Source organism: Siphateles boraxobius, unplaced genomic scaffold, assembly GCF_051911475.1.
Source record: "Siphateles boraxobius isolate OS27281-9 unplaced genomic scaffold, OSU_SipBor_1 7, whole genome shotgun sequence".
Taxonomy (NCBI): domain Eukaryota; kingdom Metazoa; phylum Chordata; class Actinopteri; order Cypriniformes; family Leuciscidae; genus Siphateles; species Siphateles boraxobius.
The window spans coordinates 7885834-7957922 of record NW_027509197.1 but is presented as its reverse complement, the minus strand read 5'-3'; the positions used below and the strand labels follow the sequence as shown (position 1 = coordinate 7957922).

The 72089-nt window shown below is 43.5% G+C and overlaps 1 protein-coding gene and 1 long non-coding RNA gene across 2 annotated transcripts; both read left to right on the top strand.

The window, feature by feature from the left end:
- Positions 1-18953: 18953 nt before the first annotated feature.
- Positions 18954-24966, top strand: LOC143723667 (uncharacterized). Its single transcript, XR_013197162.1, has 5 exons — positions 18954-19069; positions 19225-19342; positions 24338-24380; positions 24490-24538; positions 24787-24966. It is a non-coding gene; the product is annotated as an uncharacterized LOC143723667 (long non-coding RNA).
- Positions 24967-28620: 3654 nt separating this feature from the next.
- LOC143723393 (uncharacterized) lies at positions 28621-32018 on the top strand. The gene is made up of 6 exons (XM_077215762.1): positions 28621-29073; positions 29428-29733; positions 29890-30007; positions 31170-31212; positions 31322-31366; positions 31612-32018. Exons 1-6 carry the CDS (start codon positions 29004-29006, stop codon positions 31636-31638), a joined length of 609 nt encoding a protein of 202 aa, XP_077071877.1. The 5' UTR covers positions 28621-29003; the 3' UTR covers positions 31639-32018.
- The last annotated feature ends 40071 nt before the right edge of the window (positions 32019-72089 follow it).

The following is a 72089-nucleotide window of genomic DNA, read 5'->3' as shown; positions in this document are numbered from 1 at the left end:
TCTCGAGACTGGCCTCTGGTGTAACTTGAGCAGCAGACGCAGCGCCCTGTAACGGCGCACCGGCAGGGAACAACTGGTCTGACCGCTCTGAGACCCTCCTCAGAGGGAGCGAGCGTCCCTCGGGAAAGCGCTCGCTGGGATCGTCTGTGCCCCGGCATAAAGGCGGGGTTGGCAGAACGAGCCCCTGAGGGCACCGAGGAGGAATGGGCACCGTAAAAAGAGGTGAACACCTTTCCGCCTCGGTGGGGACCACCCTCAGCATCCTGAACGGCTTGGCGTCAGGACTTCTTCTTAGCCGAAGCCTTCTTAGCCAATATAACTGTCCTCAGATCAGTTCTACTGGGAGAAGGCTTCGGCTGAGAGTGTCGCGGCTGAGCCCACTGTCCAGCAGGGGGAGCACGAGACGCGACACTCTGCCTCTGCTGCGCTCTATGTGATGAGCTCGAAGACGGCCGGGGCTGCTCCCGCCCAGCAGCCCCAGGGACATGAACTTTAAGGGGAAGAAACTTTTTAAAAGCTGCAGTTTGTTTCTTTTCTTCTTGGAATTTATCGATAACTGAATTCACAGCATCACCAAACAACCCCATGGGAGAAAGAGGAGCATCTAAAAGAAAAGCTTTTTCTCTCTCTTTAATATTAGTCTGATTTAACCACAAATGTCTTTCTGCGGCCACCAGAGCTGCCATAGAACGACCCATTAATTTGGCCGATTCTCTGGTGGCACGCAGGGATAAATCAGCAGCCTGACGCAGTTCGCGAACTACGTCAGTACTGACCTCCTCACTCTCACTCATGTCCCTTAGCAGATCAGCCTGGTATGCCTGCAAGATTGACATAGTATGCAGACATGACGCAGCCTGACCTGCTGCCGAATATGCTTTACCCACCAAAGCCGAAGTGTTTCTTAAAGGCTTGGTGGGTAATGCCGGTGCCTTAAAAGATGATGCTGCTTCGGGGGAGAGATGGCTCGCAAGCGTCTCTTCCACACGAGGCAACGCACCATAACCACGAGCCTTGGCTCCCATAATATTAGCGTATGTTGAAGTCTGGGGACTAAACACTCTATATGACACCGGTTTTCTCCATGATTTCGACACCTCGGTGTGGAGATCATGGAAAAACGGCAGGCACCGGCGTGGAGGCTGCACACGTGACGGCAAAAATCTCTCATCCAACTTTGATTTAGAAACAGACTCCTGTCTAGTCACTGGCCATTCAATATTAAGTTTTTCAACAGCTCTTGTTAACACCTCCATAAGCTCATCACTCTCAGGAGTGTGGGGTGGCGAATCCTCCACATCTCCCTCAACACTAACAACATCAAGTTCCTCAGAACTGGATAGCATTGGTGCCTCAGCCCGAGCGGAAGAAACCGCAGCGCGTGCTTCCGAACCCGGGACTGAGGCACTGGATCTCACAGGTGAAGGGAGAGATAAGGCAGAGCCCGTCTCAAACCCCGCTGTGAGATCCATCTGCGATCCCCACGATAAGCGCCGCCGCTCTGCCTCGGCAGAAGCGGGACCCGAACCGCGGGGAGCGCGCACCGAACCGCTCTCCTCAAAGAGCGACCGGCGGGAGCGGAGCGTCCTTAACGGCAAACGCTCGCAATGCTCACAGTCTGCTCCCTCGAGAGCAAACTGGGCATGCTGAACTCCCAAACAAACAACACAAAGATCATGTGTATCCCCGCTCGTTAAATAACGCGAGCAGGGAGGAACACACTTTCTAAACTGCTGTTCGTCCGCCATAATCTCTCAATATATATATATATAGGGATAAATTGTTTGTGTGGTGCAGGGTATGTAAGACAGACAATATCACACAGGGACAGATTCACATGTAGCGCGACTGAAAGCACAGAAGCTAATGCGCTTGTGTTTTTGGGGTGCTTTATAGTTTCCTGGTCGATGACGTCACCCGCCTATGACGTTTCATCTCTCCATTGGGCTGATTCCATACGTGCTTCATGACGCACAACGCAGGGGCGTTCCCGCAGCGTTTGACGCAGCTCGAAGTTCCCTTGAAAGGGAACCGTTGTTCTTGCCCTAGTTGGGGGGATGGGACCGTAGATCCCGGAGTGAGTTTTAAAGATTATTTGTTAAATATAACAAATAATTGTGTCTGATTTGTCTCAGTCATTACAATGCAGACAATCATGTTTATTGTAGTCTGTGCAAAAGTCAACAGAGATTGAGAATGTGAAATGGTGAGTGTCTCACAGAGATGCAACACCTCCCCTTTGTGGTTGATGTGTGAAGTGGCATTTATTAGTGGTTAATTGTGAGCCTCAGGAATACCAGGAGCCCAGGTGTAAAGTTGTCATCCGTTACACTTTATTCATGAGGAAATTAGTTATCCATACTGATTTTTCAGTAGATGAAAATGTCCTTGATATGTGGTCTTTAATTGTGTTAAGCTGGTCTGTTTGATATGGATATGGATAACATCTGAATATGGACATTATTCCTTTCCCTTCAACTCATGAGTCAGTGTAACCTTCAAAAAATGGTGTTAGTCAAAATATGTAAATAAGTATGAACAGTCAGCTGGTCATTATGGGATTAAAAAACCCATCGGACTGTACTAATGTGCACAACATGCTACATACACAGCTACTTGCTAAAGAAATATATGACAATGTGAGCCATCGATTGTAGTATTAATTATTTTATTGGCTTATTGATTGGCATTGGCGGTTCTAGAGGGGGGGCCAGGGGGGCCCGTGCCCCTGTGACAACAAGCTTGGCCCCCCTTGTGGCCCCCCTAAATGTGGAGTGTGAAATAATGTTTACAAAACTGTTTTTTGCTATCTTTGTTATCGTTGTATGCATATTATTTTTTTTATTATTCTATCTTTGTGGATTTGCTTGTTCACGTGACAATTCGCATCACATTCGCGGGAATCGCGGCAGAATAACGTCTGTCTCCTGCACGCGAGAGAGGAGAGAAGGAGAAAGCTGGTCAGTTGCAAGTTCATTCTGTATGTGCATATCGGTTGTGCGATGTGTATTGTCTATTAAAATATTGTAATCATTGTTTTAACTATGTACGAGGCACTGTGAGCTGACATCGCATTTGTCTATGGTTCTTTCACTGCTGTGTGCGGTTCATAGGTAGCCCTATGTCTTATATTTATATCATATTATGTTCTTATATTAGAATATCAAATCAGCAAGAGTGCCGTTTTCCCGTGCACAATTGCAACTGTGATATTGATGTTATACAACAGTTAAGTCAACAATAAGTTAACATGAGTTACTTTTTAGACACAATATTGTCAATATTTTTTGTTTCCCCTTTATTTCGCCGACTAGAATTTCAAAATGAAACCGTAGCAGAGTCTCAATGCAACAGACAGCGATGATTTATTGACTGAAATCTGCGTTTTGATCACTTGCTGCTTTCCCAAATGAATCAGCCGTTTGAACAAATCGGTTGAATGAATGAATCCCTCAACTCACTTCTGTGACTTTCCGCCGCCTACTGGCGGTTTTAGTTTCATATTTAAAGTACCCTTTAATTAAAACGTTAAAATTAGAAATCATTTCATGTTTAAATATTGATTTAAAAAAAAATCTCATAGCTTTATTTATGCAATTGTAAATGGAGTGTAAATATATTAATGCCGCTTCTGTGTCACCTCTAGACTGCACTGCAAACATGGATTTTGATTAAATTAATTAATTTGACTGGTAACAGTGGTACTGTATAATTATTGTATAATCAAGTATTGTTGTATAAATAAGTATAATTACTGTATAATTTGAATGTTAGTATTTGACATAAAAGGTGATTCATAACTCTAATTAAGTTTAGAATGAATGTCCATATATAGGTGAAAATGCCCCTGGAAATCGATTTAAGCTGGCAAATTAAATTAATTAAAAATTAATTAAAAAATTAATTTCGGTCCCTGCTGTTAACTGACCACTGCATAGAATATTAAAAAATATGAATATCTTTGTGAGTCTGCTGTCAACAACAGGCCTAAACCGGCCATGTCACCAGCACAAAAACACAATCAGTAAAATATCATCTAATTATCAACAAAACATTGTAAATATTGAGATATATTTTTGTCAATATTCCACACCCCTAATGTACGGTATGAATTATGATTTCTTCAGGTCTTCAAAAGCCTTCAATTTGACTTTAAAAAGTGTGCAGTAACCTGTAAACGGTTAGACAGTTACCTAGCAAGTCAGTTATTTTCAGTAAATGAATTAATAAGCTTCTTGGTCCCCATTGCTTTTGCTCTATAGTTCCCTTTCAGTCGATAACGTCGGACGTAGTCGACGCGACTGAAATGGGATCACGCTAGGGAGCCTATCATCTTCGAGTACTATTGAACGAGCCAATGTAATTGGCGTGCGTGATTCGCATCACACACTCCGCCCCCGCGGCGCGGGTATAAATACGGAAGTGGATGCACGCACTAGTTGCCTTTCGCTTCGGAGCCGATCGTTTGATGTCTCTGAGAGTGCTGTTGTCTACAACGAGCGAGTGTGTCGGTGTTCTTCAGGAAGACTCTCCCAGTGCTGGTGTTCTACAGCGCGAGTGCAGCGGTGATCGCGAGCTTTGAGCTCTCAACTGCTGTTTTAACAGCAACAAATTTCTAAATGTTTGTGTGTGTTGATGGCTGGTTAGAGGGCGGAAAAGTGAGTGCTTCACTGTTTCAGTTCTCTGTTCAGTGTTGCCGCGGTCATTTCCCTGTGTGCTCCGGCACTGGTGACGGTCCTATTTTCTGAAAGAGCAACACGGGTGCGTTTGCGTCTTTTTCAAGATGTCATTCCGCCCGTGCGTTTCTGGGTGCGGTCGTTCCCTGTCTCTCTCTGATGGTCACAACTGTTGTGTCACGTGTTTGGCTTACAGCACGCTGAGACAGCTTTTGTGGACAGCTCATGTTTTCACTGTGGGAACATGACTGTCGCAGTGTTGAGGGCGAGACTCGCCTTCGTTCGCGGAGAGCGAGTCCCCATTACCATGCCCCACCCTCGGGTGCTGTGTGGGATGGGTGACCGGAGGATAGTGTTGGATGTCCCGCCCGGTAACCATTCCCTGTGGGCTCCTCACTCCTCCCTTCCACTGCAACCACTGGAGCCTCCTGTGTTTTCTGCTGGTCCATCTGTAATGGGTGGGCCAGCGGTTTCACTCGGGGCTCCCCTGGGGGACAGGACGCCGATTGCAGCATCAGAGGGGTAGCTGACTTCTGGAGATGATGACTCGGCTGCATTGTCTCCCTCCGGGAGTTCAATGTTGCCCGAGCCGGATCCAGAATTATCAGCTATGCTGAAACGGGCCGCCGAGGCTGCCGGGCTCGAGTGGAACCTCCACCGTGTCCCGTTCAGTCTCGGTTGGAATCTGGAGTTTGGTATCTTGGGGCGGGCCGCGCTGGTTCTCAGCTCGCCGCCCCAGTGCCTTTCTTTCCCGAAATGCATGGAGAGCTTATCAGGTGGTGAACAGCATCTTTCTCTGCCAGAAACTGCCTGAATAGCTTTTCCCCCTCATTACCCTTGATGGAGGAACGGTGAAGGGTTGCGAGGTGTCCCTCCATTGGAGCGGTCTGTCGACACAGGTGCACCTGTGTCCGGCGGCCGCTGCCTTTTGGGGGGATCCTCGTCTCCCCCCTAAGGCCTGTGAGTTTCGTCCGTTCCGACGGGCAGAGCTTACAAAGCCTGTGGGCAAGCCCCTTCCTCTTGCGTGCCATGGCGTTGCTGCAGGCTAGGGCACCCATGGCATGCACGAGGGTAATCCAGACCGTGCGCTCATAGGTGAGCACCGCACTGCATCCGACCTCACCCTCCGGGGTACGGGTGTCGTAGCGTGCGTGATCGGTCTGGCGATGTCCACCTTGGTGGTCCAGTAGCGCCTTCGTTGGCTCAGCCTGGTTGGTATGGCGGATGCGGACAAGGTTCGGTTCCTGGTCTCCCCAATTTCCCAGGTTGGGCTGGTCGGCGACGCGGTGGAGAACTGCATCAAACAGTTCTCTGCCGCTCAAGCGCAGACGGAGGTCATCCGGCACATCCTGCCCCGGTGGCCAGCTGCTGCCTCCACCCGCCGCCGGTGGCAGCTCCTCCGCCTGCTCGTCGCCGTGGGCGTTCTCCGGCCGCCGCTCCTGCTGGCCCTCCGCAGCAGCCTCCACCCAGGCCTCAGCAGGGAGCCGGCCGCAGTAGAGGGCCAGCCCGCTCCAGGCGCTGCCAAGCCAGGTGGCAAGCGACAGCGAAAGCATTCCGGAGCGGGCCGCCCAGGAATGGATGAGATGCTCTTGGAGTGGCACGATCACTCCCTCCCCCCGGGTGAGGGCCGGGTGGAGCCTTTGTTTGTGTGTGTGTCTGTTCCGCCGCTGGCTCCCTAAAAAAAAAAAAAAAAAAAGCGGAGCAAGCGGTACCCACACTTCAAGGAGAGAGCAATTTCATCTGTTCCTGGGTCCCAAGAGGGCCAGTCTGGCGGGTGTGACCCTGTATAGCCTTACACCCCTCAGCTCCCCCTTGGTCGCCAGCAGGCAGCTTGGTGCGTTCGAGGACCCGGTCATCCGCCTTCTCACGCGCCCCCTGCCGCTTGTGGAGACAGGTAAGTGTTGCACAGCACACTAACACCACTCTCTCTACTTTGCTGCCCCACCTCAGGCTCGGCTACCCCGCTCAAGTCAGTGATAGTCATCACATTAGGTGTTGAGCAGACGTGCTCCTGAAAATTCAGTGATATTCATCACACCGAGTGTTGAGCAGTGCTCCTGACTTGTGCGTGCTTATCTTATCCTGCTGGCGAAGGATTTGATATAGCCGCTCCTCCAGCCGGTACGAAGGCCAGTTGTAAACTCGTTCTTCGTGCTACTAGGTGGTGGGTCGTGACCATCTTGGCCCAAGATTGGTCTGCAGCTTTGACCTGAAAGACATGTGCTTCAGATCTCTACCTCCCGCACCGCAGGCCATCCTGTGTGTTGCGTCTAAGGGTGGAGTATCAGTACAGTGTCCTTCCCCTCGAGTGCTCCAGAGCCCGTTGGGTCTTCAGGTCAACTGGAAGAGAGTAATCTCGCCCACGGGCTGAGTATCTCTTTTCTAGTTTTGGAGAGGTACTCGGTCCAACATGTCTCTCCAATGAGAATGTGTTCAGCTGGTGTTGAAGTGAGAAAGAGTCCCACTGAAAGAACTTTCAGAGGCTCCTGGGGTATATGGTAGTCGCAGCCTTTGGCTCCCTCCATATGTGACCGCTTCAGCGCTAGCTTCACGATCGAGTCCCGAGGTGACCGTGGCAGAGCAGCTCACCCTGTGTGACTATAGTTCATCCCGGTCTGCTGCCAAACCCTCTTCAACAGAGCGGCCATGTACAAAGGGCGTGTTTTAACGGGGGCCTGGGCGACCCCCGACTACACGGGCATTCGTGCCTCGAGTTGTTAGACATTGCGACCGTTGCGCAAGCTTCCCTTGCATGTCACAAACTCACCCGTCACCTCCTCCTTGGAGTCAGACGCTTCTGAGGGCTCCTTATTCCACTCCTCCCGCTTACTCAATCGTGCCGCCATCGAGCCTCACGACAGTTATAGCCAGGGCAAGTGGAGACTCCATCCCCTGGGTCCGGCTGGGTCATGACCATTCCGGGGCCGCTCAGTTGCCCCCCCGGTTTTATTTTTCCGCCAGTGTTTGGGTAAACCGAGCGGACTACCCTTGGACAAACACTGGGACTCAGCGGCCCCAGGGGCCCGCAGAAATGCGTTTAACCCCAGTGAGCCTTCTAAAAGTGACTGCGACTCATGGTCGCCTGCAAGTCAGTGAAATCATCACTCTTCATGTTGAGCAGATTTGCTCCTGAAACTCAGTGAAGTTCATCGCACTCTGGTGTTGAGCAGCAATGCTCCTGTAGCTCAGTGAGTCCATCACAGGTAGCTCAGTGAATTCATCACACGCAGTGCTGAGCAGAAATGCTCCTGGTGCTCAGTGAAGTTTCCTCGCACTCAAGTGTTGAGCAGAAATGCTCCTGAAGCTCAGTGAGTTTATCACACTCAGGTGTTGAGCAGTAATGCTCCTGAAGCTCAGTGAACTTGTCACACTCAAGTGCTGAGCAGAAATGCTCCTGTCGCTCAGTGAGGTTCTTCGTACTCAAGTGTTGAGCAGAAATGCTCCTGAAGCTCGGTGAGTTTATCACACTCAGGTGTTGAGCAGGAATGCTCCTGAAGCTCAGTGAACTTGTCACACCCAAGTGCTGAGCAGAAAATGCTCCTGAAGCCCAGTGATCTTCACATGTTGTGTTGAGCAATGCTCCTGTCTTTTGCGCCCGTCACTTGCACCTACGTGCCATGTCAGGAGAGGAACAGGTCTTCATAGTTGCCCCTCATTGGCCCAACTAGACCTGGTTCCCTTCAACAGCCTTCCTGACTTCCCCTGGATTCGGGGACGGGGCACGATGGCACACGCGTTCTTCCCCCGGAGATTCCGGGCGGTCTTACATCCGAACGCGGAGGTTCAGGTGGCTATCACAAGAACATGTGTTAGTTACCATCACTTCTGCGAGCACCCCCTAGAATTGGGTAGCGTGCTTACGCCTTTAGAAGTGGAACCTAGTCGTTGAGTGCGTCTTCTCCCCTGAGGAGATCCTGAAAGCTTTCGATCACTTCAGTGCTCTCTTTCCTGCAAAATGGGTTGCAGTAGGCTGTTTTCCTAAATCACCCTCAAAATGATGTTGCCTCGGTGTTTAAACGACGCTCATCGTGTTGCAGAAGTATGCAGAAGCACGTTCTGATCGTCAGGTTCCTGAGGAGCAAGGTCTTGTAAATCCTTGTGTCCCTCTTTATCCTCTTGGGCCTTGTCCCTGGTGCGACTGCACTGCAGAGACCGCCCCTGAGCCACTGCAGGTAGTGAGTTAAAAATTCTGTTATATCAGTTCTCCTGCTCGCGTGGTCTCTACTAGAGGGTAGGGACTTGCTCGCTTTCGGTCAACGTATTGTGCCTGGAGTCTGGGCCGGCTAACTCTCACAAGCTGAGATCCTGCTCGGATTGTGCCCAAGGTTCCTACCTCTCCCGTAATAGGAGCAGGTGGTGAGCCTGCAAGCGCTGCCCTGGAGGAGGCAGATCCAGCCCTGGCTTCTCTGTCCGATTCGCTTGGACGTGTACAGAATGCAAGTCATAGACCTCAGACCAGCTCTTCAAATATCTGTGGAATTCAGCAGAGAGGGAAGGCTGTTTCCATGCAAAGTTGCACTTAGTGCTTGCCTTCATTTCGGCAAAGATCCGAGATGCAACATGTCCACTTAGGTGTTGAGCTCCTCTATGATGAGTGTAAAGTGCTCCGCCTGGGCGTTGACGATATACTTTGCTAAACAGATTCTAGAGTTGGGGGCTGGACGACACCTAGTTGAACCGCTGCTTCCCGTGGGCTCCCTTCTCATGAAGCCAGTTTCACCGTGAGCCCGGTTCAAGTGTCGGCTTGCTGCGCCATTCCCCTCCTATGGACTGGATACGTGCGCCTTTCTACTCCAGTTGAGTTCCCTTAAAATTGAACCCTGTTGAGTTCCTCCACACCCCTCCGACGTCGGACGTGCGGAACGTCTGGTGTTAGGCCTACCACTCGTAAGCAGTGTGGAACCTGTGTTAGGCTGGGTCCATATGTTGCGGTCCCTTCGGTGACCCCATATGTGTATTCTTCCACGATACGGCTCCCTGCGGTGAGCCCGTGTCTTCCCTCGGCAGAGTCTCTCTGCCGTCACTGTCCGGTGTGTCTCCCCCCGTCTTAGGCTGGAGCCACCCCAGTGACATTCCATATGTTAGACTGCCCGGTTTCCGCCCAGTTCATATGTGTATTCTCCACATTTCCTCCCTCGGGTTGGATGTGGCTTCCGCAGCGTCCCTTCCTTCCAACGTACGGGGAACGCTTTCCCAGTGGTCCTGTAGGAACAGCAGTGACTTCCCTGGCCTAAGCCCTGTCCTTCCCCGCCTTAAGTTTGCGGGGGCATCAGGAGGCTTTGGTTTAGGCACTGGAAGGTGGCAGCGTTAGTGGCGTGTTCAATGGTTGATCCCATTTCAGTCGCGTCGACTACGTCCGACGTTATCGACTGAAAGGGAACGTCCTGGTTGCGTATGCAACCCACCGTTCCCTGAAGGAGGGAACGGAGGACGTAGTCCCCTTGCCACTACCGCTGGACCACCGCTGACCCCGGGTTACTCTCGGCTCCTCAGCGAAAAGCAACTAGTGCGTGCATCCACTTCCGTATTTATACCCGCGCCGCGGGGGCGGAGTGTGTGATGCGAATCACGCACGCCAATTACATTGGCTCGTTCAATAGTACTCGAAGATGATAGGCTCCCTAGCGTGATCCCATTTCAGTCGCGTCGACTACGTCCTCCGTTCCCTCCTTCAGGGAACGGTGGGTTGCATACGCAACCAGGACGTTCTCACCAAAATAAAGAGAAAGAAGGACATCATGTCAATTACAGTTACTGTGACTAATACTGAATATGTAATGCAAATGTAAAAAATATAATGGAAATGCAAATACATTGTTGAATGATTATAAACATGGTATTTTGCCTGTTAATGCCTGCAGTGCAGTGCAGAAAATGATATGACAACAATAAGGTCTAAATGTAACTGGCCCCTCTAACAGTACAACTGGCCCCAGCTTGGCCCCCCCAGTTGAAATGGTCTAGAACCGCCACTGTTGATTGGATAAAAGTTTGAAGAGCCTCAGATTGTGAACTGTTTTTGTTTATTTGATTGTGAAGTGTTCTTGGTCATGAAAAACATTTTGAGCAGTCAGCTTTGTGTGGTTAGTTATTCCGGCCACACAAACATGTTTCCTGCTTTACTGTTATAGAGAAACATGACTGCTGTACTACATAAAACAAGTTAATGTTATACATTTACATACTGCAAGATTTTAGCCACAAGAAATCTTATTCTCCTTTTAAATTAAGTTAAAATGGGCTACATGGCTACATAGACATTTATATTTATCTATAAAACAACAGGAGTTTATCTAACCTTGTTCAATTATCAGAATTTATTTAAAGACACATAATTCATTTTTTGTTTTGGTCAAATATTTGGACTTGCCAATGTTGAAAAAATTGTGCTTGTCCATTTTGAAAAATGTTACTTCATTTTGGACAGCAAACCACACAATAAAGATGTAGTGATGGAACTAATGTCACATCAGTAACATGCTCACAATTAAGCTGAAAGATTTTTATTAAACAGAGCTTAGTAACATTACTTAAACTTAAACAAATACATCATTTTCAACAGTTAGTTGACCAGATTTTTGTAAATTATACAAAAAGAAAGTGTTCTCTATGGAACTGTGTATACTTCATATCTGAGGATGTGTGAAGTGTGTGTACACATAAAATATTCACATAATAAAGGTTTATCATTCGCTTCTACTATTATCACACACGGCTCTCTGGCAATTATTCAGAGACGTGGGCATTGCATAAACTTAGTCTTAACTTTAACTTCTGTTAAGGGTTCGTAACACTGTGTCTTAAGAACTAGTCTGATAAACTAGTTTATCAAGGAGTTATCAGTCATTTTTCAGAATCAATTTAGACCAACCTACGGTTTTATGTAACTGACTTAAAAAATGTATTGACCAGTCCTGATTAGGTTGTAAATTTGGTTGACAAGGGTAAAGACATGTTAAATGTCTACTGAGCAAAGCTTTAAAAAATCTGCAGAGCTTTCTGCGGTAGGCTAAAAAGCAGAGCAATACTCAGTTACAAGAGTAACATAGAGTATAGAGCCAGAACAGAAATATAACATAGAAAAGAAGATTTTTGTTTTTAGTGTTTAAGTAGACACAAAGAAGAACGTCCTGGTTGCGTATGCAACCCACCGTTCCCTGAAGGAGGGAACGGAGGACGTAGTCGACGTCGACTGAAATGGGATCACGCCAGGGCGCCTATTGTCTTCGAGTATTATTGAACGAGCCAATACACATTGGCGTGCGAGATCTGCATCTCACACTCCGCCCCGCAGCGCGGGTATAAATACGGAAGTGGATGTACGCACCATTTGCTTTTCCCTGAGGAGCCGAGCGTAACTCGGAGTCAGCGGTGGTCCAGCGGTAGTGGCAAGGGGACTACGTCCTCCGTTCCCTCCTTCAGGGAACGGTGGGTTGCATACGCAACCAGGACGTTCCCTTTCAGTCGATAACGTCGGAGGTAGTCGACGTCGACTGAAATGGGATCACCCTTTGAACACGCCACTAACGCTTCCACCTTCCAGTGCCTAGACAAAAGCCTTCTGATCCTCCCGACGTTTTAGCGGAAGAGGACAGGGCTTAGGCCAGGAAGTCGCTGCTGTTCCACAAGACCCACTCAGTTAGACTTGGTAACACTGGGAAAGCGTGCCCAACATCGGAAGGAAGGGACGCTGCGGAAGCCCAACCAACCCCGAAAACAGGGGGGGGACCGGGCAGTACAACATATGGAGTATCACTGGGGTGGCTCCAGCCTAGAGAGGGGGGAGACAACACCGATTTACAGTGACGGCAGGACTCTGCCAAGGGAAAGACACGGGCTCACCTTGGGGAGCCATATCGTGGAAGAATACACATATGGGGTTGCCGTAGGGACCGCAACATATGGACCCAGCCTAACACGGGTTCCACACTGCATACGAGTGGTAGGCATAACACCGGACGTTCCGCCACGTCCGACGTTGGAGGGGTGCGGAGGAGCTCAACAGGTTCCGGATAAGGGAATTCAACTGGAGCAGAAATGGCGCACGTATCCGGTCCGTAGGAGGGGAATGGCGCAGCAAGCCGACACTGAACCGGGGCTCACGGTGTTACTGGCTTCTATGAGAAGAGAGCACATGGGAAGCAACCGGTTCGACACGTAGGCTATAGAATCTAGCAAACGTATTAGGGGTCGCCCAACCCGCAGCTCTACAGACATCTGTCAGCGAGGCACCCTGCGCCAACGCCCAAGAAGCGGCAACACTCCTTGTGGAGTGAGCTCGTAGTCCTGGGGGACAGGGTTCACCTTGGGACTCATACGCCAAGATGATGGCATCCACAATCCAGTGGGCCAACCTCTGCTTGGAGACAGCCTTTCACTTCCGCTGATCTCCGTAACAGATGAAGAGCTGCTCTGAGGTCCTAAAGCTTTGCGTTCTGTCCACGTATAAGCGCAGAGCGCGAACGGGGCAGAGAAAAGCCAGGGCTGGGTCTGCCTCCTCCGGGGGCAGCGCTTGCAGGTTCACCACCTGATCCCGAAAGGGGGTGGTAGGAACCTTGGGCACATATCCAGGCCGGGGTCTCAGGACAACGTGAGAGTTAGCCGGCCCGAATTCCAGGCACGACTCACTGACCGAAAATGCGTGCAGGTCCCCTACCCTCTTGATGGAGGCCAAAGCAAGCAGGAGGACTGTCTTTTGGGACAGAATTTTTAACTCTGCTACCTGCAAAGCCTCGAAGGGCGGTCTCTGCAGTGCGGTTAGCACCAGAGATAAGTCCCAAGAGGGTATAGAGAGGGGGCGAGGCGGATTCAATCTCCTCGCTCCCCTCAGAAACCTGACGATCAGATCGTGCTTCCCCAGGGATTTCCCGTCTACTGCATCGTGATGTGCGGCAATAGCGGCAACATACACTTTGAGGGTGGAGGGGGACAGCCGACGCTCCAAAGCCTCTTGCAGGAAAGAAAGCACGGAAATGATCGAACACCTTCGGGGGTCTTCTCTGTGAGAAGCACACCACTCAACGAACAGGTTCCACTTCAGGGAGTAAGCAAGCCTCGTAGAGAGAGCTCTCGCTGAAGTGATGGTAACCTAGAACCTCCGCGTCCCGTCCAGGGACCACACATGGAGTCTCCAACAGTCTGGACGCGGGTGCCATATGGTGCCCCGTCCCTGCGAGAGCAGGTCCTCTCTCAGAGGAATGGGCCAGGGAGGAGCTGTCGAGAGGAGAAAAAGTTCGGGGAACCAGGTTCGGTTGAGCCAATAAGGGGCAACTAGCAAAACCTGCTCCTCTTCCTCCCTGATTTTGCACAGTAGTTATGCCATCAGGCTCACTGGGGGAAACGCATACTTGCGGAGGCCCCGGGGCCAGCTGTGAGCCAGTGCATCCGTGCCGAGGGTCCCCTCGGTGCGGGAATAAAACAACTGGCAATGGGACGAGTCCGGAGAGGCAAACAGAGCTATCTGTGCTGCCCCGAAGTGGTCCCAAATCAGCTGGACCGCCTGGGGATGGAGTCGCCATTCCCCGGAGGCCACAATCTGTCGTGAGAGCTGGTCGGCGGCACGATTGAGCAGGCCAGGGATGTGAACGTCACGAAGCGACCTCAGATGCTTCTGACTCCATAGGAGGAGGTGGCGGGCGAGTTGTGACATGCGACGGGAACGTAGACCACCTTGGCGGTTGATGTACGCAACGGTCGCCGTGCTGTCCGTACGGACCAGTACATGCTTGCCGAGCAGCGTCGTCTTGAGGTGTCTCAAAGCAAGGAGCACTGCTAACAACTCGAGGCAGTTGATGTGCCAATGCAGGTGGGACCCCGTCCAGGTGCCAGCTACTGCATGCCCGTTGTACGTGGCCCCCCAGCTGGTGTTGGAGCCGTCTGTGGAAACCACAGCATGCCTGGACACTTGTTCTAGGGACACACCGGCCCGGAGAAACGAAAGGTCCGACCACGGGCTGAGGGTTTGGAGGCAGGCCGGGGTGATTTTCACACGGAGCATGCCTCTCTGCCATACCCACCACGGGACTCGGTCGCGAAGCCAGTGCTGGAGTGGTCTCATATGAAGCAGGCCGAGCGGCGTAACTGCGGCTGCGGCTGCCATATGCCCCAGGAGCCTCTGAAATTGTTTCAGATAAACCACTGTACTGCTCTTGATGTAATGCTCGAGTTTGCTCTTCTCCCAGTTGACCTGAAGACCCAACTGGCTGATGTGCTGGAGCAGCAAATCCCTGTGTTCGCATAACTGCTCCCGAGACTTCGCTAGTATGAGCCAGTCGTCGAGATAGTTGAGAATGCGAATGCCACGCTCTCTCATGGGAGCGAGGGCTGCATCCGCGAGCTTCGTAAAGACACGGGGTGACAGGGCCAGCCCGAAGGGTAGGACTTTGTACTGATACGCCTGACCCTCAAACGCGAAACGCAGGAATGGCCTGTGTCGCGGCAGGATGGAGACATGAAAGTACGCGTCCTTCAGGTCTATCGCTGCAAACCAATCTTGGGGACGGACACATTGGAAGATGCGTTTCTGCGTTAGCATTCTGAACGGGAGCTTGTGGAGGGCCCGGTTCAGGACTCGCAGGTCCAAGATTGGCCGTAACCCACCACCTTTCTTGGGTACAATGAAGTACGGGCTGTAAAAGCCGGTCTTCATCTCGGCTACAGACACCGGCTCTATCGCGTCCTTCGCCAGCAGGACAGCGATCTCCACGCGCACAACAGGAGCAGATTTGCTCGACACCGAAGTGTGGCGAATGCCACTGTACCTGGGCGGACTCCGGCGGAACTGAATCGTGTAGCCGAGCCTGATGGTACGGAGGAGCCAGCTGGACGGGTTGGAGAGCACCTTCCAGGCCTCGACGAACCGGACCAGGGGGACCAGAGGCAGCACAGGCACACCCAGGGTGGGGCAGCGAGGTGGAGGACAGGGACCCGGCTCGGAAGGCCTGTGGGCGGCCCGAAGCGGGGTCTGAGTGAGCCGTGCTGCACTTACCTGACTCCACGGGGCAACAGAGGATGGGTGAGAAGGCGGATGACCGGGTCCTCGAACGCATCGTGTTGCCGGCTGGCGAACAAGAGGGGGCTGGGGGGAGCAAGGCTGTTCCACAGGGTCGCAAACCACCAGCCTCGCCCTCTTGGGACCCAGGGACGGAGAAATTCGCTCTTCCGACAATTTGGGTACCACTGGACTCCGGAGAGTCAATGGTGGACCGGTGACCATCTGAAGAGCTAGTCCCCCCATCCCTGGGTGGCCTGTCTCAGGAATGCTTCTGACACTCGCCCCCTGGCTGGGCAGTGACTGAGACAGACCGGGCGGCCTGCCTGCTGCTGGTTCTACGCTGGGGCCTGGGTGAAGGCTGTTGCGGAGACCCCGCGGAACCGGAGGCAGCGGCAGGGGGACGCCCTCGGCGACGAACGGGCGGAGGGACTATCACCGGCGGCAGGGTGGAGGCAACAGCGGGCCGCCGGGATAGGGTGTGTCGGGGAGCCTCCGTCCGAACCTGGGTGGCAGAGAAATGTTGGGCGCAGCTCTCCGCCACGTCGCCGAACAACCCAACCTGGGAAATTGGGGAGTCCAGGAACCGAACCTTGTCCGCATCCGCCATCTCAACCAGGCTGAGCCAACGATGGCGTTCCTGGACCACCAAGGTGGACATCGCTAGACCGACCGCACATGCCGCGACACTCGTTGCCCGGAGGGCGAGGTCAACGGCAGTGCAGAGCTCACTCATGAACGCCCGGTCTAAACTACCCTCGTGCATGTCCCTGAGTGTCTTGGCCTGGTAGACCTGCAACAATGCCAAGGCATGCAAAGAGGAAGCGGCTTGCCCGCAAGCTCTGTAAGCTCTGACCGCCAATCCTAACGCGAACTCACAGGCCCGCGAGGGGAAACAAGGATCCCCCATCCAGGATGCAGCGGCCGTTGGACATAAGTGAGTCGCAACAGACCGCTCCACTGGAGGGATAGCCTCATAACCCTTCACCGCTCCTCCGACAAGGGTAGTGAGGGAGGAAGAACTACTTAAGTCATTTTCAGCAGTAAAAGGTGCCGTCCACGACCAAGTAAGCTCTTCATGCACTTCGGGAAAGAAGGGCACTGGGGCGGCGGGCTGAGAACCACCACTGCCCGCCCCGAGATACCAATCATCCAACCGAGACTGAACAGGACACGGTGGAGGGTTCCACTCGAGCCCGACAGCCTCGGCTGCCCGTTTTAGCATAGTTGACAATTCTGGATCCGGCTCGGGCAACATTGAACTCCCAGAGGGAGACAACGCAGCCGAGTCGTCATCTCCAGAAGTCAGCTCACCCTCCGATGCTGCAATCGACGTCCTGTCCTCCAGGGGAGCCCCGAGTGAAACCGCTGGCCGACCCATTACAGATGGACCAGCGGACAACACCAGAGGCTCCAATGGCAGCAGTGGAAGGGAGGGGTGAGGAGCCCACAGGGAATGGTTACCGGGCTGGACATCCAACAATACCCTCCGGTCACCCATCCCACACAGTACCCGTGCAGGGTGGGGCGTGGTAATGGGGACTCGCTCTCCGCGAACGAAGGCGAGTCTCGCCCTCAACACTGCGACAGTCATGTTCCCACAGTGAAAACATGAGCTGTCCACAAAAGCTGCCTCAGCGTGCTGTAAGCCCAAACACGTGATACAACAATTGTGACCATCAGAGAGAGACAGGGAACGACCGCACCCAGAAACGCACGGGCGGAATGACATCTTGAAAAAGACGCAAACGCACCCGTGTTGCTCTTTTAGGAAGTGAAAAACTCTCACCAGTGCCGGAGCACACAGGGGAATGACCGCGGCAACACTAACACAGGAATGGTGCACCCTGTGTTAGTGAAGCACTCACTTTCTCGCCCTCAACCAACCGTCAGACAAACAAACACAAACAGAAACTTGGTTGCTGTGAGAACAGCAGTTAAGAGCTTGAAGCTCGCGATCACCGCTGCACTCGCGCTGCAAACACCGACACCAGGAGAGACTTCCCAAAGAAGCGCCGACACACTCGCTCGTTGTACAACAACACTCTTCAGATCCAGACATGAAGCTCGGCTCCGAAGCGAAAGGCAAATGGTGCGTGCATCCACTTCCGTATTTATACCCGCGCTGCGGGGCGGAGTGTGAGATGCAGATCTCGCACGCCAATGTGTATTGGCTCGTTCAATAATACTCGAAGACAATAGGCTCCCTGGCGTGATCCCATTTCAGTCGACGTCGACTACGTCCGACGTTATCGACTGAAAGGGAACATGAACAAGCGTGAGCTGTTTTAATAAGTCAAGTAAACACAGTAGACAGTGACAGGATGTGATTGTTCTGCTGTGGAAAATGAGCTCTGTGGTTTCACTGGTCACTGCAGACAAGAGCACAAAACTAATCCGATTATATTTGTTACCATCCATTATATGTATATCTGAGCATTGCATTTAGGTGACCTGTGTTTGGATTTACATGTTTAATAATTATTCTATTTCTAAAACTATTCTTAATAATTTAGTATAGTCTCATCAGCTGTCTTAGTCATTGCCCTCTGTCTTCACCTCGTCCTTTACTAGTTCAGTCTCTACAGCACGTCTACAATTCTTCAAGATACTGAGCGGACAGTAAGACAGTTTATACTCTTTCACAGCCCTTAAACTGAGTGTCCTGTAATGGCAAATTTTCAAACCAGGATTCTTCATCTGGATCTCTGTGTCGTCATTATTCTCCTGACTTACACAGGTACTGATTTAAGGTCAAGATTTCTTTCCTCTCCTTACTTGTTTTCTGGCGTCTCAAAACTGAAAAATAGGATGTAGCCTTTGCATGTTGGTATAAAGCCCAACATAGTTTGATGACTAAATAATATTATTATTTAACATTTAGTGGAGTTGTTGAAAAAAGGTGTATCCCAATGTGTGTGTGTTTTTTTTTAAATCAGGTTTTAAAGATTAAGCACCATATGAACAGTGTTGTGTGTCAAGTTTTTCTACTGCAAGATGACAGTGAAACTCTTTTCACAATTTTACCATCCAGGGCTTAATTTTTCAAATGCATTGTAAGCCTTAGTAGTTGTTTGATATTCTGTCTTTTCATCAGATTATTCCAAATCAAATCAAGAGCAAAGGATTCGGCAGCAAATCAACGAAACAGTGTTTGTGGGGGAAACAGTTACACTTCACTGCAACAGAACCCCATTTGATGAAGATTGGACATGGAAAATGAACAGCTCTGTTATTTTTATTTATAACTTGAATAATAACAACACTTTGAGAAGCTTCAGCTCAAACAGGATTCACATCAACCCAGTTTCAAGAGAATTAAAAATACATCAAATACAAGCGTCTGATGCAGGAAACTACACCTGTTATCCAGCACCAATAAGATGGACATTAACAATAACAGGTTATTCCATGTTTTCGTTTATTTGATTTGTTTTCTAAAAAACAAAAACAAATAGGCTAAAGGGCATTTATTAAAGAAGAAATATAAGTAAATGATTTTACCCAGTTACTAAGTGCTGGTTTACCGATATTTTGTTTGACTCATTTGTCTGTCAGAAAACAGACCAGTGTCACTCAAACAAATGCCTCTCTACACCACCACCATCATCATCATCTCATATTCTGTAGTTATTATGGTCTTTCTGATTATCAGCATCAGCATCTGCATTCACAGGTGAGAGACATTGAGTTTTTAATCAACATTTCTTACCTTCAGCAAAAGTGACATGTAGTTCCAGCTTCTCAACAGCTATACCCATACTATAGAATGATGAACTGCTTCCTTCTTTAATATTTTTCGACTTTTTACAATTTGCTACTTTTCAAAGTATTTGTAGGCAGTGTCTATTTTAAATGAGTAGAAATAGCCAGCTTTGTCGTCAAAAGTTATTTTCATGAACTCCGCCAACAACTGGTTATATATTTTACCTTAAGCTCAAATAGCAATATAATTGTATTTACATTTTGTTAGAATATAGCATCTACCAGAATCATCTATCAGCTGGTCACGGCAGCAATGAAAGGGAGGGCGCGCACTACAGTTCATCAGAATTGTTTTACAGTTATAAAGTTTATCAATTAAGCATCCCCCGAAAAGGCATAAAGTCTGTATATATTTGTTTACTGTTAGTCAGTGGCGCCACCAGGGGGTGGCCAGGGGTGGCCGTGGCCACCCCTGGCCGACTCCTGGCCACCCCACTGGCCACCCCACTGGCCAGTATAAATTTTAGTAGCTTCAGTTATGCATTTCATCCCTAATTCACAGCCAGGCTGGCAAGCCGCTCTAGACCTTCGATCGCACACAGTAGCCAGTACTCCCCCGAACCCCGCCCCTCCGCCCATGCCGCTGTTGCGCGCTCAGACAGCAACAGCTCAGCGCGTGCCCGTCATCTCTGCTGTCGGTCAACAATTTCGAAAGAAGTTAAGAAAGAAGACGAAGAAGACTACCGGTAAGTAAATAAGTCAAAAATTTTCTTTAGTAAAAGAAGACGGGAATTATGTGTCGTGACATGTGCTTTTTAAGTGCGAAATGGTTACAGTATACTGTTACAGCAGCTTTTTGATGTGTCTTTGACACGTTTTGACAAGAGTTACCTAGCTAACGTCGTTAGCTGGTGCATGTATATGTTATGTCAATTTTCAGACAATGAAGAGAAAGTCCACAGACATCTCTTCTTATTTTAAGAAGAAAAGTACAGAAGGAGGAGTGAAAGAGATAGCAGGGGAGCAACAGAGGCTTAGTAATAGTGAGGAGGAGGAGGATGGAGGAGAGGATGAGGAACAGACAGAGCAGCATGACAAGGATACACAGCCAGCATTAGTGACAGAACACAATGATGAGGAAAAACAGACAGCAGCAGCCCAGGGACAGTCAGCACCATTGGTCACAGAAGCGTGGCAGGACACGGCAAAAGCAGGTGTTAGACGTGTTCCTGGACCAACACGTGAAGTTACAATCACGTGGCCCTAATAATGAAATTGATGGCTAGCCTAGATAGTAACATCATCTGGAGAAATGTATGTTTTGTTTAGTGTGTTTCCATTAAATTACAAATCATGACATAATCACTTAAAGCTTTTTGATTCATGTTTATTAGTAGTTGAGTTTTAATAGTCTGAATAGAAATGCCTATAGGCCATTATTACAGCTATGATTGATAATTAAGAGAGGGGCTTATTATTATTGTTATTATTATCATTATTATTTTAATATCAGAATAACTGATTTTGCCTCTTGTTTCATTATAGATATCTCCCAGTCAAGAGCAGAGCAGCCCAAGCAGCCACATCTGAAAATCTTCCCTCGCACCTATCAAGGGGACAGAAGACGATGCTTCTCTAAAGACTGGTACAGCACACATAAATGGCTGGAATACTCTCAGAGTAAAGACTCTGCCTACTGTTATGCCTGCCGGCACTTCAGTCTCCCCTCCTCAGGTGATTCAGTATTTACATCTGAAGAGGGGTTCAAACATTGGAAAAAGGCAACCTTCAAAGATGGGGGACTTTTAGGTCATGCCAAATCTGAAGCACATACTAATGCAATGTTAGCATGGGCAGAGTATGAAAAATCCACTGGAAGCACATCCTCTCTCTCAGCCTCCTTAAATGCGGAATACAATAAATTAGTGAAGGAAAATAGAGAGTACATTAAAGTTGTTGGAGAAACCCTGCTTATCACAGCTACGCAGAACATAGCACAGAGAGCACATAAAGAATCAGAAGGTGAGAATAAAGGAAACTTTCTCGCTATTATGGAACTGCTAGCCAAACACAATCCCACAGTCAAAAGAAAAATGACATGTCAAAAAAATGCAACATATCTTGGGCATGACACACAAAATGAAATAATTGATTGTCTAGCTGAAATGGTCCGCACTTCAGTAACTAGTGAAGTTTCCCAAAGTGAGGCTTTTAGCATTTTGGTTGATGAGACTAAAGACCTAAGCAAAAAAGAACAGATGTCCTTTGTAATAAGATACTATTACAATGGGTCAGTATGTGAGAGCTTCCTTGCCTTTGAGGCAGCACAGCGCCTTGATGCTGCAGCACTTTCACAGAAAATAATTCAAATTTTGCAGAAGCATGGTCTTGACTACAAAAACCACCTTGTAGGGCAAGCATATGACGGAGCCTCAGTCATGAGCGGAAAAAACACAGGTGTGCAAGCACGCATAAAATCAGAGGCCCCATTAGCTTTTTATGTGCACTGCAATGCGCATTGTTTAAATTTAGTATTAGTTGACAGTGTGAAATGCATCCCTGAAGCTAATCGCTTCTTTTCTCTTTTGCAGAAACTCTATGTTTTTGTGTCAGGGTCATATGTGCACCAAAGATGGCTTGAGGTACAGAGGGAGATGTTTCAGGGGGCCCCAAGAGAGTTACAAAGACTGATAGAGACACGGTGGGCATGTAGGTATAATGCTTGCAAGACAGTGAGAGACAGACTGTCAGCCATCATACGTCTACTAAAAGAAATATCAGAAGAGCAAAATGGTGACAGAGCTGTAGAGGCAAGAGGTTTATTAGCCCAAATAGATTTCAAGTTTGTTAGCCTCCTTGTAACATTCACCAGTGTTCTTGGTGAGATAAAATATCTTCCAGATATTTTACAGTCCCCACAACTTGATTTGGGCACAGCTGTCACACTTGTTGACTCTCTTGTTGACACATTGGAGAGTTACAGAGAGGGCTCTTTCTTTAATGACATCTGGGACAATACTTTAACTCTTACTGAGCAATGCAACATCAGTGCCACACCTTCAGGCCGTCAGGTCAGACCAAGCTCTTTGCTTGAAGGGCATTACTTGTTCACTCCAATAGTTCAAAGACAAGAGAGCACAGAGAAAGAGTCCTTTCGGACAGGTTTATTCATTCCAGTTATTGATGTGCTTCTCTCTGAGGTGAAGAGAAGATTTTCTAAAGAAAATTGTGTCATCATGAAAGGGATACAGGCCTTGAATCCGTGCAGTGCCATATTTTGTGAGAAAGATGTAGTGTTTCCATTTGCCTCACAATACAACTGCAGTACTGAGGATCTACAATATGAGATACCCCAGCTTAAGCGCATTCTGGAGAGGAAGCAAAGTAGTGGTCAGGAAACACCAAAGGCATTAATAGAGCTCACTGTCTTTTTGGAGCCATTTAAGGAGGTCTTCCACCAGATGTTTAAACTGTGCAAAATTGCACTTGCACTACCCGTGAGCACTGCATCCTGTGAGCGCAGTTTTTCTAAGCTAAAGTTAATCAAAACTGCCTTGAGAAGTACCATGACTGATGAGCGTTTAAGCAATTTGGGTGTGCTGAGTGTAGAATCAAGAAGGGCTAGGGCTATAAATCTTGATGACTTTGTGGATGTGTTTGCCAAAAAACATAGCAACAGGCGAATAAAGCTATTCTGAAGGCTGGTTATCATAATCAGAGACTATTGATTCCTGTTGGGAAGTTATTTTTGTAACAGTAATAATTATTTTTGTTTTACATTAAGCAAAGATATAAAAGTTTCTTACACATACTGTATAGCCTGGTAATCAGAATCAGACTATTGATCCCTGTTGGGAAAGTCCTGTTACATAAAGCAAAGATGTGATTGTTTCTGTCCTTGCTTTAATTTGTATCTGCCAGTATCTGCTTTTCCCCAGTAACTGCTCTGTTTGCAGTAAATGTACACCTTATGCCAAATATAATTGCAAAATAAAACAGAATTGTTGTGCAACTCAAAATGTTAACTGTACTGTAATTAGTCTATGCACATTATATCATTTTTAACATTAAATATAACACAATAAACCAAAGTATATTAGTAGGAGTTTCCTTAAGTCTTTCTGATAGTTTTCTACAGGCCGGTTTACTACAACAGTAGAATAAAATTCTGAAATTATGGTTTATAGTTTTGGTGTGCCACCCCAAGATTTTAAGTGGCCCCATCTGGCCACCCCTATGAAAAATTTCTGGAGGCGCCACTGCTGTTAGTTGCAATGAGTGTTATTTGTTGTTGTCATTCGCTGTGTATGTTGATGATAATACAAGGGAAAGATGATAATACAAAGATTTTCTGGAGTGAAAACGGACGCTTTTTCTTTTGTGTGATGTACAATTAAAAGTCATAAAACTGATTAGTAAAGTTTTGGCCATCATTCGAACAGTCTACTCTGCTACAACAGGCTTAGTGGAAAAGCGAGGTAAACACATAAGTTAAATAACTGCAATTAAACTAAACTATACCTTTCTATCTCCATGCAGCATATATTCTCTGGCTCTGTAGGCATCATTGTGCTCCGGTTCGAACTGAACACCACTAATAAAGTTTCTTGATCACCAAATAAGGAACTATCTTATAAATTTGAAATTGCTTACTGATTAGTTGAGCTTGTTTCTAAAATAGTTAATAGTAGTAGTTGAAGTGTTAATGTAGTACTACTCATTAGTCCTGCATTACTTCCTGCATAGTTACAGTGCTTATTAATGACAGGCCATTATTCTTAAGTGTTACCAAATATTAATTTCAAAAGTGTTATTTGCCTTATTTGCCTTAGCAAAACAGTGTCGTCATCCATTTTTAAAATGTAAATTCCATCACATTAAATTGTTAATGGGCGAATGAAGTAAACTTGTGTGAAAAGTGTGTTTTAAGAGAGTCTGTTCTCCTAATTCTACATCATTGTAACAGGAACTTGAGGCAGAAGATCAGCTCTGGATCACATAAGGAGGATGTAAGTATTTATCACATCACAGGTTATTATTGCACCTATATCTTTCCTGGTTTGAGAAGTTAAAGTTCTTGTGATATGTTTTATTACTATTCGTGCATGATCTGCAGAGGTGAAGATGATCTCTCACTTTGACAGACACACAATAACAGCTTGTGTAAGTCAGTTCAACATGACACCCTCCTACACACCTCATCATGTATGTTCACTGGCTCGTCTATTTCTGGCCCCCCAACTGCTGCAAAACATAATAAAATTGAAAAACACAAGTTGTAAAATCCCTTATTTACATGTAGTTAATAGTGTAATTTTTATTATCAATTATATGATCATTTCTGAATTGCACAGCAGAGCTGAAATGTTATTTGTGTTTGATTTGTTCTTATTTTTGTTTTCATCCGGTCTACAGTCTTTATGTTTCAAGTTTCATGAACATGATCTTTCCTTCTCAAGACACCAGTTTGTGTGTCTGCCAATCATCAGATGAGCCTCTCAATTCAGGAAGATGTTTGTCAGTAATTTTCATGTTAGAACAGGACTGTCCCAAGAATCAGTACAGTCTCAAATGATCTGTATGTGCATGTGTTTTTGTCCCTAAAATGCTTAAATATAAAATATAAAAATATTAAGCATATAAATGTCATTTTCATTTCAGAGGAACATGAATTTTAAACTTTGATATGTTTGAGTAAATACTTTCATTAACCATTATGATCAGGATGCTGCAGAGTTGCCAACTTTTGAGTTTTGCTTGGAGTGAGATTTGTTGGGGGGGGGGGGGGGGGGGGGGGGTTGTAGGCTACTGTATCACGTGCCATTTGAACTGACGCGCTACAGCGATCTGTCACATTTAAAAGCGCCACAACGTTGGAAATATTGACAGAATCTGACAGCTGAGAATTTGTTCCATATCAAAAGTAACCTTCTCTGTCTAGTCTGTCGGTGTCAGTGTCCTCTTTGTCCGTGATTTTTCTCTGCCTGAGAAAATGCAGTGGTCCAATCAGTAGTTAAGAGCCTGAACTTGCTTATAGTAATTCGGAAATTAGTGCACATGAGTGATAAAAAATACAGCACAGAAGAATGTCTAATTTAGCGTGAGATTTCTTTGTTGAGCGAGAGACCGTGAGAATGAGGCTAAATACGTGAGTGTCACGCCAGATGTGTGAGAGTTGGCAAACCTGATGCTGTCAGGTGAAAAGAACACAGAGAAGATCTAACAGGGTAAACAGGGTGATTGAATGATGGTTTGTAACCGCCTGATACTAAGAGACTCAGAGACCGTATGTTGGAGCCACAAGGAAGGGTTCTAGTTCATGTAGAGAATCAAAAGGAGTTAATTACACGTGTATATGATATGTTGATAGCTGCGCAACATATTAGTATTACAAGAATCTTTCATAGTTTCTTCATCAGCAACCAATCCAGCTGCACATGCAAATGAGCATGCTTGAAACAAAGATCCATAAATCAAATTCTCCCGCTTGGAAATTCCACGTTTCTTATTGGTCGAGCCAACCCTGAGAGGTGGGACCTTTCTCAGGCTTGTAATTGCATCTACACAAGCCCTTCCTTCTGCATTTGGCCTTCCTTGGTACGTTCGAGGTTCTGTGCTGTTCTGCGGGGCCCGACCAGGCCCCAGGGCCAGCAGGCCTTGATTCACAACCAGACATGTGCTCATTCGGGGGAGAGAGGACTCTCTCAACCACAACAGAATCAAGGACAACCTCGGGAATTTTGGCACAGCGTCTTCATTCAACGCAGAAGAAGTCCATCGCAATTCCCACCATTTGCTCTGCATGTCCTCTCAGGCCCAGGGCCGGCAGGCCACAATCTGCGCTCCAGCCATAAGAACAGAGTCGAACTAACCATGCAAGTTCATCATATCTTCTTCATCCAACGGAGACGAAAACGATTGCAACTTCAACATTTGACACTCCAGGAACCATCAATGCCCCTTTTTCTGGAACTTCAATAAATGCTTTCACTGCAAAGGCCATGCAAGTATACTTTTAATGAGGTGCTCTTTTAAAATAATAAGCTGTTGGTTCTTTTCATGTTCAATGAATCTTTTCCGTAGCTTCATTTCATTTCCGGTTTCATTCTGTCATTTACCATCTACCTCTGTATGTCTAATTGTTCGTATGTTAGTTATGTGTTCGTAATTTTGTTAGTAAAACATGTGCACAATATGTATTTGGTTCTGACCCTCTGCTTGCAACAAAGTTTACTTTACGATTTACATTTTGACTACAGACTCTTAATAGTACTGTACAGTAATAAAGACATTTCTCTTCCCCGGAAATGAATATTTCTTAGAATCAATACACAATTAACGCTGAGTGTTCACGGAACAAACCGGTGGGTTGATTGTAATATTAATTTTACTACATTAAGTTAATTATATTAACTGATCCAAATATTCATAATCAATTATAACCAGTTATTATTGATTATTAATATTTCATAGAGCTAATTTTCTACAACTCATATCTCAGTTTTCTTTGATTTCTTTGATCTTTACCTAGATTTGGCAGGTGTGGTTTCTTGATTGGTTAATTTTCACTATTGTTTATGCCATCAAATTTAATTGGTCCTAAACCTCTGTGATGTAGGTTACCTATGTAGATGGTGTGTGAACAAAAAAAAAAGTTGTTTATTTCTAATAATGATTTCCATGTCAAGGCATCTTGAGTCACTGAAAGTTCACCACTGGTGAACCATCATGAATTGATGAACCATCACTATGAATTGCCATTTCTTACCGGGAAAGTCTTGTCATGAATACAAGCATAAACCTGACAGGTCCTTAGCAGTTCCATTTAATGCTAAAAAATAAATTTCTGTAAACCCACAGTGTGCAAGTCAAAGACGACTGTGGCAAGCATTTAATATGAAACTAACATAAGGTGTTAGTAGTAAAGAAAAATGCCTGGTCTAACAACAGAACACTTGCTTGATTATCTCATAATTTCATGCAGAGACTCATGTTTATTGTAGTGCAAAAGTCAGCAGAGATAGAGAATGTGAAATGGTGAGTGAATAAAGACCTTATTCATTTCCTTTTCCTTCACCTCATCAGTCAGTGTAACCTTCAAAAATCTGGTCAATATGGCATCGGACTGTACTAATGTCACAACGTGCTACATACACGTGAAACATTGATTGTTGTATCAATTATTTTATTATCATTTTGATTGGATTAGAGCCTCATTTTTGTTTATTTGATTGTGAAGTGTTCTTGGTCATGAAAAACTTTTTGAGCAGTCAGCTTTGTGTGGTTAGTTATTCCGGCCACACAAACATGTTTCCTGCTTTACTGTTATAGAGAAACATGACTGCTGTACTACATAAAACAAGTTAATGTTATACATTTACATACTGCAAGATTTTAGCCACAAGACATCTTCTTCTCCTTTTAAATTAAGTTAAAATGACTAAAGAAAATGGTTAAAACCAAACAATAAAGATGTAGTGATGGAACTAATGTCACATCAGTAACATGTTCACAATTATGCTGAAAGATTTTGATTAGAGCTTAGTGACATTACTTAAACTTAAACAAATACATCATTTTCAACAGTTAGTTGACCAGATTTTTTAAATTCTACAAAAAGAAAGTGTTCTCTACTTGAACGGTGTATACTTCATATCTGAGGATGTGTGAAGTGTGTGTACACATAAAATATTCAAATAATAAAGGTTTATCATTCGCTTCTACTATTATCACACACGGCTCTCTGGCAATTATTCAGAGACGTGGCCATTGCATAAACTTAGTCTTAACTTTAACTTCTGTTAAGGGTTCGTAACACTGTGTCTTAAGAACTAGTCTGATAAACTAGTTTATCAAGGAGTTATCAGTCATTTTTCAGATTCAAATTAGACCAACCTACGGTTTTATGTTACTGACTTAAAAAACATTATTGACCAGTCCTTAAATTTGGTTGAAAGGGTAAAGACATGTTAAATGTCTACTGAGCAAAGCTTTAAAAAATCTGCAGAGCTTTCTGCGGTAGGCTAAAAAGCAGAGCAATACTCAGTTACAAGAGTAACATAGAGTATAGAGCCAGAACAGAAATATAACATTTAGAAAAGAAGATTTTTTTTTTTTTTAGTGTTTAAGTAGACACAAAGAAGAACATGAACAAGAGTGAGCTGTTTTAATAAGTCAAGTAAACACAGTAGACAGTGACAGGATGTGACGGTTCTGCTGTGGAAAATGAGCTCTGTGGTTTCACTGGTCACTGCAGACAAGAGCACAAAACTAATCCGATTATATTTGTTACCATATTCCATATGCATATACAAGGAGGAGAGTTCTTTAAAAATCCAGTTTGTTTGAGTTTGTTCTGTTTGTTCAGTTTGTTCTGATAAATAGATATGTATATCTGAGCATTGCATTTAGGTGACCTGTGTTTGGATTTACATGTTTAATAATTATTCTATTTCTAAAACTATTCTTAATAATTAAGTATAGTCTCAATGGCTGTCTTAGTCATTGCCCTCTGTCTTCACCTCGTCCTTTACTAGTTCAGTCTCTACAGCACGTCTAAACGCCTTCAAGATACTGAGCGGACAGTAAGACAGTTTATACTCTTTCACAGCCCTTAAACTGAGTGTCCTGTAATGGCAAATTTTCAAACCAGGATTCTTCATCTGGATCTCTGTGTCGTCATTATTCTCCTGACTTACACAGGTACTGGTTTAAGATCAAGATTTCTTTCCTCTCCTTACTTGTTTTCTGGCGTCTCAAAACTGAAAAATAGGATGTAGCCTTTGCATGTTGGTATAAAGCCCAACATAGTTTGATGACTAAATAATATTATTATTTAACATTTGGTGGAGTTGTTGAAAAAAGGTGTGTCCCAATGTGTGTGTGTGTGTGTGTTTAAATCAGGTTTTAAAGATTAAGCACATATGAACAGTGTTGTGTGTCAAGTTTTTCTACTGATGACAGTGAAACTCTTTTCACAATTTTACCATCCAGGGCTTAATTTTTCAAATGCATTGTAAGCCTTAGTAGTTGTTTGATATTCTGTCTTTTCATCAGATTATTCCAAATCATATCAAGAGCAAAGGATTCGGCAGCAAATCAACGAAACAGTGTTTGTGGGGGAAACAGTTACACTTCACTGCAACAGAACCCCATTTGATGAAGATTGGACATGGAAAATGAACAGCTCTGTTATTTTTAGTTATAACTCGAATAATAACAACACTTTGAGAAGCTTCAGCTCAAACAGGATTCACATCAACCCAGTTTCAAGAGAATTAAAAATACATCAAATACAAGCGTCTGATGCAGGAAACTACACCTGTTATCCAGCAGCAATAAGATGGACATTAACAATAACAGGTTATTCCATGATTTCATTTATTTGATTTGTTTTATAAAAAACAAAAACAAATAGGCTAAAGGGCATTTATTAAAGAAGAAATATAAGTAAATGTTTTTTAACCAGTTACTAAGTGCTGGTTTACCGATATTTTGTTTGACTCTTTTGTCTGTCAGAAAACACAACAGCGTCACTCAAACAAATGCCTCTCTACACCACCACCATCATCATCATCTCATGTTCTGTAGTTATTATGGTCTTTCTGATTATCAGCATCAGCATCTGCATTCACAGGTGAGAGACATTCAGTTTTTAATCAACATTTCTTACCTTCAGCAAAAGTGACATGTAGTTCCAGCTTCTCAACAGCTATACCCATGCTATAGAATGATGAACTGCTTCCTTCTTTAATATTCTCTGACTTTTTACAATTTGCTACTTTTCAAAGTATTTGTAGGCAGTGTCTTTTTTAAATTAGAAGAAATAGCCAGCTTTGTCGTCAAAAGTTATTTTCAAGAACTCCGCCAACAACTGGTTATATATTTTACCTTAAGCTCAAATAGCAATCCCCTTGTATTTACATTTTGTTAGAATATAGCATCTACCAGTATCATCTATCCGCTGGTCACGACAGCAATGAAAGGGAGGGCCGTTTTGGCGCGCACTACAGTTAATCAGAATTGTTTTACAGTTATAAAGTTTATCAATTAAGCATCCCCCGAAAAGGCATAAAGTCTGTATATATTTGTTTACTGTTAGTTGCAATGAGTGTTTTTTGTTGTTATCATTTGCTGTGTATGTTGATGATAATACAAGGGAAAGATGATAATAAAAAGATTTTCTGTAGTGAAAACGGATGCTTTGTCTTTTGTGTGATGTACAATTAAAAGTTATAAAACTCTTTAGTAAAGTTTTGGCCATCATTCGAACAGTCTACTCTGCTACAAAAGGCTTAGTGGAAAAGCGAGGTAAACCCATAAGTTAAATAACTGCAATTAAACTAAACTATACCTCTCTATCTCCATGCAGCATATATTCTCTGGCTCTGTAGGCATCAATGTGCTCCGGTTCGAAATGAACACCACTAATAAAGTTTCTTGATCACCAAATAAGGAACTATCTTATAAATTTGAAATTGCTTACTGATTAGTTGAGCTTGTTTCTAAAATAGTTAATAGTAGTAGTTGAAGTGTTAATGTAGTACTACTCATTAGTCCTGCATTACTTCCTGCATAGTTACAGTACTTATTAATGACGGACCATTATTCTTAAGTGTTACCAAATATTAATTTCAAAAGTGTTATTTGCCTTATTAGCCTTAGCAAAACAGTGTTGTCATCCATTTTTAAAATGTAAATTCCATCACATTAAATTGTTAATGGGCGAATTAAGTAAACTTGTGTGAAAAGTGTGTTTTAAGAGAGTCTGTTCTCCTAATTCTACATCATTGTAACAGGAACTTGAGGCAGAAGATCAGCTCTGGATCACATAAGGAGGATGTAAGTATTTATCACATCACAGGTTATTATTGCTCCTATATCTTTCCTGGTTTGAGAAGTTAAAGTTCTTGTGATATGTTTTATTACTATTTGTGCATTATCTGCACAGGTGAAGATGATCTCTCACTTTGACAGACACACAATAACAGCTTGTGTAAGTCAGTTCAACATGACACCCTCCTACACACCTCATCATGTATGTTCACTGGCTCGTCTATTTCTGGCCCCCCAACTGCTGCAAAACATAATAAAATTGTAAAACACACGTTTAAAATTACTTATTTACATGTAATAGTGTACTGTACATTTTATTATAAATTATGGTTAGTTATGAATTGCACAGCAGAGCTGAAAAGTTGTTTGTGTTTGAATTGTTTTTATCTTTATCTTTTTCATCAGGTCTACAGTCTTCATACAGTTTCATGAACATGATCTTTCCTTCTCAAGACACCAGTTTGTGTTTCATGTGTTTTTGTCCCTAAAATGCTATTTTCTTATTTGCTTAAAAATATTAAAGGATTAGTTCACTTTTAAAAAAAACTTTTGCTGATAATTTACTCACCCCCATGTCATCCAAGATGTCAATGTCTTTCTTTCTTCAGTCATAAAAAAATTAAGGTTTTTGAGGAAAACATTCCTGGAATTTTCTCCATATAATGGACTTCAATGGGCTCCAAACATTTCAAGGTCCAAATGACAGTTTCAGTGCAGCTTCAAAGGGCTTTAAACGATACCAGACGATGAATAAGAGTCTTATCTAGCGAAACGATCGGTCATTTCAAAAATAAATAAAAAAGTTTAAGTTTTATAAGCACAAATGCTCGCCTTGCTCTGTTCTGTGAGCGGGTTCGTGGCGGCACGTAATACGCAATAGCTATGAAAAGGTCACGCTTCAGTGTTTACAAATGTGAGGAAGGAGGACCATATACACATATTCAAATGTCTTTGTGTCAGTTTAACGTTTAAAATGCCCATTTCGTGTGTGTATCATGGGTGTTAATATTAAAAAGGCTAAAAGTATACATTTTTAAACAGTGACTCGGTACTTCCGCTTACGTCAAGCGTGAAATTTTCAACGTAATTGTGTATTACGTGCCGTCACGAACGCGTGAATTTACATGAATTTAAAACTTTGATATGTTTGACTAAAGGCTATAATTTACCATTATAATCAGGATGCTGTCAGGTTGAAAACAACACAGAAAAGATCTAAGAGGGTAAACAGGGTGATTGAATGATGGTTTGTTGCAAATAATTTTTTTAACAAATGTGAACAGAAAGAATTTTGTTCTGATAAATTTTACTTATTGCTGATGTGACTAACAGTGCAGATACAGATCTCGGGAGTTCTTACTGCAGGAGAATGTACTCAGTTAACAATGTAACCTAGGTTCCTTAAAAGGATACTTCAGCTCTGGGAAGATTAATGTGTATTTAATAGTGGTCATTTATATAGTAGAAATGTGAAATTATTTTTGAAATTGAAGCATTCTAGACTGAGAAAAGGCATAAAATGTATTTTTTACTCATGTGACTGAAAGACAACAACTCCCAGAATGCACTTGCTTTGCTGCCCTTACGAAGCCAGGCCACTCCCTAACCACACCTACTGGTTACAGGCGGCAGTATCCGAAAAATTGCTCCACACATTGGGTACTTCTCAATATCCCTCCTCGTCTCCTCGCTCCTCTGTCCTCCATCCTATGACCCGGAAACCAATCAAGCACAGCCATCTTGAAGGACATTTCAATTCTCTAATTGCACCGCGAGCAGTCGAGGATCGAGGAGTGAGGAGGCTTTCAGAGGAGTCATGAGTGAGGATACACAGGTGTATCCTATGCGGAAGTGTTTTATTGATTAAACGTGACGCACGTATACATTTTCCTCCCCCTTCACATCGGTCACAATAATTTGAATTTATAAGTTACCCTTGCTGTTTATATAAACTACACATCTCACATATTTCAACAGGGTATCTTGCTTTATTAATTATTCATTATGCATTTCTTAAATAAACAAACTTCCACAACATATGGGCAGATCCTTTGAGCGCTGCTGATGACGCTATGAAGTGACGCTCGAGTGATCAAGTATACCAATGTATAAAAAAAACTTTCATTCGATTCCTCCGTCCTCACTTTCTTTCCTTGCGTCCTTCCCTCACAACCTACAGGGGGAGGAGCTGAGGCGCTAGGAAAGGAAGCGAGGAAATGAAACGAGGATCCACAAATAAGAAATGAGAAGCACCCATTCTCTAGGGCCTAGGCTAATACATACTCTAGTAACAGTAAAGGATTATAAAAAGAACCACAACCAATGTGAGTTATAACTTTTAATTAAAAAAAAAAATTAATATTAACACTTTTACACTCAAAGCTCTTCCAGAGCTTCAGCTGTTTCCTTATTCACAGTATTGCCCGTCAGGAGCTGGATATCTCCGTCTGATATCCTGCACAACACAGGTGGGCAAAACGAGACGATAGCCTTTACAATGTCTCTCGTAATTCATAAAGTTCACAAACTTCATTCCATAAAGTGAAGGTAGGCTGTTAGGCGTCGGCGATATTGTCTACAAAACACTAACATTAAGCACAACGTTAGCAATGCGAACTATTTGCACATACAGTATGGTAGCATAGATGTAAATATAACAACAATAGAATTACCAAAAGCACGGTAATTCGAAAATGCTACTGGTTTCCTACTGATACAAAGCTTAATGCTAAATCCTGAAGTATCCCTTTAAGATAACAGGAACGAGTACTGTATCGCTAGACGCATTAGGAAAACTCCTTTTTCTCCGATTTACTTAAGCTTATGAATCACGCAGTGTAACTGCATGAGCCAATGGTTGTGCCACGGAGTTAGGTTAGTAAGTCAAATCTGCCCTAAATAATAAGCATTTGAATTTCCATACTTACATAGATCACAGAAGACTTCTCCGGGGTTCAATTCAATTCAAATTTATTTGTATAGCTCTTTTCACAATACTTATTGTTTCAAAGCAGCTTTACAGAATGTGCATTTCAGAAATGTACATAGAAAAAAAATACAGTTAGTTAATCATGTAGTAATTTAGGGCATAACATATCGCCGGCGTTGAGTCGTCTCTTCACAGGCGTTTAGTCATCTTATCGCAGATGTTGGGGCATCTGAAGTCTCCGTGAGAGGCTGGATACAAACTGGAGCTGACGAACGCTATTTACCTCGGGACTAGTGTCCCGAGATAACAGCAGAAAAGCAGATGGGAGATAATTAGCATAGCTGCTGTTCATAATATTAATGCATTCGATCTGATTCAACAGGTATAAAAGGTAAGCATTATGTGAATGCTTGGCTAAAGAGATGGGTCTTTAATCTAGTTTTAAACTGGGACAGCGAGTCTGAGCCTCGAACAATATCAGGAAGGCCATTCCAGAGTTTAGGAGCTAAATGCGAGAACGCCCTCCCTCCTTTAGTGGACTTAGATATCCTAGGAATGACCAGAAGCCTCGAATTTAGTGATCTTAAAGAACGCGATGGATTGTAGGGTGATAGAAGGTCGATTAAATACACAGGAGCTAAACCATTTAGGGCTTTATAGGTCAGTAGGAATACTTTGTAAATGATACGGAACTTAATAGGTAACCAGTGTAGAGATGATAAAATAGGTGTTATATGATCATATTTTCTTGACCTAGTAAGAACTCTAGCAGCTGCATTTTGCACTAACTGTAGCTTGTTTATTGAGGATGCAGGACAGCCAGCTAATAAAGCATTACAGTAATCTAGTCTCGAGGTCATGAATGCATGAACTAACTTTTCTGCATCAGAAACAGATAGCATATTACGTAGCTTAGCAATGTTTCTAAGGTGGAAAAAGGCTGTTCTTGTAACATGAAATATGATTTTCGAAAGACAAGTTGCGGTCTAGTATAACACCCAGGTATTTTACTGTAGTGGATAAAGTAACAGGACATCCTTCTAAATTAAAGTTGTATTGTAAGGGATTTTGTGGGTAGTTTTTTGGCCCAATAAGTAATACCTCCGTTTTATCTGAATTTAATAGCAGGAAATTACACGTCATCCAGCATTTTATATCTTTGAGACACTCTGTCAATTTAGATGAGTTAGGGTTTTCATCTCGTCGTGATGAAATATATAATTGAGTGTCATCAGCATAACAGTGGAAATTAATTCCATGTTTTCTTATAATATTACCAAGTGGCAGCATATATATTGAGAATAGCAGAGGGCCTAACACCGATCCTTGTGGCACTCCGTAGTCTACTGACGTTATCTTCGATTTTTCCCCATTTAAACAGACAAAATGATAACGGCCTGATAAGTACGATCTAAACCAGCTTAATGCCTGTCCCTGAACTCCAGTGTAGTTTTGTAGTCGATCCAATAGTATTTTATGATCTATAGTGTCGCACGCAGCACTAAGATCAAGTAGAACTAGTATTGAGATACAGCCTTGGTCAGAAGCTAAAAGTAAATCATTTGTAATTTAAACTAGCGCAGTTTCTGTGCTATGATGCGGTCTGAATCCTGACTGAAATTTTTCATAGATATCATTTTCTTGCAAGAAAGAGCACAATTGAGCGGACACAACTTTTTCTAGTATTTTAGACATAAATGGAAGATTTGAAATGGGTCTGTAATTTGCTAGGTTATTTGGATCTAATTGCGGTTTCTTAATGAGAGGTTGTATTACTGCCAGCTTGAATATTCTTGGAACATGACCTAAGAATAAAGACGAGTTAATAATATTGAGAAGAGGCTCTTCCACTACAGGTAACACTTCTTTCAGTAGTTTAGTGGGTATTGGATCTAATAAACATGTTGTTGGTTTAGATGCAAGTTTATTTAACTCTTCCTGTCCTATAGTTGTAAAGCGGTGTAGTTGTTCTTGAGGGGCGATAATTGAGGCTGAATCATAAGACACCATAAAAGATTGTACATTTACAATTGTGTTTCTGATGCTTTCTATTTTCTCAGTGAAGAAATTCATAAAATCATTACTACTATACTGTAACGGAATATTTTGCTCTGGTGATGTTTGTTTATTTGTTAGTCTAGCTACGGTGTTGAATAAAAACCTTGGATTATTTTGGTTATTTTCTATTAGTTTGCGGAGATGCTCAGCCCTGGCTGCTTTTAGAGCCTTTTTATAACGTGACATACTGTCTTTCCACGCGATTCTAAAGACCTCTAAACATTGGCGGTTCTAGAGGGGGGGCCAGGGGGGCCCGTGCCCCTGTGACAACAAGCTTGGCCCCCCTTGTGGCCCCCCTAAATGTGGAGTGTGAAATAATGTTTACAAAACTGTTTTTTGCTATCTTTGTTATCGTTGTATGCATATTATTTTTTTTATTATTCTATCTTTGTGGATTTGCTTGTTCACGTGACAATTCGCATCACATTCGCGGGAATCGCGGCAGAATAACGTCTGTCTCCTGCACGCGAGAGAGGAGAGAAGGAGAAAGCTGGTCAGTTGCAAGTTCATTCTGTATGTGCGTATCGGTTGTGCGATGTGTATTGTCTATTAAAATATTGTAATCATTGTTTTAACTATGTACGAGGCACTGTGAGCTGACATCGCATTTGTCTATGGTTCTTTCACTGCTGTGTGCGGTTCATAGGTAGGCCTATGTCTTATATTTATATCATATTATGTTCTTATATTAGAATATCAAATCAGCAAGAGTGCCGTTTTCCCGTGCACAATTGCAACTGTGATATTGATGTTATACAACAGTTAAGTCAACAATAAGTTAACATGAGTTACTTTTTAGACACAATATTGTCAATATTTTTTGTTTCCCCTTTATTTCGCCGACTAGAATTTCAAAATGAAACCGTAGCAGAGTCTCAATGCAACAGACAGCGATGATTTATTGACTGAAATCCGCGTTTTGATCACTTGCTGCTTTCCCGAATGAATCAGCCGTTTGAACAAATCGGTTGAATGAATGAATCCCTCAACTCACTTCTGTGACTTTCCGCCGCCTACTGGCGGTTTTAGTTTCATATTTAAAGTACCCTTTAATTAAAACGTTAAAATTAGAAATCATTTCATGTTTAAATATTGATTTAAAAAAAAATCTCATAGCTTTATTTATGCAATTGTAAATGGAGTGTAAATATATTAATGCCGCTTCTGTGTCACCTCTAGACTGCACTGCAAACATGGATTTTGATTAAATTAATTAATTTGACTGGTAACAGTGGTACTGTATAATTATTGTATAATCAAGTATTGTTGTATAAATAAGTATAATTACTGTATAATTTGAATGTTAGTATTTGACATAAAAGGTGATTCATAACTCTAATTAAGTTTAGAATGAATGTCCATATATAGGTGAAAATGCCCCTGGAAATCGATTTAAGCTGGCAAATTAAATTAATTAAAAATTAATTAAAAAATTAATTTCGGTCCCTGCTGTTAACTGACCACTGCATAGAATATTAAAAAATATGAATATCTTTGTGAGTCTGCTGTCAACAACAGGCCTAAACCGGCCATGTCACCAGCACAAAAACACAATCAGTAAAATATCATCTAATTATCAACAAAACATTGTAAATATTGAGATATATTTTTGTCAATATTCCACACCCCTAATGTACGGTATGAATTATGATTTCTTCAGGTCTTCAAAAGCCTTCAATTTGACTTTAAAAAGTGTGCAGTAACCTGTAAACGGTTAGACAGTTACCTAGCAAGTCAGTTATTTTCAGTAAATGAATTAATAAGCTTCTTGGTCCCCATTGCTTTTGCTCTATAGTTCTCACCAAAATAAAGAGAAAGAAGGACATCATGTCAATTACAGTTACTGTGACTAATACTGAATATGTAATGCAAATGTAAAAATATAATGGAAATGCAAATACATTGTTGAATGATTATAAACATGGTATTTTGCCTGTTAATGCCTGCAGTGCAGTGCAGAAAATGATATGACAACAATAAGGTCTAAATGTAACTGGCCCCTCTAACAGTACAACTGGCCCCAGCTTGGCCCCCCCAGTTGAAATGGTCTAGAACCGCCACTGCCTCTAAATTAGTTTGTTTCCATTTACGCTCTAAGTTACGAGTTTCTCTCTTGATAACATGCGTAGCACTGTTGTACCATGGTGCTTTAGTTTTCTCTCTAACCTTTTTTAATCTAATTGGTGCAACAATTTCTAGTGTACTAGAGAACATGGTGCTCAAACTGCTAGTCATTTCCTCTAGTTCATCTGTTTGTTTGGGTTCACTGCGCAGCTGAGATAGATCAGGTAAGCTATTTGAGAATCTATCTATAGTGGTTGGAAGGATTGTTCTGCCTGGTCGATAACGTGGCGCAACATGACAAATTTCAGCAGTACGTATTATGCAAGTTATCATGTAATGATCAGTGACATCATCACTTTGCGGTACAATATCAGTTGGGTAGGTTCCATATGATATAATTAAATCTAGCTAATTATGCGCATGCGCATTAACAATGTGGTTCAGCCCAATCTTTTGTAAAACAGAGATGCATGGCATGCAAGCTTCTTAATTTCATTTATATATATTTTTTATTAAAAACGGGTTACATAAAGGTACTAATATCTAAAACAAAAATAAAAGTACATCAAAACGAAATCATTTACAAGCTTTAACTGCAGGAGGCGCAATCGCAAGGCATCTAACACCGGAGAGGCCGTCCTTGGTGAATCAGCGTCTGCCTTGACATTCTCATTCCAGTCCTTTTAAAGTCCATCAAACTTTTTGACTTCAGAAATCCCCTTCTGGAAACTCCCTAGGACTTGTTTATATAAAACCTTTCCTCTCTCCGTCCCCCTTCTTTGGACTTTTTCTTTTTTGCATTCGGTGCAACACATAAGACGGTAATGCTTGCATTTTTCTTTTTTCTTTAGCAAAGCTCTTTCTTTTACATGTTTTGTTCCTCACTATGCTTTTTAATAAATGCTTAAAACATTAAATGTGGAATGTTTTTCTTTATAAACCACTTTCTCAATAAACCATTTTACAAAAACAATTGCAGTGTTTTTTATAAACCATTTTCTTAATTAATCGCTTTACAACAACAATTGCAGTGTTTTTCTTTATAAACCCTTTTCTTAATAAATCACTTTACAACCACAATTTACAGCGTTTTTCTTTATAAACCACTTTTTTTATATAAGGTTACAATTGTGGTTTACTACAATACAAAAGTTTTTTATACACAAAAAGGCATAATTATAATAGAACAATTGCATATTCCATAACAGAACTCAGAACTGTAATTCAGCGTGACAGCACGGCAAGTTACTCAGCACTCGTTCCCCTTATCTCAGGGAACAGAGGTTACGTTAGTAACCGAGTACGTTCCCTATCAACGTGATTCACTCGTACTGCGTTGTTAGATGCATTAGGAACTCAGTCCAATAGCGGCGTGCTTATAACTGCTGACCGACAATCCTTCTAAGGCCTTGGCCCAGCTTGCTTGAATAAGGGCCCAAAGGGCACCAAGGCTAGGTAGGATGAGGTAACCGCCCGATACTAAGAGACGCAAGGAAGGGTTCTAGTGGGTTGAGCTCATGTAGAGGTCAAAGCCCAGCTACACAGATAGGACCCGTGCTTGCAGAGCAGGGACGACCAAATTATAAATTCAGGCGAAGATGGGCGGCGAGGACACTCTGGAGCATGCCCAGGAAGAGGTCATGCCTCTGGTGGAGTGTGCTTTACATCCGAAGCATTAGCTAGCGCAATTGCATGGACCCTCGTGGAGAAAACCACAGGCTCCCGTCGAGAGGAGTTGAAGGGCCCACATCTCTGGTTGTGGGTACCAGATTATTCCTCTCAGTTGGGAAAGAAGGTTCTTCCTCAGGGGAATTGGTCATGTGTTACATCATTTTACTATTTTAGTATCATAAACACCATAAAACGGACGAGAGCATCAGATCTTCCAATGTTTCTCTATGGCGCTGAAACTTAAAGATGTCCGAGTTCCGGTCCCCGTGCAACTGATACTCAACTGCCATTGGCTCATTTGCATTCGAGGGGAGGGACTAACAGAAAGGTCAATTGGAATTAATGTCATGGAATTAAACATATGCTGCAATTGGAAAACTGATACAAGTCGCTGTAAGTCTTCTGAAGCGACACAATCGATTGTGATAAACTGCTAATTCAAGCTTTTTTTACTCTCAAATCAAAACATTGATCAATTCCGATGTCAAATATGGCACCATAAATCTCAAATTATGAAGTTTGATAATGTGAAGAGCAAGGTTTAAGGTTATACTGGAGTTTTAGGATACAAGTGTAATTAATAAAAGAGAGGCTGTAGCAACTCATAAATGGAAAATGCTGACTATTTCTTTCAGAGATGTAAAACCGAGTTGTGGTTGAAATGGTGTTCAGTTACCATGTTAAGTTGAAATGGCTGCTAATGCAGTCAGAGTCTTAGCAAGGGTATCCGGAAAGAAATGTCACCACGTTTCTCCGCTCTAGCAACGACCCTGCATGTATTGCTTGTGTATTTCCATTCATTTAATAATTAAAATATCCTATCTCATGTCACTCATTTCTAAGGATTCAAATGTCATATATTTTGTGCATGTGCTTTAGGGTGAATCATTGTGCTTCTCTGTCATTAGCACTATGGCTACTTGTTTCCTGCTTGTCTTTTCCTGTAACTCTTCTTAGTAAATCATCACTGTTTTAGCTACTACAAGGTGTGTTTATTTCAAAACTCAGTACTTTGCTCTTCTGCTTATTTCTTTAAGTACGCTCAAAAAATCCTAGCAAAAATATGTTTTAAACAAATGGTTGAAATAATACATTAAATTAATTAAAGCCTGTTGTACGTTTAAAGATTTTATTGCTTGCCTTTACTCTGTGTTAATTGTGCTGTATGTATGTAAACCAACTCTTTTCCCGCCATTGACGGAAATTTCAGGCTTTCCGTGTTTTCACTGTACTTTTAAAGATTTTATTATAATACTTGCCTTTATTCTGTGTTAATTGTGATATTTGTATGTTAACCAACTCTTTCCCCGCCATTGACGGAAATTTCAGGCTTTCTGTGTTTTCACTGTTATACTGTCTCTCCTGATCAAAACACATAAAAATGAGCGATCTCACATGCAATCATATGCATATGTAAAATAATGCGATCATCAACATTAAACAGCATATAAATCAAAACTGCCTAATATTACTAAATGTAATGTTATATAGGACTGTGCAAGCATAAGGGGTTTTGATGGACTCGATTTACTCCATCTGTGTTTTGATCATCGCTCTGAATCCAATCTGAATTCAAAACGGGATTCTCTCCGCTTTTTGCTCAAAAAGTTGCTTTTTTATGAAACTTACCCACATTCAAGTGGTGATAAAAAAGAATGTATGAAGCTATAATAAAAATGATTGTTTTTATTTAAAATTAAAGGGGTTTGTTCCTTCGTTTGATATATTGCATGCTCATATTCATACAACTAAATATTCTGGGGGCCCTGAAAACTTTGGGAAAATGGTTAAAAAAATGCTGGCGGTGGCTGCCAACTTTTTAAAATAAATGTAAAAGAGGTAAAGATTACTTAATAGAGTTTGATGAATGGTTTTTGTTGTCATAGTATTTCAAGCACATTGTGAAATCATGTAATTTATTCCACATCATTTAGTCATTATTACTTTTAGCTTCAATAAACTCATCAGCTTTTTTCTTCACTTCCTCCCTGTCTTCACTTCCTCCCTTACTAGTTCAGTCTCTACAGCACGTCTACAAGCCTTCAAGATACTGAGCGGACAGTAAGACAGTTTATACTCTTTCACAGCCCTTAAACTGAGTGTCCTGTAATGGCAAATTTTCAAACCAGGATTCTTCATCTTGATCTCTGTGTCGTCATTATTCTCCTGACTTACACAGGAACTGATTTAAGATCAAGATTTCTTTCCTCTCCTTACTTGTTTTATGATTTCTTCGTCTCAAAGCCAATAAACAGGATACATTATGCTATTGCTCATATATAAAGCCCAACAAAGTTTGATAGAGAAATGACTATTTTACCATTTAATGTTGTTGATAAAAAAATATAATGATTGTATTTGAATGTTTTTCTTTTATCAGGTTAAAAGATTAAGATCCATATGAACAATGTGTCTCATCAGCTTTTGTAGGCTATGTGTGCATTGTTTCTACTGAATGATTTTACCATCCACTGGAGTTACTGTAAAACTTTGGGTAACGCTTTAGATTACAGCCCGGAAAGTACTGGGTAATTGAGATGAATTTAAGTGTAAGTGTAAGGGAACAATATGTACATTTTGGGGAATAAAGGGGTAACAACCAGGAGAATTAAACAATTATTTATACTGTAAGTATTATAGAACTAAGGGGTACTTATTTTACTATTATGATACAACAATCTTACATTTGGGAGCAATTTACATTTGAGTACCTTATTGTAATAATAGTGTACCAATACATACTGTAGGCTTTTTAAAAATTACTGGGTACCTACCAGTACCATTACTGGTGCTGTAACACCGTTCTCTGCGACGGTACGTAGACAGAGGATGGCCCACTGGACAGTGGATGCCATCGCCTTGGCTTACAAAGCACAAGGCGTGCCTTGCCCGCTCAGGCTGCGAGCTCATTCAACAAGAAGTGTTGCATCCTCCTGGGCACTGGCACGTGGCGCCTCGCTAACAGATATTTGTAGAGCTATGGGCTGGGTAACACCCAACACGTTCGCTAAATTCTATAGCCGACGTGTAGAGACGGTATCCTCATGTGATTTCACCTCAAACGGGTTGAAGCACCAAGATACCCGTCTCTAGTCGGCTTGCTGTGCTTATGTCTCCAGAGTGAAAACCCTGTTGAGTCCTCGCCAGCCAGACGTGGCAGAGCGCCTGGCGCTAGGCCTATATCCCGCTGAATCCTTGAGAACCGGGTCTAGGCTGGGTGCCCTATATGTGACCCTACGGGGATCCCATTTATTGATTTTTTTCCACGGTTGCTCCTAAACGGAAGCCTGTGTCTTTACCTTGGGAGAACCCATCTCCTGAAGGAGGGAACAGAGAATCCACGTCTCGTCGCCACGTCTGCTGTGCCCAGCTGGGGCAGCCAGGTCACCGACCTGGCTCCTCAGCGAAGACCTGAAGATGTGATACACCTGCTGCTCATTATATACCCGCACTGCGAGGCAGAGCAGCTGATGCACTTATCGCATGCCAATGTGCATTGGCTCGTTTTAGTTACACTCAAAGTAGTTTGACCTCTCTAGTGAGATTCCTATTTGTTGGTCAGTCCGATGTGGCGTCTCCGTTCCTTTAAAAACAGGTGCATTACAGAAGAAATATTAATGTGTTTTTTTTTTTCGATGCTGGTTGACTGATATCATATTTGTTTGACTATTTTGTGTCTGTCAGAAAACTGACCGGCGTCACCCAAACAAATGCCTCTCTACATCATCATCATCATTTCATGTTCTGGAGTCATTATGGACTTTCTAAACAATAATTTTTTAGTTGCTTTTATGAATAACCTTAACATATTTCCAAAATATACACGCACCACTACTTTTATATAAATCTTTGTAAGTCAACTCAGAGCACTTTTATGTCCCAGGGGTTGATTCTTACTTAAACAGATTTTGGTAACCATTTACAATACATGTGCACTAATATGCATTAATTCATACTTAACTAATGCACTGATAATCTTGAGTTATTGTATGACTATACATTAACTAAATTATTCAATAATGATAGCCACATCAGCAACTAAAAAAGAGTCTATCTGTTTAATATAGTCATAAATGAATTGCCATAATTAAATGTGTCCTCATGGATTTATTACCTATCTACCTTATTCCTGACGAGCTTACTGCATTTTGAATTATGAGCTGCGACGAATATCCTTTTAATGCTATTGCTCTCTGTAAGGGTTCGCCGCTGCGACACTCACTTTCTAAAAGAGTGCAAGGCGTTTTTCTAAAAATGCCTCGCATTTCCTGTGGCTCGTGCGAGCCCCGCCCAGCGTCGGAGACCGCCATGTGATCTGCGCTCTCTGCCTGGGCCCCGGAACATGTGAAGCGCTTCCGCAGTCGACCCTGCGGGCTCGACTCGAGGCCTTCGCTGTGGATACTGTCACCCCGCCCTCTGGACCACGCAAGAAGAAGCGCCGTTCACAGAAGCGAGCAGAGCCTGAGGTCACACTGTAGAGCTCGCCGGATTACGTTACATCCCGCCAGCTTCTTTCTTTCCTTCTCCACCCCTCCCGGACGCGCAGCTTCCGGCTTCGGCCCTCACTGCCGCCGCCTCAGGGGACGAAGCTGGAGGTACGGACCCAGGTGAAAGCTGTTCCATCCTGACATCGGACAGCGAGGAGTGGTGGAGTTTTAATCACTCCGCCTCCTCCTCGATCCAGGAAGGCTACAAAAGCTACCGCAGTGGCGTATTCGGCAGCCAACGAGCTGGTAATGCAACCCGCTCGCCTGCACACAACTGCCGTTGCTACAGCGACCCAGACAAATCTCTCAAAAGATGGTTGAGTCCCGCCGGACCACCATTGAAACATCTCGCCCTGTCAGTCCCCTTAGAAAGGCTACTGCAGCGATGTATTCGGCAGCCAACGAGCCGGTAATGCAACCCGCTCGTCTGCAAAATCTCAAGAGTATAACGTCTGGTTTATCCGGCTCATGCCAGACGATCGGAACCCGGAAGCTTTTCTGCCCGTGGCTATGAATGTAAGTTACGTGCCTGCTTACGAGTGCTCACGCTTATTAATAAATGCCCGGCACTGCTCGCGCATCACAAAGAAGGGTATAATGTCTGGCTATCCGGCTCAGGCCGATGGTGTCATAAGTGTAGATAAGGTACCCACATCTCAGTGTTCACCCCTACACACAAACACTATACCCGTGTCTCTCGCTCTCACAGAGCCCACTCTCATAAAAGTGGCAAATGCCGCTCGAGTGCTAGATGTAGAGAATGTGCCCACAAATCTGTGCTCACATCTACTCCCGCCCGGCGCTACCCACGTACGAGCGCTAACGCTTACTGACAAACACTTCGCCCCAAGCTCCACTCGTATTAAATATCGTCGCAAAATGTTCCCTATTCCCAGTAATCGGGTCATCTCAAGTGATACAGGCAGTCACAGCGGTCAGCGAGCCGCCGTTCCCGAGATCAGAGGGCGCGCGCGCCCCCCGCACCCTCCTCCGGTTCAGTTTCCAGAGCCCGCGAAGTGCGGTGATCAGAACTCGGAGTCCATTCTGCCCCTAGCTGTACATGTAGAAGCATGGAAGGCTATTCCCGGTGTGTCAGAATGGGTGCTGAGCACAATAAGACAGGGCTATCGCTTCAGTTCGCTCGCCGTCCCCCTTGCTTTCGAGCACGGACCAAGACGAAAATGAATGCGTAAGTTGCACATCTACTCCGTGCAGAAATAGCCAAACTGCTGTGCAAAGGGGCCATAGAACCAGTACCTCCTTCTCTGAGCATCTGAAAGATGCATATTTCAGATCCCAATAGTCTTAGCGCAGTCAGAGATAGAACTGTTATCTCACAGAACATTGCTTCTCTGCCATCTGGAAAGCTTGGGCCTCACGGTCAACTGGACCAAGAGCTCATTACTGCCCAGTCAGTCAGTTTCCTTTCTAGGAATAGAGCTGGACTCTGTGGCTATGACGGCCCGCCTATCGACATAGCGTGCGCGCCGTGTTTGACACCTGGCCACGTCTTTCCAGGAAGGCAGCATCACATCTCTGAAGGCATTCCAGAGGATGTTAGGCTGTATGGCATCAGCTGCGGCTGTGCTTCAGCTGGGGTTGCTGCGCATGCGCCCGCTAAAACGCTGGCTGACTGCCCAAGTGCCTCACCAGGCTTGGGTTTCAGGCTACGGACGAATCAGTGTGACTCAGAGCTGCGTTTTGGCTCTGCAGCCCTGGTTAGAGGCCGACTGGTACCAGCGGGGAGTGACAATGGGGACTGTCTCACACCGAAAAGTCATCTCGACGGACGCCTCCAACTTAGGTTGGGGCGCCGTCTTCGAGGGCAGACTGGTCTTTGGCCTGTGGTCAGACCAAGAGAGACGCTTCCACATAAACTGTCTGGAAATGATAGCGGTCGAGAACGCGCTCAAACACTTCCTCCCGTTCATACAGGACCACCATGTGCTAGTCCGCTCGGACAACATGTCTGTGGTGTCCTACATAAACCGTCAGGGCGGTGTCTGCCATCTGACAGAACGCCTTCTTGTATGGTCTCAGTACCCTCTGCGCTCGCTGAGAGCTGCGCATGTGCCAGGCCACTTGAACTATGGTCCAGACAAACTGTCCAGGAACTACGTTCCCCCAGGGGAATGGTCCCTGCACCCCCAGACAGTCCAGTTACTGTGGCACCGTTTCGGCAAAGCGAAAGTCGACCTGTTTGCGTCAAAAGACAACGCTCATTGCCCACTGTTCTTTTCAAAGAACGAGGATGCGCTGGCCCAAATCTGGCCCAGCCTCCCACATTATGCTTTCCCTCCAGTCTCTCTGTTACCACAGGTGATCAAGAGGATCAGGAAAATGCGCCACTCGGTGCTCCTTATAGCCCCGCACTCGGAGAATCAAACCTGGTTCCCGGAGCTGATGCAACTGTCTCACACAGCCCCTTGGCCGATTCCGGTGAGGAGAGATCTCCTCTCTCAAGCCCACGACTCAATCTGGCATCCCGGGGGGCGCTAGTGAGCTATGGGTCGATAGGTCGCACTCCCTTGCAGCTCCCGCAAAATTATTATAAAAAAGACTTTTTAACAATAACTTCTACATAAAAAGAGTTTTCTTACAAACTGGATTTGCTGAAGGGTCGTTGATACTCATCGGCTACATGATGAAAGCGAGCTCGAAGTCACAAGCCTCAAAAAGCAAAAAGCAGAACGAGGCAGGCCATATCGCACCGACCTCTCCTGACGACGATGTTCCGCCGGGCGAAGCTTCGCAACGGTCGGCAGATGCTACAGTCCTGGAAGCCATTAACTTGTTACGTTCAGAGCTGCAATCTACCAAAGTTGAGATTTGCCAGACGATTGACACGCGCATTGAAGAGATGGCCACAACGATCAGAGGTGAAATATCTGCTCTCAAATCTGAAACCCAAGTCGCCATTCTGGCCTTGCAGACTACGTCCGCGCAACAAGGTTCTACTTTGGCCGACCTAGAACGCTCAGCAAATCACTCTTCAGATGCCATAACCAAACTTCAAACGGAGGTTAAACGCCTATGTACTGAGGTGAATCTTCTTGCAGACAAGTGCATGGATCTAGAGGGGCGATCTAGAAGACAAAATGTGCGAGTAGCCGGGCTGAAAGAAGGGTCTGAGAGGGGCAGAGATATGAACACTTTTGTTTCAGAACTCTTGAAAGACGCGTTGTCACTTGAGGATTGCCCGCTAGTGGATCGTGCTCACAGGGCTTTACGTAAACGACCGGATGGCACCGAGCCGCCGCGGTCACTTATAGTGCGGCTGCATTACATTTTCGGGATGTGACAACGATCCTTAGGAAAGCTGTTGAACGAAAGGATCTTACTTTTAACGGCCAGAGGATCCGTGTTTTCCCTGACTTCACGCCAGAGGTGGCAAAGTGCAGAGCTACGTTTAACAGAGCCAGAGCAATGCTTCGAGACAAGCCAGGAGTGCGGTATGGGACAGTATTTCCAGCGAAATTGAGAGTAACTTTTAATGGCACAGAGACAGTGTTCACAGATGCGAAGAAAGCCGAAGAGTTTGCCGAGCTACACTTTGGTTCGGGCCGTGAGGATGCTGAAGACGGAGACTGCTGATAATGGCATTGTCGTGCTGGGTAACGAATAGCTGAGCGTTCAAGTGTTTACATTTACGGATTGCCTTTAACTGAAGTATATGTCCATCTTTATTGAAGTTGGCTTCTGGTTCATTTTGAAATAAATAGGGTAGTCCTTCCAGATTTTTATTTATCTCTTTTCACATTTTTAATTTTTCAATAAGTCTAGTTTCTCAAATCTTTATTATTTTATATATACATTCTTTTTACTTCAAAATATATGCCTTTTGCGGGGCTGTTCTAAACTTCTATTGTTAGAAGGGTTTAGTGAGGGAAGTTAGTATGGTACATGTTCATTTTTTGATATCTGGTTGTTGCTGTTTTGTTTTTGTTTTTTTCGTGACTTCCTTAGTGGGATCGCGCCTTACTTTGAAGGGTTCTCTTAGTATAGGCAAGAGTATGTCAAAGGGAGGGTTGTTCTGGGACATCTATATTCAGTATATGACCATATATGTCACATTGATAGGGTTTATATTGGTATTGTATGAGCCGACACCATGCTGGACAACTTAACTCAGCAGGATAAGGGGAGACAATTTACTATGGTCACTTGGAATGTTAAAGGATTAAATCATAAAAGGGGCAAAGTTTTGGCACACCTAAAGATGCTATCTAGTGACATAATTTTTCTGCAAGAAACGCACCTTAATAAAAGTGAATACATCAAACTAAGATGTAGATGGATTGGTCAAACTTATCATAGTACATGTGCAGTTAGATCAAGAGGGGTGGCCATACTTTTCAGAAAGGGCACACCATTCATCCATAAGGCAACCATTGCAGATAAGGAGGGAAGATATCTAATTATTATTGGAGATTTATATACATTACCCATAACACTGGTTAATATTTATGGTCCTAATACAGACTCGCCTTCATTTTTTAAACATGTTTTCGCTCAGATCCCTGACATCTCACAAACTAATTTACTCATTGCAGGTGACCTAAATTTAGTTTTAGATCCTTATTTGGACAGATCATCATCCCATAGAGCGCCACCTTCTAATTCCAGCGTTTTCATGAAGGAATATTGTGATAATTCAAATTTGTTTGATATTTGGAGAATTTTTAACTCTCGTGACAGAGTGTACTCTTTCCATTCTAAGGTACTCTTTCCATTCTAAGGTTCATAATATACCAGAATTGATTATTTCCTGGCTGAAGCTAAATTGGTGCCATTGGCCAGTAAGGTTGCGTATAATGACAGTGATTTCAGATCATGCTCCTCTTTCATTCTGGTTAAATCTAGCTAACTTGCCTCATTGTGATAGGATATGGAAACTGGACCCACAGCTTTTAACGGAACCACAATTTTGTAATTTAAGCGAACAAATTTCTTTGAGATGAATGATCTTCCTGGAACCTCCCCCTCAATACTGTGGGAGACCATGAAAGCTTATGTGGCGAAGCGGAGGACATTTGAAAATAAATATATAATACCTGCAAGGGGACCAAAGATCCTATAATCAATGCTTGACTACGCCACCTGGAATACACCAGGAAAATAACAGCCCTATACCAGGGCACACAGGTTTCGTTGCCAAATGCAGGGGTGAGCAAGGATGGGTGGACTAAAATACACAAACAACAAGTCACTTTATTAAAATACAAAAGAACAAGAATGAAGACCTACAATACCTAATGCCGCAGTCTCACTAGTAAACCGTACCAAATAACAACATTTACTAAAGACACAAAGAGGAAGATGGCCAGCAGAGACACTTTGGATTTCCACCCCACACTCAATATCCAACACACAGTGATAAAGTATTAAACGCACTGTGCAAATACACAAGATCAAATTATAACCACGGCCAACCCCTCCCACTCAGCGATCCAATGAAACAATCCAATGAAACAATGGAAAGAAAATACACAAACTAATGACATACAAAAGATTCTATACTTGTAAAACAAAAGTACACATTCATAAACCAAAATAACAAATACATTTACTCAGAAACAAAATTAACTTAAGTTTAGACAAAACTCAAAACAATAAAAATAAAGCAAGCTTCGCCAACAAGAGCATTCAATTGAGACCCAGGCAAAGCAGCAGTGCAGTCACATTAGAAGGTTTAAATCCCGCCCTCAAATAAATCACAGGTACCCTTGGACATTGTCGCACCTGCCAAAGATAAGAAACAATTACTTAGAATTAAAAACAAACTAAATTAACTTAAAATCATACATATCACAGGAGGTTTGCAGCACTGTACTACACATCGTCACTCGCCTGATGAGAATGCCGCCGCTTACGAGACACACTAAAAACATGCAAGCAATTCAGTCTCCCATTAACGAAGAACACTGTTTTTACATACATATGTATAATATGTTTACATACATATTACCTAGCAGCTATTGCAAGAGCCAGTGCACACCAGAGAGCAAAACCAGAGGATGCATCAAACTCTCCTGCCAGCCACAAATATACGGATGTAAACATCTCAATCAAGTTCAAAGTTTGAGGTTCAAACCTAACACTACTACACCTACCATTACTCACAACATGAAGTTTACAAGGGGCAGGACCCATAGTGACGCATACCTGGCCAACAAACCACTCACATTTTTATACTCCCCAAACTGGGCACTGATAGGCTCACAGAGTTGGCATGACACAAACCAATCAGAGCAAGGGCTATACATCACCCTGCTACATTCGGCACTGATAGGCTCACAGGGTTAGCATGAGACCAACCAATAACAGGAAGGGTTATACATACCCTGCTACACTTATATCAGGGGTTGTATTATTTCTTTTCAGGCTGCTAGAAAGAAAAGGAAAAGGGCTGAGTTGGCAGATCTGGAACAACAAATTAATAGATTGGATAAAGTAAATGCAGTGCATCCATCCATAGAGATTTTAAAGAAGATCCTCTTATTAAGATTTAGATACAATCAGATTCTTTCCGATTTTTTGGCTAGGGGATCTTTATTTACGCAACAAACCTTTTTTGAATTTGGTGAAAAACCTCATAAATTACTGGCTAGACAAATTAGGAAAATGGAACGTGATCATCCTATAAGTAAAGTTAAGTCAGAAAATGGTGTCATATTAACATCTCACACGGACATTAATAGCAGATTCAAACAGTTCTATGAGTAATTATACTCCTCCAGGGCCTCAATCAATGACCTGGCTGCTGAAAATTTCTTGGATAGTTGTGATCTCCCCACTCTAGACCAGAAAGATTGTGACTTCCTCAATGCAGAACTTTCAGTCTCTGAAATACAAGATTCGATTAGGTCAATGAAGTGCGGAAAGGCCCCTGGCCCTTATGGGTTCTCTGGTGAATTTTACAAACAATTCAGTGATCTCTTTTCACCTTATTTATTTAAAATGTATACTCATGCAAATACTATTGGGATGCTACCTCCTTCGTTAAATGAGGCTACCATAACAGTATTACTTAAAAGGGGGAAAGATCCAGAAGAAGTAGTTATAGGCCAATTTCACTGTTAACATGTGACCAAAAAATTCTGGCTAAAGCTTTGTCCAACAGGCTTAGGTCTGTAATTGATAAACTTGTTCACCGCGATCAGACAGGATTTATACCAAATAGGCACTCCTTTTCAAATCTTAGATGTTTTTTTTTAATATAATTTACTCCCACAACACACATGCAGATGACCTGGTTATAGTTTCTCTTGATGCAGAGAAAGCTTTTGACCAATTGGAGTGGTCTTATCTGTTTAAAGTTTTAAGAAAGTTTGATATTGTTGTTAGTTTCGAAAAGTGGATAGAAATTCTCTACCGTAGGCCCTCTGCAAGAATTCTGACTAACAAGATGCTCTCTTCAACGTTTCAACTACAGAGAGGTTCCAGACAAGGTTGCGCTTTATCTCCCTTACTCTTTGCATTGGCACTCGAGCCCTTAGCACACACTACAGTTCCAACCCCAAAATACATGGATATAGCACAGAGAATACATTAAGTAAAATCTCATTGTATGCTGATGACATCCTGTTATATATTACTAAGCCTAATTTTACTATCGCAAGAATCTTGGAAATTATCGCTCATTTAGGTACATTTTCAGGGTACCGGATAAATTGGTCTAAGAGTGAATTAATGCCTATAAAGGTTCGAGATCTTTCTGTTATACAATACTTCCCCTTTAAAATAACACAGCAAAAATTTACGTATTTAGGAATTGAGGTTACAAAAGATTTCCAGTCATTATTTAAGGCTAACTTTTCCCCTCTAGTGTCTAAATTGGAAAATAATATTGAGTTTTGGAGATCACTTCCTATTTCCTTGATAGGTAGGGTTAATATTATTAAAATGATTTTTCTTCCTCAAATTCTCTATCTTTTTCAGAACATCCCAATATTTTTACCTACGATTTTTTTCAAACAATTGGATTCAATCAATATTTCTTTTTTATGGGATTATAAAGCCCACCGGATAAGTAAAGCTCATCTTTGTAAGCCTAAAGCTGAAGGCGGATTGGCACTTCCTAATTACTCTCTTTATTACTACGCCAGTGCTATTCATACTATTATAATGTGGTTAGATTCCAACTTTGCACATTCCACTTGGATCCAAATGGAAAAAGAAGCATGTAGCCCATATTGGGGCAGTGATCTTGTCTCCTACAAAGATAGAGAAATTGGCTTACAATCATAATTGTATAATCCATAGTACTATTCGTATTTGGAAGCAGATTAAATCGAAATTTGTAATAAAGTCCTTATCTTTTCTCCTGCCAATTGGAGGGAATCCATCATTTATTCCTTCTACAATGGATTCTGCTTTCACAAAGTGGAGAGACGTTGGTATTCGCAATATTGGTGACCTATTCATTGATGGGTTTTTTTGTCTCCTTTAGTCAGCTGCAGGTAAAATACGGTTTGCATAAAAACAATTTTTTCCGATATTTGCAGCTCAGGGACTATGTAAGAAAGTATTTGCCTGGTCTGGATGAGGCTTCTTCTGCTAAGTTTGATGAACTTTTAGGGCTTGGATGTGGGGTTAGTCACTTGATTTCTCTGGTGTATAACTCTTTACTATCCGCAACTCCACCTTCTACACAGGGTATAAGATTACAGTGGGAGCAGGAAATGGGGGAGGAGATATGTGATGAGTTATGGGCTAATGCATTAGAGAATATCCATAAATGCTCTGTTAACTCTCGACATTGCCATCCAACTTAAGATTATTCATCGACTTTATTATTCTAAAACAAAGCTGCATAGAATTTTTTCAGATATTTCCCCAGTATATGATAAATGTCAGACAGAGGAAGCCACACGCTTGCATAGTTATGCTCTTTGCTCTAAGTTAACTCCATTCTGGACTAATATTTTTCAAATTCTGTCAGAAATATTACATGTTGGATTAGAGCCTGACCCACTGGTGGTGATATTTGGATTCTCAGAGAGCATTGCTTTTAAAAAATCTCAACAACAGTTGTTGTCTTATGGACTTCTTTTTGCAAAGAAACGAATACTTAAGTTTTGGAAGAACACCAAAGTCCCTACTGTTAAAATGTGGTTGGACGAAATGGTTAGGCTATTACATCTGGAAAAAAAATGTTTTTCTTTATCAAACAAACTGGATCAGTTTGATAAGATTTGGTCTTCCCTTCTCTGCTACCTTGATAGCGTAGTTTAAGTTGGCATGTTGGCAGGTCATTTCTCTTTCGGCTCTGCCAGCATGCGATAGGGAGGGTGATGTTAATCTCCTCTGCCCCGTCAGGGCGCTGAGGGCTAACAATACACACTCCGCCTCTTTCAGGCATTCGGAACAGCTCTTTGTCTCGTTTGGTGGGCGCACCAAGGGTCTTACCCGCCTCGAAACAGAGCCTGTCGAGATGGATAGTGGAAGCTATCGCATCCACTTATAAGTCTAAAGGTCTGCAATGCCCCTTTGGCATCAGGGCGCATTCCACCAGAGGCGTTGCCTCGTAGTGGGTTTGGTCCAGCGGAATTTCCATTCAAGACATTTGTGAGGCGGCAGGCTGGGCCTCTCCGTCCACATTTGTTAGGTTTTATAACCTGGAAGTTCCCGCCTTGCAGGCTAGACTTCTGTCAGTGTGAGCGGTATGTATATCCTACCCAGATTATCATGCACAGACTACTCTCACGCGACGTTAGCTCTCCTGGTTGGGTTGCACTATATGGTGAATAGTTATATGGACCAGCGACGCCGCTCTGTATACCATGTATGTGCTTATAACATGTGCTGGCCCGCATTGCTGGCCACCTGTTTCCCACATATCTATGTTCCCCAGGAATCCCAGGGAATCATGAAGTGGAGGCTGGGCGCGCACGGCGTTGACAATTGGTTCCGGTAGTGTAAGCTAGATTATGCAATACGAGAGAAGCTCTCGTAAGAGAACTTAGTTGGTTACTTACGTAACCTCGGTTCTCTCTAGAAGAGGAACGAGTATTGCGTAACCCGACCATGCAGGCGCCACAAGCGATTTTCGCTTCAGCTGATGAAACCAGTGACACACCCTCCGAGCCTGGCTTTTATACGCTACCCACCCCCGTCTTGGCGGACTGTGACGCGTAGAGGGCGCGAAGTCAAACGCGAGGCTCAGTGGTAGGCTGCAGCAGTTGCCGCACGGCAGCCAATGAGCGCGCAAGACGGCCTGCTCTAGGTCTGCTGGCTGCTGCACTGCGTTGACAATAAATGCAAAATTAAGGATAATTTTTGGCTTCAATATCTCAAGCAAAGATGACTTTACCCGTAGCATAAGCTAGCTTACGCAATACTCGTTCCTTCTTCTAGAGAGAACCGAGGTTACGTGAGTAACCGAGTACGTTTTCTTTCATGTTTTATTTTAAGACATCATGAGAAAAAGGTAACACTTGGTATTTTAATGTGACGTTATAACAAAAAAAAATCTACGGTAAGAGCTCTTTTCAGTCGCTGCATTCTTTTCCTCTTTTTTATTTTCCCCTTTGCATTTCGGTGTAATAGTATTTAAAAGAACAACATTTACTGCACATTTGTTGTCTGTTCTCCTGATTTAATTTACAATATATCCAATTAAAGGGAGGTACATTGTGTAGGAATTTCTCCCATCTAGCGGTGAAATTGTATTTTGCATTCAAACGAATTGTACCCTCCAGCGCCTCGCTTTTTCAAATGCGTGATGCATCTAAGGTAGCTGTTATGTACCAAAAAGCTATGACAGGATGTCTTCTAATAGCACTTCGTCGAGTTTTCCTTCGGGTGAACAGGTTTGTTATTTCAAACAAACTGCAACTTGACACAACGAACAAACGAATGTTACAGTATGAATAATAACAGTGCAACGCAGCCTTTTAAATTTGCCGGGGCAGTGACAAGCGCCTTTCACTGCTCTGCTCCTCCTTTCTGCTGCTATCAGTTACGTGACGCTGGCTCTGAACGAAAACGCGTTGTGGAAACGCGTTGGTCTAGTACTTTTTGACCCTATCAGGTCCCCTACCCCTACCCCTACCCGTCAGATGTATATAAAGATAATAAATTCTTCGTTTACGAGGATAAGTCAGATAATTGGCAGAGTTATTTGTACACCATTGAGGACATATTTATGAATAAAAATATTGATTTTAGATAATAAAATACCTAAAAAAACAACAATTCACTGGAATGCAAAAGGATCTCTCTTTTTTTTCTCCCCAAATCTCCCCAAGTCTCTTTCCAGTTTTTTTTTCAAAGGTAAAAAATGTTTGTCTTTTATTTTGTATTTTGCAAAGATTGTATTTTGGGAGAAGAGCAGGCCCAGTGAGAGATGCAGTGAGAGGTGCAGGAGCAGTGAGAGGTGCAGTGAGAGATGCAGTGAGAGGTGCAGTGAGAGATGCAGGTGCAGTGAGAGATGCAGTGAGAGATGCAGGTGCAGTGAGAGATGCAGGTGCAGTGAGAGATGCAGTGAGAGATGCAGGTGCAGTGATAGGTGCAGTGAGAGATGCAGGTGCAGTGAGAGGTGCAGTGAGAGATGCAGTGAGAGGTGCAGGTGCAGTGAGAGGTGTAGGTGCAGTGAGAGGTGCAGTAGCAGTGAGAGATGCAGTGAGAGATGCAGTGAGAGGTGCAGGTGCAGTGAGAGGTGCAGTGAGAGGTGCAGTGAGAGGTGCAGTGAGAGATGCAGGTGCAGTGAGAGGTGCAGGTGCAGTGAGAGATGCAGTGAGAGGTGCAGTAGTGTAGCGGTGTGTTATCTGCGTTGTGTTGACTAATGATCACTCATGAAGGCAGAAACTCGTCTCTTCAATCCTCTTTTTATTTAATCTGGAGTAACAAACAGATCATGAGGACTCGTGCAGCACTTAAAGCAGCGTGCGGCAGGATAAATGACACAGGATAAAATTAACGTACAGAAAAACACTTAAAGAAAGAAAATCATTAATAAAACAAACGTGTCTCCATTTCAGAGGGACTTAAGGTCACAATTATACAAGTATAGCGTATTAAACAATCAGTTAATAAAAGTACGGCCTTATGAAATCAGCACGTAAACTTGCGTGACCTACCACTGAAAATGCTCATGCAGACTGGGAAGGAGCAAAGTGCGTCACCCCCCGAAATCAACATGGCGGACGGAAAGAATGCGGAAAACCCAAAAATGGTCATGACAAGTGGAATCACTAAATAAATGTCCTTAATCCACGCCTGCTACACTCCCCCCTTCCAACTTCCACTTGTTCATGACAAAACTAAAGAACACAAACATAACACATTAAAATGCTACAAAGTCACCCAAAACAAAACAGGTACATACAACCACATAATATGAGAAACAGTAAGAAAAACCATACCCGTTCCATAGTACCAAGAGATAATACTGTAAATCGCATGACACACTAAACTCCAGTCGTAAGACTATTCTCATCAGAATTAGTAATGTAAGAGGGTTGCAAAGCCTCTAAACACTCAAAGGAATAACATGCCTGTTACATATTACATACATCTAGTAGTCATTTTTACACAGCATTTCATACAATCTTATATACTTTTAGATTACTCATAAATTTCCTTCCCTCAAGATACTATACCTCACAGATATGCAAATTTTCATCATACTATCTAATCACTCTCAAAAATGATACCTCTACGAACAGGAGAAATAAAAAAAACTACAAACCAGACATAACCTTCTTGTGCATATTCTGGATCAGTCTAATGACTGGTCTAACCACCCTCCCACATCTGGTTTTGACAGTTAACAACCCACCCTGAGTTGAAGGCACTCTGGAATACTTCAGTAAATGGTCAGTGGCTACAGTATCAGAATCTACATCTGCATCTGCCTGATTAATGCTCCGATCAACATCAGGTTCGCATGTCAAAGATCTGCCTTCCGTCTGACCATTGAGGCTTGTATCATGAGGAGCATCCAGGGCGGTAGACCCATCATCTGGAATTAACTGGACAGAATCAGACTCCGAAAGATCAACTTCAGAAACTGGGAGTTCCGACACCCACGCCACAGTTCTCGCATCTGGTTCATTGGCAGGCAATCTTAATTCTGCATTTTCACTCACAGACAGACTTGACCCACTCGAGGCAACATTCTCGGAAGAATCATCTTCTGAAATCCCATTCTGAAGAGGTAAGAAGTTCACTGGCATAATGAGATTTCTATAAACAACCTTCTCAGTTCCAGTCACGCAATTTCGGATACGGAATGTATGGACCTCATTATTCATTCCTGTCACTATGTAAATGTGACTCTCCCATCTATCAGCGGTTTTCCTCTTGCCACGCTCGCCCTTATTGGCCAGCAGCACTCTATCACCGATGGTCACTGGAGCACCTTTCTGTTTCTTGTTGTAGAGATTTTCTTGCCTCTGTTGTTGTTTTGAAGCTGAACATTGGGCCACTTTCATCGCTTGTGCAAGATCATCTCGGAAAGACTGCACATACTGGTTATAGTCGACCACCTGGTCATCGATCAGCACAGAGTCAAACATCATGTCGATGGGCAACCTGGGAGTTCTACCAAACATCAACTGGAATGGAGGAAAACTTGTAGTCTCATGTATTGTTGCATTATAACAAAAAGTGAGAGACTTCAACATTTGAGGCCATCTGTTCTTTGCTTTAGGTGGTAAGGCACAAATCATGTTGCCCAATGTTCGGTTGAATCTCTCAACAGTCCCGTTTCCCATTGGGTGGTAGGGAGTCGTATGGGATTTCTGAACACCAGCAAGCTGAAGCATTTCAGATATCAGGCTGCTTTCAAATTGGCTCCCTGATCTGAATGTATACGTTCAGGAAAGCTGTAAATGCAGAAAAAGTGGTCCCATAGTTGCTTCGCAACTGCCTTCGCGGATTGATTAGGACAAAGGTAAGCTTGTGCCAGCTTAGTAAAATGGTCTGTTACAACCAATACATCCAGAGACTTATTGGACGAGTCTTCAGCTGACCAGAAATCCACACAGACCAGCTCAAGAGGTCTCAATGTTTTGACACTTTCAAGCGGAGCTCTGGTCTCAGGCTCTGGCGACTTGCTGACAACACATCTCCTGCAGCATCTCACATACTCTTTTACATCCCTTTCCATCCCTTGCCAGTAGAACCGACGTCTGGTTAAGTAGAGAGTCCTGTGTCCCCTGGTGTCCAACTTCATCATGTACCCCCTTGAGGACCACATCACGGAGAGCAGCAGGCACAATAAACTGAAAAGTCTTCTTTCTTGTGATGACATCTTTGGAGACACGATATAATAAACCTGTTCTTACTGACAGTTTGTTCCAGTTTCTTAAAAACCGAAGAACACTAGGTGATTCCTTGTTCCTCTCTCACCTAGACGGCCTACATTTCCGCTCCACAAAGATAAGCACTCTGTTCAGTTCAGGATCAGCATATTGTAAATCTGTCAACTCCTGTTTTGACCGTACTGGATCGGTATATAACCAAGATGGAATGATTGCCTCAAGTACCTGTGCAGGTAAGCATATGGCAGAACATGATTTTCCTGTTGTCTACCACTGTGCAGAATGGCAGAAATGTCCTCCTGAGAAACACCAGACTGTCTTGATAAAGCAGCATTATTCAATTCAATATCTGAACAGGGCTGGTCTTGGGCTTGCTTCTCAAAAGGATGACACGACCAGCGGAACACATCTTGGACACTCTCTGTACTCTCTGCCCTAGATTCTTCCAAGAGAGCACCATAGGGCACTCTGGTAAGTCGGTGGAACACACTGGGTCGCACAAACGGTTCACGGCTGAGAGCATCTGCAACTACATTCTTAGGCCCAGGACTGTATTTGATGTTGAAATCATACGGTGAGAGCTTTGCGACGCATCTTTGCTCGCAAGCATCCAACTTGGGTTTCGTAAGAATGTAGGTCAGTGGGTTGTTGTCTGTCCATACGGAGAACTGCTGACCCTTGAGCCAGTGGCTAAATTTGTCACAGAATGCCCATTTGAGAGCAAAAAACTCTAGCCTGTGTGCTGGATATTTTGATTGAGCATAATTAAGTGACTTGCTAGCAAAGGCTATGGGACGAGTAACCTCTCCATCCGCCACCACCTGAGAAAGGACTGCACCCAGCCCATTACTGGACGCATCAACAGACAGCAAGAAAGGTTTACTAAAATCTGGGTGTGCCAAAGTAACTCTTTCGAGTAAAGCCTGTTTCAGCGAACTAAAGGCATCTCGACATTCCTGGGTCCAATCAGAAGAGGTAAGTTTTCTGCCTGCTATCACACGTTTCTGCCCTTTGATGTGCCTCGGTTTTCTCATGCCTGATGTTAATGCAAAGAGGGGTCTACCAATGCGAGAACAGCCTTCTATATATTGCTGGTAGAAAACTACCATCCCTAGGAACAACCTTACTTTTGTCTGTGATGGAATGTCAGTGCCATCTTCCATAAGATCCTTTTCTGTGATCTCAACAATACCTTTAACCTTTTCAGGATCTGTAGTCACGCCTTCACTACTCACAATGTGGCCAAGAAACTTAACTGAAGGCTTCATGAAATGACACTTCTTCTGAGACAGCTTCAGATTGTGAGTTTGAAGTCTGTGGAGTACCATCTCTAGTCGTTGCAAAGCAAGCTGTTCATCAGGAGCAAACACAAGGATGTCATCGAGATAGCACAACATGCTCATGAAGTTATGATCACCAAATATGTTCATCATCATCCTCATGAACGTCGCAGGACTATTGCATAGGCCCTGCGGAAGCCTATTATACTCATAAAGACCAAATGGAGTAGTAAATGCAGTGAATTTTCTGTCTCTCTCATGCACTTCCACGTTATAATAACCTGATGTTAAAGGGATACTCCACCAGTTTTTCTTATTTAAACTATGTTATTCCCTTAACTAAGACGAGTTGATACATACCTCTCTCGTCTCAGTGCGTGCACTATATCGCTCTGTATTGCCGCAAAACTATGTTAGCACTTAGCTTAGCCCATGCATTAAATATGGGCCAAGCAGAGAAGCGACCAAACACTTCCACGTTTTCCCTATGTAAACACAGTTACTCGAGTAGTGTAACTTGACCTGGACTGGTGACACAAAATAAACCGTTGCGCTTTTCTAAGCGTTTAAAATTGATGACTATATTGTATGGCGGAATACCATAACAAGTGCTTTTGAGCACTTCGACTTGGCGCAATAATATCTTCACTCGTGAAAAGTCCTCTTACCGGCTCCCGCTTCCTCTCCCCCTCCCTCTGACATTTCCGTCAATACAACCAACGTGACATGCGCCGGTAGTAGTAGTTCGAGCGGAGTTGACGAAGTAACAGGTTGTTGGAAGCTAGTTTGTGTACAATAATGGTTAAAGTGTGCATCGTAAAGGGTTGTGAAAATAAGGAGAATGTACATAGTGCTGTCATTTTTCACCGAATTCCAACACACCACATACAGCGGAGAGCTTGGTTAGCTGCTTTGAACAAGAATCCCAAAACACCATTGATGATAGTGGCGTGTTTGCTCCGAACATTTCACAAAGGAGGACTATACCTGCACAGGAACACGCCTAAAGGATGAGGCTACACCAACAATATTCAGATCACTTACACAAGAAAGAGGATCATCACCCAATGCTGTAAGTGTACTTTTGCATGTTATTTAGTTGTCCTGGAAGTGTCAGTAACCTTAGCTGAGTAACATATCTGTGAAATCAGTGCGCTTCTGAGACAGGAAATAAAAAGTTACTGTTTTATTTAGATAAGGACTGAGCTCAGAAAGAAACATGTAGTATAAGCCTTAAACCGTATAACTCCTTAGTATAACGTTATAGTGACAACATATTTGATTCTCTGTATCTTGAGACTGCAAGGTTTCATTTACCATGCTAATACATTGACTAATGGTAGGGGAGGGGTATTTCTGTCTCTGGTAAAACCCTGTGTCAATACTTTATTTTTACTTTGAACAATGTAAAAAATATATAAATATAATTGATATTTGTGTTTGTATTTGTTTTCCAAAAAAATTATTCTTGTCATTGTTTTTCCTGCAATAATTGCGTCAATTATTATTCAGGCAGAGTTGAGTGATGTACAGGAAGATCTGCCAGAACAAGAGGAAAACTTTTTTGTTGGAGTGCCTCAATCAACCCCCCAGAAGCACAGAGCTGAAGAGCCTACTGCTGCATTCAAATTGCCCTTGTCTGTACAGCAAGCTAGTCCTTTACGTTCAGGCAAACCAGCTGTTGCCCTGGCTCCCACATGGACAGTACAATCAGTAAGATAATGAATTTTCATGTTTTATACAGACTTATGATTGTAATATGACCTATAGTTATTTGACATCTGATTAATGTCTAGGACCATGACTACACAAGGCCATCATTGTGTGTGTCGATGCAAAGAAAAAGTCTTGTATTCGAGGTGAGTGACAAGCTTCTATGTTTGCTATCAATAATCCATAATCCAATTTATGGAAAGCATTACATTTCATTTCCTATCATGTTATCTAATTGTTTAGTCACAATGTACTTGATGTGGCACTGGTATGCAAAACAAATGCATATTTTTATTTTTTATTTGTGTACAACAGGAAACACACCACATTGAAACTACTGTGATGGATATGAGTGCAACATCAGTGTTTGATGTCAGCATGATTTCCGAGCCTGCTGTCGATACTGCAGACACTAGCTTTGTACCAAATTCAAGCCCCTCCACCACCACCACAGGAAGCTGTTCAAGCATCTATGGACAAGCCAAAGGTTGGAAAGAGAGGAAGTGGATTATAAATGAGTCCAAACTCATGGAACTATTTCAGAAATGTACAACCTGTGGTTCTGCGATGTGTGAGCTGAACCAGACAGTAACACATCGCGGCAGTAGAATCAATATAAATTGGCAATGCAACAATGGCCATTTGGGACAATGGGAATCATGTCCCAATATACGGGGAATGGCGGAAAATAACCTTTTCGCAGCAGCTGCCACTCTCTTTACCGGCTCAACATACACTGATATAGCTGACTGGGCTGGACTTTTTAACCTGCAGTTGCCACTGGAGTCATATTTTTACAGCATACAGGCTAGCTACCTGCTCCCAGTGATTGAGAAAGCCTACACACAACAGGAGAACATAATCAAAGCAAGATTAATTTGCCAAAGTGAAGATGGAGATGGAGTGCAGCTAAGTGGAGACGGCAGAAGTGACAGCCCTGGACACTCCAGCAAATACAACACATATTCTTTTATGGATGACTCCACTAACCAGATCGTGGGGTTTGATTTGATGCAGGTAAATTGACAATTATTTCCGCAAATATATGGTAAATTCTATAACATTTTTTTTTTTATTTCACCATGCATTGATTTGTGCTCTTTAGGTTTCCCAGACCTCAAGTTCGGTCGCAATGGAACCACTGGCCTTCAAGAAAGGCCTGGAGAAGATCCTGGAAGAGGGCATTGATGTAAAAGTGGTCACCACAGACCGGCATCCGTCCATAAGAAAAATTATGAGAGAAGAATATCCTGGTATCATTCATCAGTTTGATCCGTGGCATGTCGCCAAAGGTTAGTTTACTGTTAGTCTAAGCTGTATAGCTAGAGAACAACTCCAAATAATTTATCTACATTATTGTCTGTTACCAGTGTTTCAAAAATGACTTTGTTTGGGTCTGTATAATGTGTGCAGTGTACTCATTTCCATGTTTCAAAAGCCAAATGTACCTAATTTGTTAGTGATAAGAAAATTTAAATTAATGCAAAAGACAAAAACAGGAAAAAGACAATGAAACACATGTATGTATGTATGTAACAGATATGGCTGAAATGGTGCGCCACCGTAGTCTATGCAATATATGTGATTACCCATTGTACTTAGTTTCTATATTTTTTCAGGATTTAAAAAAAAAATGGTTGCCGCATCCAACAGAAAAGAATACAAGGATCTTGCTCCTTGGGTCAGGAGTGTCAGCAACCACATGTGGTGGAGCTGTTGCACCTCCAAAGGAGATGCAAAGGTAACCAAGCATACATTCATGCTATTTAATGTATCAAATGCTATATACAGCTCAAATGTTCATGCAATTTTTGGTCTTCAACAAGGAAGCCGAATGAATTGTATTACAGACGGTTAAAAGTGTGCCTCTGCTCTTGGTTTTTTCAGGAGCTGCTCCGACGATGGACGTCTCTTCAACACCACATCACTGGGGTCCATCGCTGGGAAGAAAACGGAACGGAATACAGATTCCATCAAGACTTGTCAGCAGAGGAGCAAAGAACAAAGAGGTGGCTAAATGGGAATTCCCCTGCCTTCAAAGCCCTTCAAGCAATGATTATGGACACACGTCTCATAAAAGACCTACAACAGATGACACTGTTCAAACACACAGGTATGTGTATCAAAGACATTGACTAACTAAATAGTAATATGGGTAAAGTCAAGTCTGTGTTAGTGAGAATAGATTATGGAAAACTAATTTGCAAAAAGTCTGTATGAGGGGGGGATTGTTACCCCACATTTGAATAATAGTACTATGCATCCTATTCATGATGGTACAGTGCTTCGAAAGGACATAACTTTTTATGCACTTGTTTTTACATTGCAAAACATTTTCTTTTAATTTATTTCTCAGGACAACTTGAGGTCTTTCACAATGCACTTTTGAAGTACTGTCCAAAGCGACTTCATTTTCAATACCCTTCAATGAAGGCACGCACTATGCTAGCCATTATGGATCACAATGAGAATCACTCCACAAAGCGGGAACAGGCAACAACAGGATCCGGTGGGTACTAAAGGAATGCAAATTACTATAATGTAACCGTGTGTTTTCCCTGCACTTCTCTGTATCATCCATACATAAACATGATCTTCCAAATAATGCTGGCACAAATATTACGGACTAATTTTTTTAATAATATATATAAAAAAACACACAGACAGCCACAGTCCGAACATATGTAATAACATTATAAATATCAGAAATTATACATGTACTAGACTACCAACACGTTCATTCATAATATTTTTGATTTCAGGCCTCACAAGACACAATGTTGTCTTTCAAAAGCAATCAAAGCAGTGGATTGCTAGACCAATATATGTGAAGACAACTCAAAAATTTCGAGATGATCTCATGGACAGAGTGATCCAAAGAAGACTAGACCCCACAGTCAGATTCAAAGACCCATCATCCCGTATCCAAGTACCTCGCCTAGCTGCCAACATTGCATTGCTACCAAAGCCCAGCAAAGAGGAGGTCATACAGTCACACACCTCGAGATTCAAAGGTCCATCGGAGCCATTGTAACTTTTGTTTACAGCTGACATGAAAAGAAACCTGTGCCATTGAAAAAACACAGGAGGGGACTTTTTCTTGCTTAGCAAGTGTAGAAGGCAAATGTCAGTTATTATAGTTAATATTTTTGTTGTTATATTTTTAAATTAAGTATTGTACAATTTTGTGACTTCACTAATGTTTGAATAAATCTGTAAAAAAACATTTTGCCAAGAGAACACATGGCCTGTCTTATTTAATAGGGGTTTTAATTGAAAAAAAAATCCTGGATGTTGCATGAGTGATTATATCAGAAGACATTGGATTTATCAAACGAAATAAAAGTATCACTCCCGATGTTGTAGGTTCAAAGCTTTATTTTTACAAAAAAATATAGGAAACTGAACTGAATACAAATAAGGACATTGAAAATAATAAAGTGATAGAAACACATCTACATTATGGTTGTAATATAGAAAAATATACAAATAGTAACAGTCATATGCCTACATATCCATTGCCTCATGTAGTTCTTGAAATCCAACATAGACACCGGACTCTGAAGGATATCTTTGTCGTATAGTCCCGACCACACATGATGGCAGTGGTTTCCGATTGCCTCTGCCCAAAGTTTCACCCTGTAGGGCCCATTCCAGCACTATCCGGTAGCATACCAACCTATTTTGACTGAGAAGACAGAGATAGACTAAGTTTATACATTTATAATTGAAACCATGATACATAGGCATATTTAAATGGTTACAGCACTTACTCTGATGATAGCTGGCCATCTGGTCCACTCGGCGTCGGTCGTTTCCTCCAATTTACTTTGTCACGATGAAAGAAAAATTTTACGACTGCCGGGTGAATCATCGCTGCAAACGCGTCGCTTGCCGCGACACATGCGATTTGTCCAGGGTCTTCTGGATCTACACTGACCCCCACCTTCGATGGCAATACCTTGTCCCATTCTAAACAGCACAGGCTCTCAATTTCAGTCGGCATCTGTTCGCAACAGTCACACTTGCACCACCAATTGCTGTTTGCCCGTGGTCTTTCGCCAGCTCCGGTCTGTTCTGGATCATATCTTTCTTGCCTCTCACGGTCCATAAGAGCTAATTCCTCCTCCGTGTACTCGGGTTCAAACAGATATGGCTCTGGGTCTTCTACAAAGAAGTCATAATCATCTACAAAGTCCGCCATTGCAAATGATCTGCAGTTTGCTAATAGCACAGGTAGTAAAAGTCACGTTGGTTGTATTGACGGAAATGTCAGAGGGAGAGGAAGCGGGAGCCGGTAAGAGGACTTTTCACGAGTGAAGATATTATTGCGCCAAGTCGAAGTGCTCAAAAGCACTTGTTATGGTATTCCGCCATACAATATAGTCATCAATTTTAAACGCTTAGAAAAGCGCAACAGTTTATTTTGTGTCACCAGCCCAGGTCAAGTTACACTACTCGAGTAACTGTTTACATAGGGAAAACGTGGAAGTGTTTGGTCGCTTCTCTGCTTGGCCCATATTTAATGCATGGGCTAAGCTAAGTGCTAACATAGTTTTGCGGCAATACAGAGCGATATAGTGCACGCACTGAGACGAGAGAGGTATGTATCAACTCGTCTTAGTTAAGGGAATAACATAGTTTAATAAGAAAAACTGGTGGAGTATCCCTTTAAGTCCATTGTGGAAATGGAATGCGTTACCTACTAGAGCCACAAGTGCATCTGCTTGATGCGGAAGAGGATGTGCATCTTTTACAATGCGCGTATTCAGCCAGCAAAAGTCTGTGCACAGTCTCAGATCACCTTTCCTTATAACACCAAAGGCGATGCATAATCACTCATCGACTTTCTGATTATTTCAAGCTCCTCCATTTCGTCCAAGGCCTCTCGCAGCTTCTCATAATGTGACGGTGACAACCTTCTGTAAGGAAGCCTGAAAGGTTTAGTATCACTTAGACAGATTTTGTGAACAAACCCTTTGGCCCTACCACAATCCAGTCCATGACGCGAAAATATTGACTCATACTTGATCAACAGTTCAGCCAACCTCGCTCTCCAGTAAGGTGACAAAGAATTAGAGCTGCATGTCGACATCATGGAGTCCCAGGCTAGACAACGTTGGGCCAGCCAGACCATGTGGCGAGCAGTGTTGACTCTCAGTCTCACACTGCCTAGTACTGCATTTAGTCCGGCTTTCAGTCTCCAATTTGTTACCCTGCAAATCTTTCATCTGTTGATAAGACATGCCAAGACAGTCAACATCAAAGTATTCAAGAGCCATGCAGGTATACACGTCAGCCAGCTTGTAGTTGCGTTTTAGACAGACAGGTTTGTTCGATGGGTTGATAACTTTAAATGGTGTACTGCTATCCCCCCATAAGGACACAACTATCCTGCCCAGTAACACATTTCTCGGAGTAGTGCAGGTGTGCTGTGCTGGGCTCCACAATAATTGTACTACCTGCAGATAGGATTTTATCACTAACCAACATTCCCCACACTATATGTTCTTTCATGGGCTCCAGAGTGACAGCATGTTTCAGCTTTACAATTCCCACTTTATTAGGGGTCTCCGTCCCTTTCCATGACTCAACATTGCACAAAAGTTGTATCATTTGACTTGTGTCAGAATCTTTGCTCTGGGAGTCATATACTCTCCCCCAGAAATCACTTGATGTCTTTATGACATGAATGAGATGTTTCATGACATTACTTCCCAAAATCAGGTCAGCATTTTGCCCATCCAGAATTAAAACCGGTACAGAGAAGGAGTGCCACTGTCAAGCATGGCTCGAAGCAAAACAACTTCCTGTACCAAAACATCAGTAAAGAACAGATTATCATTTGCGTTAAGTCTCTATACATTTTGAAAAATCACTTTTGTCTTGTTGTCAACAGTACTGCAAAACTCAGAATAGACAGATGCCAAATCGATATCCTCACTACCAGGGGACATGTCTGTTCACTCTTATTGCCTGCTGGCAAGAACCCTGGTCCAAAACTCGTTCCAAAAGACTGATCATGCGATTCAAAGACTGATCCTGAGTACAGTGCTCAGTATCCTGAGGTGGCGCTACTGCTGCATTTTTCTTCATACCACGACCATGAGCACATGCAATGTCCATTGACTGGGCATGACACGCAATGCCACTCACTTGTACATTAGACTTGCGTTGTTGTAGGAGCTTTTTCTCCCTCTGATACTCATCCAGTCTAATCTGCACATCAGCTGCAGTCCATTCATTTAGTGGCTTACACTTAAATATTAAAGCCAGCTCTGGGTCAGGGCAGTTCCTGAATAAACATTACAGTGACCTCACGCAAAGGGTCATCAAGAGTTTTACCTTGTCTCCTCAGTCCTTCCCCAGCAATGTCAATAGCATTATGCAGCCTAATCCAGTAATCAAATGGTTTCTCATTTTTCAAAGGCAAAGTGGCGTAAATATCTGCCAAAGGCATGCACGAATACACAGTATCACTGCAGTGTTGTTTGAGCAGGTCAAAAATTGGCTTCGGACCATCACTGAGGTCAATCAGTGGGTTACTTCTCAGTCCAACCTTTACTACATCACGCGCTTTGCCCTTTAACTTTGTTAGTACTTCATCGGCTTGGTTTCATGGGCAAGGGCACTTCACGTTTTCTCAAGCACACTTTTGCTGTCTCCACCGACTCGTCAACACACATTTTCTCTTCCCCATCACCTCTGAAGAGCGGGGGCTCGTTAACATCTTGCTTAACAACTAAGCTGACTTTTGACAAATCACTCATAGTAATAGATGAATCACTTTGCTTATTTTGGCTAAAACCCCCAGATTCAAGACAGGTAATTATGTTCTGGCCAATGCTGCTGCCTATCTGTTTCACTATGTCATTTATCAGATTCACTGGTACAGCATTTAAATCAGAGAATTGCACAGAATCATCAGAAACAGCACAAGACTAAGACTATGTCGGCACATTAGCATGTCTTGTGTGTATAGGGGTTGAGGAAAGTGGACTAATTTTATTAGCCCCGGCTGTCTGATTTGCTTGGATGAACCTTAGAACACCCCTCCCTCTTCCCATGTTCATCTGACCATTAAAACTCTCCATATCAGTATCTGACATTCAAATTAAAATATCACTTCTGATTTTTTTTCTTCAGTAAATATGTAAAAAATAAAAGAAAAAAAAAACTACAATATTATTACAGTAACTTCAAACTCAAAATATTTAAGTCCCTTATACACTTCGGAGTTTCCTGGAATCAGAGATCTTGCAATTCACATCTCATATTTGCAAATGGCGAACCTCTCATCCCCTCAGTCACGTTGCAGCGGCGCGCTCATTGCCCATCACCCCGGCAACTCCTTCACTCGCGTGGAATGGTCCCACGAAGAGTGAAGCAACGATCACGGCACCAGTTGTAGCGGTGTGTTATCTGCGTTGTGTTGACTAATGATCACTCATGAAGGCAGAAACTCGTCTCTTCAATCCTCTTTTTATTTAATCTGGAGTAACAAACAGATCATAAGGGCTCGTGCAGCACTTAAAGCAGCGTGCGGCAGCAATGCACGACACGCACACACACACTGAAAATGCTCATGCAAACTGGGAATAAACTTTTACATAAACAAATTTTAAGAACATATAACAATAATTCATGTACCTGGAGTAACAAACAGATCATGAGGACTCGTGCAGCACTTAAAGGAGCGTGCGGCAGCAATGCATGACACGCACACACACTGTGAATGACACAGGATAAAATTAACGTACAGAAAAACCCTTAAAGAATGAAAATAATTAATAAAACAAATGTGTCTCCATTTCAGAGGGACTTAAGGTCACAATTATACAAGTATAGCGTATTAAACAATCAGTTGATAAAAGTACGGCCTTATTAAATCAGCACATAAACTTGTGTGACCTACCACTGAAAAATCTCATGCAGACTGGGAAGGAGCAAATTGCGTCACCCCCCGAAATCAACATGGCGGACGGAAAGAATGCGGAAAACCCAAAAATGTTCATGACAAGTGGAATCACTAAATAAATGTCCTTAATGCTCGCCTGCTACACTCGCAGTGAGAGGTGCAGTGAGAGATGCAGTGAGAGGTGCAGGTGCAGGTGAAGTGAGAGGTGCAGGTGCAATGAGAGGTGCAGTGAGAGATGCAGTGAGAGGTGCAGGTGCAGTGAGAGATGCAGTGAGAGGTGCAGGTGCAGTGAGAGATGCAGTGAGAGGTGCAGGTGCAGTGAGAGGTGCAGGTGCAGGTGCAGTGAGAGGAGCAGGGCCAGGGAGAAGAGCAGGCCCAAGGAAAGGGCAAGGTAGAGGAGTAAGAATGCGTGGTGGTGGTGGCATTCCAAGTGGTGCAAGAACAGTAGTTAGTGATGAAATTCGTGCCACTATCATTGATCATGTAATTAACCCCGGTCTTTCACTAAGAGAGGCTGGTAAACAGTAAAGGAAAAAAAAACTGATTTGCTTTTTACTGGAATGCTTTTGAATGTGAAAATTACTGCACAAGTGGACATACAGTTCCCAAGCAAGAAATTTAGTGTAAAAATGGTGGAAATACCTGTAAAACTGAAACACAAAAGTCTATGAAGTTTTTGTAATGTCAACAATAGCCAGTATTTTGAAACCTGGTGTACTTTTATTTACTGCATGTACCTTGTGAAGTGAAAACAAGTGTTATTCTTTGACAGAATAATTTCATTCTGAGTAAGATTTCCAGTGTTTTGGTAAAGTGAGTGTGTGCAGAGAAAGATGTGTTCCCTTTCAGTCGATAACGTCAGACATAGTCGACGGTCGACTGAATTGGGATCACGCTGGGGAGCCTATCATCTTCGATTACTATTGAACGAGCCAATGGAATTTGGCGTGCGTGATTTGCATCACACACTCCGCCCCCGCGGCGCGGGTATAAATACGGAAGTGGATGCACGCACTAGTTGCCTTTCGCTTCGGAGCCGTTCGTCTTTGATGTCTCTGAAGAGTGCTGTTGTTGTTCAACGAGCGAGTGTGTCGGTGTTCTTACGGGAAGACCTCTCCAGTGTTGGTGTTCTACAGCGTGGTGCAGCGGTGATCGCGAGCTTCTCAGCTCTCAACTGCTGTTTTAACAGCATCAAATTTCTATTGTTTGTTTGTGTGTTGACGGTTGGTTAGAGGGCGAGAAGTGAGTGCTTCACTGTTAGTTGAGAGACTATTCAGTGTTTGCCGCGGTCACTCCCTGTGTGCTCCGGCACTGGTGACGGTCCCATTTCCTAAAAGAGCAACACGGGTGTGAGTGCGTCTTTTTCAAGATGCCATTCCATCCGTGCGTTTCTGGGTGCGGTTTGGCACTGTCCCCCTCTGACGGTCACGAAAGTTGTGTCGCATGTTTGGGCTTACAGCATGCTGAGGCAGCTTTCGTGGATGAGTCATGTTCTCATTGCGGGAACATGACCATCTCGGTGTTGAGATCTAGACTCGCCTTCGTCAAAAGCGTTGGTGCAGTCCCCACCTCTGGGCCCCGCCCTTGTTCTTCCTCTGGGTTACCTTCCCAGAGGAGGACTGGGGTGCCGTCCAAGCTGGGTGATCTGAGGATCACAGTGAGGGGTAATCCGCCCGGCCAGGCCCCGTGGGTCCCTCACTCCTCTGTCACACCGCAACCGGTGGAGCTCCCCATTGATCCCGCTGGTCCCTCTGTAATGGACAGGCCAGCCGTGTCATTTGGGGCCCCTCCAGGGGATACGATGTCAATCGCAGCATCGGAGGGGGAGCTGAACTCTGGAGATGATGACTCGGCCGCACTGCCTCCCTCCGGGAGACCAGTGTTGCCCGAGCCAGATCCAGAGATGTCAGCTATGCTGAAAAAGGCCGCCGAGGCGGTAGGGCTCGTGTGGAACCCTCCACCGTGTCCCGAGCCGTCTCGGTTGGATGATTGGTATATCGGGGCGGGCCGTACTGGTTCTCAGTCCGCCGCCCCGGTTCCTTTCTTTCCTGAAGTGCATGAGGAGCTTACGAGGGCATGGATGGCACCTTTCTCTGCCAGAAACCGCCTGAGTAGCTCCTCCCCCCTCACTACCCTTGATGGGGGAGCGGTGAAGGGTTACGAGGCTATCCCTCCGGTGGAGCGGGCCGTTGCGATGCAGTTATGCCCAACGGCGGCCGCTTCCTGGAGAGGTGATCCTCGTCGCCCCTCTAAAGCCTGTAAGTTCTCGTCCGCTCTTACGGGCAAGGCTTACAAAGCTTGTGGGCAAGCCGCTTTGTCCTTGCATGCCATGGCATTGCTCCAGGACCACCAGGCCCAGGCACTCATGAACATGCACGAGGGTAGTTCGGACCGTGAGCTCATGGGTGAGCTCCGCACTGCAACTGACCTCGCCCTCCGGGCGGCGAAGGTTGCAGCTCGCGCGGTCGGTTCGGCGATGTCCACACTGGTGGT

Bases quoted from the DNA above. Each gene is read 5' to 3' on its own strand.
- LOC143723393 (XM_077215762.1), top strand. From the start codon at position 29,004: ATGGCAAATTTTCAAACCAGGATTCTTCATCTGGATCTCTGTGTCGTC. The intron at 29,734-29,889 runs GTTATTCCATGA...TTTGTCTGTCAG, and splicing joins ATGGACATTAACAATAACAG to AAAACACAACAGCGTCACTC. The intron at 31,213-31,321 runs GTAAGTATTTAT...TTATCTGCACAG, and splicing joins CTGGATCACATAAGGAGGAT to GTGAAGATGATCTCTCACTT.